Raw genomic sequence first — 72089 nt, 5'->3', positions numbered from 1 at the left:
CCAAGCTTAATGTGTGGACTTGAGAAAGTAATTATTGGGCCTGAGAAAGTAATTTAAGGCATATGAAAGGTTGTTTAAGATTTCTTCTCATCATTCTATGTTATTGTTTGGGTTCCCAAACTTTTACACTTATTTAAAAACATAAACCTACTAACTTTTCTACAATGTAAATCACAGTACAGATAAAAAATATGGTGATGCTAGTATTTAAATTTTTTGCCTCTTTTTATAAACTTAAAATTTTTTATAAGCTTCAGAAAATTAACTTAAATATGACTCCAGATAAGTACTCTCACTCACCAACAGCCTTATTTTCTCCACCTGTCTATTTGTGAGATTGAAATATTTTCCCCTTCCCTGGTTTTGGGGTTCCCCCAACTACCAAGACCACAGCCTTAAAAGTTTCAAAAGTATATCCAAGATAATTTTCCCCTATACTTCTTAAGTGTAACATAGTCTCTAATCTATCTTTTCCCACAGATTTCAAATCAATGCAGACTGCTCCAACAACTCCATTCCCAGTTCTGGCCCCAGCTGTTTCCTCTGTTCCTACATTTGGGTCCAGCTTCACAAATTTATCTTCCCTAACCTCAGATGTTCCAACAGAACCTGACCATCAAGTGATATAACCTGCCCCTTCCCAAATTTATAAACATGCCTGTTTCCTCAGGTCCTCAACAAGGATGCCTCCATGTCAGTAGGAAGTAACCCGAATGGTTGGCACTTGCCTATCACCCATCAACCCAATAGTGAAACAAAATATGGGAATGAAGGGGCTCTAGCAAGCCCAAACTTTGTACACAGGTTAACACAGGGTAGAGTACAGCAACTGTTGTACACAGGTTTTTCACTTTTAACCTTTCTCTTCACCCTTGCTAAAAAGTGTTATATTCCTAAAGCTAACCTGCATTCCCTTATTTTCCACTAACTCATTCCTGAAGAAAACACCAAGATCTAATAATCAAAATTAATCATTTTACTAATATGTCCAGTCAGGACTTACCAACTCACTCTGTCACAGATTTCTCCCTTTTCTCCCTAAAATCCCACTCGTGCAAAAACACCCTCATTTGCCCTCTTGCTTTTCTCACAGCTCCTGCTGCATTTAATGCCTCTCTCCCCCTGCCCCAGGATAAAAAAGCTCCCTTGTGCTAAGAATTTGGTGTCTGTGTGTATCGTGTACTGATACCAGAGGACAAACTCCCTTTCAAAGATTTTGTTCTTTGGTTATGAGAATCATTCTTTTGTTTAAGTTTTAATAAATATATTAAGATATATTATCTAGATTTATAAAAGGATTAGCAACTACGCTTTTCCCACATATAGGGTATGAATTCCATCCAAATAACTAGTTGGGTATACTCTAATGTGGGAAATCCATGCTCCCTAATAGTCGATTAAAGGACTACTTATCTCTGACAACTTTTAATTTTTATTATTATTATTAAATTTTTTTTTGAAATTTGGAAGTCTTTGATATACTTCAACACAGATTCCAGACAGACAAAAAAAATGCCTTTTGGAGAATTTTCCATCTAGATTGATTAGGAATTTTGTTTGTGATTCAACACTGCTTAATAAAACTAGCTTATCATTCTGGGAGCAGCAGTCATCAATCTTAAACAAAGGAAACAGCTTTCCTAAGGTTTAGGGTGTTGCCACTTCAATGGCTTCTCAAAACCTTTGTCTTCCTTCTGTAAACACAGATGTTATGATTTTAAGAATGCAATGGAATCCTCAGTTGGAAAATTAACTACAAAGCTGAAGTATTTGGCTCCTACTACATAGGACACTTAGAGGAAACCTGGCCTCATGGGATGTTCCCTGGGGAAGAGGCAGTGGGAATACTTTGAACAGGAAGGAGAGAATGAGCATTTAAGGGAGGTGAGAGGTAAGCTTTTCATCTGAAATGTGGGAAGAAATTATGCAAGAGGAGATTGGAAAGAAAGAGAAACATGATGTCTAAACTGTGGGTACATTTTACATTGATTTTCTAAGTGTTTTTGTTTAAAGGAAACTGAAAATGAAGTTTCTTAAAGTTATTAATGCTTGTAGCAGAAGAGGCAGAGACAGAAGTATCCTGGGTATGAAGCAGCAAAATACCCTGCCTCAATCAAATGGAAGGTGAGGACCAATACCCGATGTGGTTTTGTTCTGCACATATGTACATCTTCAAACACCCAAACACATACACAAACACGTGTGCATGCATGTCCACTCACACACACTCCCACATGCACCGAAACTCAAAGATTAAGAAAATAGATTCATATACATGTCAAATGAACATTCTAATGGAGTCACAGCCAAGTACTTGGTATTCACACAGAGTGGAACAACATGTGGCAGTTACATTTGTCCCCAGTATTTGGGGATCACATTCCTGGTGCCATGCTGCAAATATAACAGAAGAAGTAGCTTCTGGAATGGTGGCAAGGATTCATTAGACACACAGATACAATTGATGCATCTAATAATAAGTTTCATGGCCTTATATCATGATAATAAAAATTCATTATCCAGTGAAATTGTGGAGGTCCAGCAAAGAGTATTCAGCTGCCCTTATAGAACCCAAAGAAATATCATTTGTACCTCCTGTGTCTGTAAGTGTGCTCATCTTTGACATACCCCACACCCACAACTGTGATTATTCCAGAGAGATCCCAGAATTTCAATGATATTAAGGAGAATGACCTTCACGCATTCTAAACACAATGGAATTCAAATCCTCCATTCAGTAAGAGTCCTTGTTACAGAAAGTTTCCAAGATAACCATCAGGAAGAGTGTAGTTCATTCTGACTCTTAGTCATGATTGTTTTTGTTGTTGTTGTTGTTGTTGTTGTTGTTGTTGTTTTAAGCAAAGCGAGATGTGAAATTCAACCTCCAACACCAACTAGAATGAGCAATGCATCAAGCTGGAATACTGCCACCTTTAATTCTAAGCGGGATCTCACCTTCATAAACTCCATGGTCATTCCCCTTAAATGAGAATAAATATGTGCTTCTGTTTCCTGTAATGAGTGGGAGGCAATGGTGTGAGATGCTATACCCAGTGGGAGGCAGTCCCTGATCAAGGGGTGCCTAATTTTACTTCAAAGTCAATCCTGAAGTAGTGTGAAGTTTGTAAGATGTCAAAATTGAGAATCAGAAGATTCTTAACACCAAAAGGAATGAATTTTTTACAGATATCTATACAACTATAGGCAATAGAGATGGGCATTTATTAATCACCTGCTGTGTATAGGACCTTGTTATGATGCTGTGGACGACCAGGCTTACTTTGGCCATACAACTGTTCTCCTACCCCCTGTAGTGCTAAAGTTGGGATAGGTTTATACTCCCTTCATCAATTTTTCCAAAAAGGCTTGCTTGCTTGCTTGCTTGCTTGCTTGCTTTCTTTCTTTCTTTCTTTCTTTCTTTCTTTCTTTCTTTCTTTCTTTCTTTCTTTCTTTCTTTCTTTCTTTCTTTCTTTCTCCCTTTCTTTTCTTTCTCCCTTTCTCCCTTTCTCCCTCCTTCCCTCCCTCCCTCCCTCTCTCCCTCCCTCCCTCCCTCCCTCCCTCCCTCCCTCCCTCCCTCTCTCTCTCTCTCTCTCTCTCTCTCTCTCTTTCTTTCTTTCTCCTCTATTTCTCTCCATGTCTGTGAACTTGTGTGCAGGTACCCATGGAAGCCAGTAGCAGGGTTTCAGCATCCATTGCTGGAGTTCCATAAGTTTCAGGGCTACCTGATGTGAGTGGTAGAGTCCAATATGTAGTCCTCCAGCAAATCAGCAAAAACTCTTAACTAACAGATCTCTAGTTTCTCCACTATTTATAACAGGAAAAAAATATCCCCAATTATACTCACAGTAAACAGTATCTACATTACTAAAAGAGATTTAAGATAATTAAACTGTAAACTCATTCAGAAAATTCTGGCGTACCACTTACACACAGACACATGCTATTTAGATGGGCAAGATTGCTGCACTTGATAAGAATCTACAGGAGTAAATATTGACTTTGCCACTTAGGACCTATGTTACCTTAGACAGTTGTTTGACCTCTCTGTGCTTTAAATCCTCTATATTTAAAGTTGAGTGACAATACTCATGCAACAGGACTTTAGGAGAATTTAATGTACTGGTGTGGAAAAAAGTTCCCAGAATAATGCACAAAATATGTAAAGCATATGTCAGGTTGATGTTTATTATTTATTATCTATAATCTCCCATGATGTCCAAATTTATTCAAATAATGTTTTATCTAAGTGAGATCAGAGCTCCTGAAATATGCAAGGGGCTATCATCTGATCTGAGTCCGAACATCACTGAGGACTTAATCTATTAAACAGCATCACATAGCTACCATTGCTTGAATGTTGCTTGTGTACCTATTTTATAACATTTATTAGGTATATTTAATTCTTAGTGAGGATTATGGTTGTCTTCATTGATGTTCATCTGGTTTCACATCTGCAAATTAGGTTTCCAGGTTCCATGATCATCAGATTCTCTTAGGTTGTGATACTGGGAATATTTGTGTGACACTCTTTTTGTGAAAAAGAGGAGAAATATCAGGTTCTTCCTAGCTTCCAGTGGTGGTTTTATGTCCTTGAGGAATCGACTTTCTGCATCTCAGCTCTTACCCTTTCTGATACAGCCTTGAACCTGTTTGGCTTTCTAATTCTCCTTAAGACTTTGTGAGTTTTCTTCCCACATTAAATCCTTTTAGTATATGTCACAAACTCTATTTTCTTATCAGTATTTTGAGAAAGATAGAAGTTGTTTGCAGTTGTAGATAGAGAAACTGAGTGGCCCACTTAAAAAACCCCATGCAATTAGATAGCAAAGAAATCTTTACATTTGTGCTTAAAGTATGAGTGGTTAAACTATTATACTGTACCCAAATGATACTGCTAATTATGCTTATGAGAATGGTTTTCTTTTCTTTTTTCTTTGTTTAGATATTTCTTCATTTACATTTCAAATCCTGAAAGTCCCCTATACCCTTCCCCTGCCATGCTCCCCAAACCACCCACTCCCGCTTCCTGGCCCAGGCATTCCCCTGTAATGGGGCATATAAGCTGTATTTGCCTAGCTTTCTTGTTTTTCTTCTGTATTAAAACTCTGGTGTTTGCTTGGAAAAAATACATTCAGATACACACTCCCTTGTGTCTGTGTCTGTTTGTCATCCCTCCGCAGCAACTTTTTGCTCACCCGTAACCGGAACCCCGAGATTTCTTCCTCAGATTGAGGGTGGCCTACTGAGGCCAGTTCACAGCATACTAGGTCCAATTTTCTGAGGGTCCACCAGACTGATTTCCAGAGTGGGTGTACCAGCTTGCAATCCCACCAGAAATGGAAGAGTGTTCCTTTTTCACCACATCCTCACCAAGTATCTGCTTTCACCTGAAATTTTAACCTTAGCCATTCTGATTGGAGGGAGGGGGAATTCAGGGTTGCTTTGATTTGCATTACCCTGATGATTAAGGACATTGAACATTTTTTTCAGGCACTTATCAGCCAGTCAGTATTCTTCAGTTGAGAATTCTTTGTTTAGCTCTGTACCCCACTTTTAATGGTGTTATTTGATTTTCTGGAGTCCACCTTCTTGAGTCCTTTGTATATATTGAATATTAGTCCCCTAACAGATTTAGGATAGGTAAAGATCCTTTCCCAATCTGTTGGTGGCCTTTTTGCCTTATTGACAGTGTCTTTTGCCTTACAGAAGCTTTGAATTTTTATGAGGTCTCATTTGTTGTTTCTCGATCTTACAGCACAAGCCATTGCTGATCTGTTTAGGAATTTTTCCCCTGTGCCCATATCTTCAAGTCTTTTATCCACTTTCTCCTCTATAGGTTTCAGTGTCTCTGGTTTTATGTGGAGTTCTTTGATCCACTTAGACTTGAGCTTTGTACAAGGAGATAAGAATGGATCAATTCCCATTCTTCTACATGATAATTACCAGTTGAGCCAGCACCATTTGTTGAAAATGCTGTCTTTTTTCCACTGGATGGTTTTAGCTCCTTTGACAAAGATCAACTGACCATAGGTGTGTAGGTTCATTTCTGGGTCTTCAATTCTATTCTATTGATCTATTTGCCTGTCGTTGTACCAGTATAATGCAGTTTTTTTTTTTAATCACAATTGCTCTGTACTATAGCTTGGTGATTCCACTAGAAATTCTTTAATTACTGAGACTAGTTATTGCTATCTAGGTTTTTTGTTTTTCCAGATGAATTTGCAAATTTCCCTTTCTAACTCTGTGAAGAACTGAGTTAAAATTTTGATGGGGATTACATTGAATCTGTAGATTGCTTTCAGCAAGACAGCCATTTTGACTATATTAATCCTGCCAATCCATGAGCATGGGAGATCTTTCCATCTTCTGAGATCTTCTTCAATTTTTTTCTTCAGATGCTTGAAGTTCTTATCATACAGATCTTTCACTTCCTTAGTTAGAGTCACACCAAGGTATTTTATTTTATTTGTGACTATTGTGAAGGGTGTTGTTTCCATAATTTCTTTCTCAGCCTGTTTATCCTTTGTGTATAGAAAGGTCACTGATTTGCTTGAGTTAATTTTATATCCACCTACTTCACTGAAGGTGTTTATCAGGCTAGGAGTTCCCTGATGAAATTCTTAGGATTGCTTATAAATACTACCATTTCATCTGCAAATAGTGATATTTTGATTTCTTCCTTTCCAATTTGTATCCCATTGATCTCCTTTTGTTATCTAATTACTCTGGCTAGGAGCTTAATTACTATAATGAATAGGTAGGGAGAAAGTGGGCAGCCTTGTCTACTCCCTGATTTTAGTGGGATTGCTTCAAGTTTCTTTCCATTCAGTTTGATATTGGCTACTGGATTGCTGTAGATTGCTTTTATTATGTTTAGGTATGGGCCTTGAATTCCTGATCTTTCCAAGACTTTTATCATGAATGGGTGTTAGATTTTGTCAAATGCTTTCTTGGCATCTAATGAGATGATCATGTGGTTTTTGTATTTGAGTTTGTTTATATAGTGGATTACATTTATGGATTTCTGTATATTAAACCATCCCTGCATCCCTGGAATGAATCCTACTTGATCATGATGGATCATCATTTTGATGTGTTCTTGGATTCTGTTTGAAAGAATTTAATTGAGTATTTTTGCATCGATATTCATAAGGTAAATTGGTCTGAACTTCTCTTTCTTTGTTGGGTCTTTATGTGGTTTAGGAATCAGAGTAATTGTGGCTTCATAGAATGAACTGGGTAGAGTATCTTCTGCTTCTATTATGTGGAATAGTGTGAGGAGAATTGGAATTAGGTCTTCTTTGAAGGTCTGATAGAACTCTGCACTAAACCCATCTGGTCCTGGGCTTTTTTTGGTTGGGAGACTATTAATGACCGATTCTATTTCTTCAGGGGAAATTGGACTGTTTAGATTGGTATTCTGATCCTGACTTAACTTTGGTACCTGGTATCTGTTTAAGAAATTATTCATTTCATCCAGGTTTTCCAGGTTTATTGAGTATAGCCTTTTGTAGTAGAATCTGGTGATGTTTTGCATTTCCTCAGTTTCTGTTGTTATGTCTCCTTTTTCATTTCTGATTTTGTTAACTAGGATACTGTCCCTGTGTCCGCTAGTTAGTCTGGCTAAGGGTTTATCTATCTTAGTGTTTTTTTTTTCAAAGAACCAGCTCTTGGTTTGCTTGATTCTTTATATAGTGCTTTTTGTTTCCACTTGCTTGATTTTAGCCCTTAGTTTGATTATTTACTACCATCTACTCCTCTTGGATGAATTTACTTCTTTTTGCTCTAGAGATTTTAGGTGTGCTGTCAAGCTGCTAGTGTGTGCTCTCTCTAGTTTCTTTTTTGGAGGCACTCAGAGCTATGCGTTTTATCTTAGGAATGCTTTCATTGTGCCCCATAAATTTCGGTATGTTGTGGCTACATTTTCATTAAACTCTAAAAAGTCATTAATTTCTTCTTTCATTTTTTCCTTGACCAAGTTATCATTGAGTAGAGTGTTGTTCAGCTCCACATGAATGTTAGCTTTCTATTATTTATTTATGTTGTTGAAGATCAGCCTTAGTCCATGGTGATCTGATAGGATGCATGGGATAATTTCAATAATTTTGTGTCTGTTGAGGCCTGTATTGTGACCAATTATATGGTCAATTTTGGAGAAGGTACCATGAGTTCCTGAGAAGAAGGTACATCCTTTTGTTTTAGGATAAAATGTTCTGTAGATATCGGTTAAATCCATTTGTTTCATAACTTCTGTTAATTTCAATGTGTCTCTGTTCAGTTTCTGTTTTCAGGATCTGTCCATTGGTGAGAGTGGGGTGTAGAAGTCTCCCACTATTATTGTGTGAGGTGCAATGTGTGCTTTGAGCTTTACTAGAGTTTCCTTAATGAATGTGGCTGCCCTTGCATTTGGAGCATAGATATTCAGAATTGAGTGTTCATCTTGGAAGATTTTACCTTTGATGAGTATGAAGTACCTCTCCTTGTCTTTTCTTTTTTTTTTTTTCTTTTTATAAGTTTGGGTTGGAAGTCGATTTTATATTATATTATTTTATATTACAATGGCTACTCCAGCTTGTTTCTATGGACCATTAGCTTGGAAAATTGTTTTCCAGCCTTTTACTCTGAGGTAGTATCTGTCTTTCTCCCTGAGGTGATCTTCCTGTATGCAGCAAAATGTTGGGTCCTGTCTATGTAGCCAGTCTGTTAGTCTATGTCTTTTTATTTGGGGATTGAATCCATTGATATTAAGAGATATTAAGGAAAAGTAATTGTTGCTTCCTTTCATTTTTGTTGTTAGAGTTGGGATTCTGTTCTTGCAGCTATCTTCTTTTAGGTGTGTGGACGGATTACTTTCTTGCTTTTTCTAGGGCATAACTTCCCTCCTTGTTTTGGAGTTTTCCATTTATTATCCTTTGAAGGGCTGGATTTGTGAAAGATATTGAGTGAATTTGGTTTTGTCATGGAATAATTTGGTTTCTCTATCTATGTTAATTGAGAGTTTTGCTGGGTATAGTAGCTTGGGCTGGCATTTGTGTTCTCTTAGTGTCTGTATACCATCTGTCTAGGATCTTCTGGCTTTCATAGTCTCTGGTGAGAAGTCTGATGTAATTCTAATATGTCTGCCTTTATATGTTACTTGATCTTTTTCCCTTGCTGCATTTGATATTTTGTCTTTATTTACTGCATTTGTTGTTCTGATTATTATATGTCAGGAGGAATTTCTTTTCTGGTACAGTCTATTTGGAGTTCTGTAGGCTTTTTGTATGTTCATGGGCATCTCTTTCTTTAGGTGAGGGAAGTTTCTTTCTATAATTTTGTTGAAGATATTTACTGCCTCTTTAAGTTGAAAAAAATCTTCATTTTCATCTATACCTGTTATCCTTAGTTTTAGTCTTCTCATTGTGTCCTGGATTTCCTGGATGTTTTGTGTTAGGATCTTTTTGCATTTTGCATTTTTTGATTGTTGTTCCATGTTTTCTATGGAATCTTCTGCACCTGAGATTCTCTTTTCCATCTCTTGTATTCTGTTGCTGATGCTCACATCCATGTTTACTGATTTCTTTTCTAGGATTTCCATCTTCAGAGTTGTCTCCCTTTGGGTTTTCTTTATTGTTTCTACTTCCATTTTTAGATCATGTTCAATTCCATCACCCATTTGGTTGTGTTTTCCTGTAATTCCTTAAGGGATTTTTGTGCTTCCTCTTTAAGGGCTTCTACCTTTTTAGCAGTGTTCTCCTGTATTTCCTTAAGTGAGTTATTAATGCCCTTCTTAAAATCCTCTACCAGCATCATGAGATGTGATTTTAAATCTGAATCTTGCTTTTAGGGTATGTTGGGGTATCCAGGACTTGCTTTGGTGGGTGTACTGGGTTCTGATGATGCCAAATGGTCTTGGTTTCTTTTAGTAAGATACTTATGTTTGTCTTTCACCATCTGGTAATCTCTGGTGTTAAATGCTCTAGCTGTCTCTGACTGGGGCTTGTTCCTCCTGTGATTCTGTTAGCCTCTGTCGGTACTCCTGGGAATCTAACTCTCTCCTGAGTCCCAGTGGTCAGAACACTCTCTGTAGGCAAGCTCTCCTCTTGCAGGGAATATGCACAGCAGTCTGGAGCTCAGATCCACCTCTTGGCTAAAGATGAAGGCCTGAAGGGACCCTGTCCAAAAATGCTCAGTTGCTTCTGCGGCCCAAGGGCTCTCCTGCCTGGACTGGTCTCTGAGAGACCCGTGATACAAGATGGCGCTCTCACCTGAGTCCCTTGGTCAGAGCCCTTTTCTGGAGGCTGACTCTCCTCAGAGATTTTGGGTTTGCCAGGGTGCCTCCGGCATGGATAGTTCGCTGGGGAACTTGGGACTGTCCTCTGAGTTCACACCCAAGGTGGTGCAGGGCGGGTGACAACTGGAATTAAGAATGGTTTTCCTCAGTCCTTTTCTTCCCTCTGAAATTAAGTGCACAATGGCAAAAGCTACCCATCACTACTCAATGATTTTCTTTCCCAGTGGCTTCTGAGACCCCCTGAGAACAAGCACAAAGTATTCATCTTTGAATGCCTAACACCTGCTACTGTCTTGGAATTTAGTAAAGCCTTAATAAATATTTATAGAATGAAAGAACAATAATCGCTGGCAGATCTTAGGTAGTTCCAATACTTTTTATTTACCGCTTATGAATTTCCTTCACTACTTCACTATAAGTAGGTAGTATCTCAGCCTACATGATATCTTTCTATCCAGTAGAATTTATCTATCTATCATCTATCTATCTATCTATCTATCTATCTATCTATCTATCTATCTATCTATCTATCTATCTCCATCTATCTATCTAAAAAATTACCTTTCCTAGGAGAAATGTAGATTCCTAGGGATTTGTATTAAAGCAATTTTCTCAAGGAAACTGAGCTGTTGCAAACAACTTCACTTTTCTCTATAACATCATAGCTTGTCTTATTCTTAGTTGAACCTTGGTGCTTCATGCTGTAACTGGAACATTAGGTGTTCAGTAACTTTGTTGTAACTGCAAGGCAATAAAGAGAACTAAGGTCAGACATGATCGCTTAGTTGTGACTGGGATTGGGAAATTTCGTAATGTTTATAAACTTAGGACAATGATGGATTACGTGTTAAATGAACATTGTTCAGAGAATTTTCATAAATTACTGCTGTGGATATGCCTGGGCAACCATACTAGAAGGTTGAAGTAAATTTTCTTTTTCTTTTCTCTTCTTTTCTTTTCTTTTCTTTTCTTTTCTTTTCTTTTTTTTAAAAAATATTTTACTTAATCTTTTTTTACAATCCACATTGTATCCCCCTCCCAGTCCACTCTCTGACTGTTCCACATTCATACATCTCCCATAACACCTATCTGCACAATGCCCCCTCCCCACTATACCCTCCACTCCCTGGAGCCTCCAGTCTCTTGAGGGGTAGGTACATTTTCTCTGAGTCCAGACCCAGCACTCCTCTGCTGTATATGTGTTGGGGACCTCATTTCAGCTGCTGTGTGCTGCCTGGTTTGTGGTCCCGTGTCTGAGAGATCTCAGGGGTCTAGGTTAATTGAGACTGTTGGTCCTCAAACAGGGTTGCTCTCCTGCTCATCTTCTTCAAGCTTTTCCTTAATTCAACCACAGGGGTCAGCAGCTTCTGTCCATTGGTTGGGTGTAAATATCTGCAGCTGCTTGTTGGGTTTTTCAAAGGGCAGCCATGAAAGAACCCTTTTTGTGAGCACTCTGTATCCTCAGTGATAGTATCAGGTCTTGCCCCCCACCGCCCAGCCCCCACCCTGAGCTGGTAGATTTTTCTAAAAAAAAAAAAGAAGAAGAAGAAGTCTGGAATTAAAATACTTTGATGGTAATGAAAAATATTCTACTTTCAAAGCACAAAAGAGATAGGTTGATGAGAATGATACAATTGAATAGAGCTAAAGCCAACCTTTCTGCCTTGCATATCACTACTTATATGAATCTATCACCTATACAGAGGGGAGCATGTTTGTCCATACATAATAAGTATGTCATAAATACTATGTTTAGATCTCTGCTTACGTATCTGGTCTTTTCTCTATACCCTACGTTTTAAAAATCTAGAATTTTTGGATTTGATCCCTTATCATGGACTTGTTTGTTGTTTTTCCTTAGGTTGTTCTTGTGATTTAAATTCTGTGTCTCTCTAAGTTCTATGAATCAACATTGTCCCAGAGTTTTTCTCTTCTTGAGACTCCAGGGAAGTCTTAGAATGCAAAGAACTTATTTAAAAAAGTCTGGTCAAATAGACTTTGTTGGCTCAGTGAGGTGGAAGTTCAGTACAAACACAATGATTATCTTCATGTCTTATTACTTATTTATTCATTTACTCATTTATTTACTTTTTCATATTTATGTATTTATTTGTTTATTTATTTATTATATGCATTAGATCCTATCTACAATTTCCCCTGCCTCCATTACTCCCAATCCTTTTCACTTCTCTTTTCAAGATCTACTCCTCCTCTAATTCCCTTAAAAAAAACCAAACAAACAAAAACAAAACAAGCAAAAAACAAAACAAAAAAGCCCTGTAGGCATAAGTTTTTTTGAAAATAACATTTAATAAGAGTTCAAACTCTTCTCTAGTCCACCACCCAACAGAAGTGGTAAAAGAGAAAAGTTATTAGGATGGGGGAAAGTAGAACAGTTCAGCAATAGTTCTTTAGAGGCAAGCTTGATCTTCTTGGGCAACAGTTCATTCTGAAGCAAACACTAAATACAACTTAGCAGCTGGAGAAAAGTCCTCTAGGCAAATAGATACCAGGGATGACCCAGCAGCTACAGTGTAGTCTTTCAGCAAGCAGATACCAGGCATCTGTTGTTCAATCCTGAGGAAACTGCCAGGTACTCCAACCAGACTGAGGTGAGGCCGCTGAAGTGGCAAACTGTCACACGAACCTCACGAGCAGTTCTTGTTCAAGTTTCTCTCAATGGCTGAGTTATTACAAGTTGAGCTCAACAACACTATATAAGGTGAACCAATACATGTATATCTTTAGTGGAGAATAGCAAGGGAGAGCAAATCAAACCAATGCTCAGTGCTCCTCTCCCACATGTCCCATTGTCTGTGGGATCATATTTATACTCCTTTATCAAGAGTCCTTTCATGTGATTGTTATATCCAAACATCCATTAACCTGTGTCTGATTCAGGAAAACAGTCTTCCACTTGTTTGCTTTAGCAAGACATCCTTTCACCTGTCTGCCCCACCAAAACATCATCTGATACATCTACCTTTCCAAAGAACTAGAAGTTTCTACTTCACAGGCCTTCCAGGGATAGCAACGGAACATAGAATTACAAATAACAATAAGGCTAGGTAGAAATCCTCATAACAAGGCTGGAACCAATCATTTGAAAAGTGTCTCAAGTTTAGGCAGAGTCAAAGACACCTCCAGCTCCTGCTCTTGGGGGTCCCACAAGAATACAAAGCTATACAGATATAATGCATATAAAGAAGTTCTAGCTGAGACCCACACAAGCTCCATGATTATTGTTCCACTCTCTAGATGCTGCTGTGGACCCTGTATGATCAGTTCTGAGGGCTTTGTTCTCCTGGTGTCCTCCATTCCTCTGGCTCCTAGAATCCTTCCTCTTTCTCTTCTGAGTTTCCCTGGCTTTGCCTACCATTTGGCTATGGGGCTCTGTATCTGCTCCATTCAGTTGATGGCTGATGGCTCTTTGATAACACTTAGGCTAGGCACCAATCTCATTTACCCCCCCCCCCTTTTTTTATAGCAGTAGTATTTGGTTCTATCCTGGGTCTTTGGGATGACTGCCTCTGGATTCTGTCCATATATATACACATAGTGTCAGGCATGGACTCCTCATGGAGTGGGCCTCAAGTTGAACCAGTAATGTGTTGGCCACTCCCACAAGTTATGTGCCACCATTTCCCAAGCACATATTACAGGAAGGACATATTGTAGGTAGAAGGTTTTGTAATAGGTGATGTCCTAGGCCCACTATTGGAAGTTCTACCTAATTATAGAAGATGGGCAGTTCATGTTCCATACTCCCTATTACTTTGGAGACTTCATTAGGGTCTCTCTCTTAGATTCCCATGAACTTTCCACTGCACTAGCTTTCTACCTCACTGCCTGCCATGACCAATTTTCCAATCATCTTTTCCACTACTCTCTCCTGTTGTGGATGGCTCTGTGCTGCTTGGTCTCTCGGGAGAGGCTGTCTGGAGTGAGGAATGAATCATGTACTCAGGTGGCTTCTTGTGAACCAATCCCCTAATAAATAAAGTAGCCAATCACTAGGTGAGTAGGCGTGACTTCGGGTTTGAACGGAGGAAGAGAGGAAGCAGGGGAGAGTTAGGTCCCTTTTGGAACATGACAGCAGAGGGCTAAGTTGTAGTTGCTAGAGTTTCCTAGTATCATGGCAGATTTGCAAGGTTTTGCTACCAGAGTAATCAGATTTAAATAAGGCTTACAAGATTAGGGGGTTTGTTTGTTTGTTTTTTGTTGGTTTTTTATTAGATATTTTCTTTATTTACATTTCAAATGCTATCCTGAAAGCTCCCTATACCCTCCCCCCGCCTTGCTCCCCTACACACCCACTCCCACTTCTTGGCCCTGGCATTCCCCTGTAATGGGGCATAAAAAGTTTGCAAGACCAAGGGGCCTCTCTTCCCAATGATGGCCGAATAGGCCATCTTCTGCTACTTATGCAGCTAGAGACATGAGCTCTGGGAGTACTGGTTAGTTCATATTGTTGTTCCACCTATAGGGTTACAGACCCCTTTAGCTCATTGGGTACTTTCTCTAGCTCCTCCATTGGGGGCCCTGTGTTCCATACTATAAATGACTGTGAGCATCCACTTCTGTATTTGCTAGGCATTGGCATAGCTTCAGTTGAGACAGCTCTATCAGGGTCCTTTCAGCAAAATCTTGCTGGCATAAGCAATAGTGTCTGGGTTTGATGGCTGATTATGGGATGGATCCCCGGTTGGGGTAGTCTCTGGATGGTCCATCCTTTTGTCTTAGCTCCAAACTTTGTCTCTGTAACTTCTTCCATGGGTATTTTGTACTACAGAGCAATTGTGATAAAAACTGCATGGTACTGGTACAACGACAGACAGGTAGACCAATGGAATAGAATTGAAGCCCCAGAAATGAATCCACATACCTATGGTCACTTGATCCTTGCAAGGGAGCTAAAACCATCCAGTGGAAAAAAGACAGCATTTTCAACAAATGGTGCTGGCACAACTGGCAGTTATCATGTAGAAGAATGGGAATTGATCCATTCTTATCTCCTTGTACAAAGCTCAAGTTTAAGTGGATCAAAGAACTCCACATAAAAGCAGAGACACTGACATTTATAGAGGAGAAAGTGGGGAAAAGCCTTGAAGCTATGGACACTGGGGAAAAATTCCTAAACAGAACAGCAATGGCTTGTGCTGGAAGATCAAGAATTGACAAATGGGACCTCATGAAATTGCAAAGCTTCTGTAAGGCAAAAGAAACTGTCAATAAGACAAAAAGGCCACCAACAGATTGGAAAACGATTTTTACCAATCCTAAATCTGATAGGGGACTAATAGCCAATATATACAAAGCACAAGATTAGGTTTTAATTGTTGCACCCAGAGATTGAATTAACAATGTTTCTGAACTAAGTTTGTGTTGTGTTTTCCTTCATGCACTGGATCATCTGCAAAGAAGAAAGAAAAAAAGCATGGGGCTGGTATGGAAATGACATATCAGTGCGAACCTAGGGAGCTAGGTGGAGAGATTGGGGAGTTCTGCATCAGAGACTCTGTGAGATAAAAACAGGTCAGCCATTGCCCACCAGTGCATGGCAGGCCAGGCTGACAGGGCAGAGGTACAAGTGTGGGGGTGTGCCAGTTCATTTTATAATATTTCCCGCAACACTATCTCTTTTCACCCCTGCCTGAATCCTCTTGTTCCTATCTCCACCTGCCCTCAGTCTATCTGCAAAATATATTCTATTTCTCTTTTCCAGGGAGATCCATGAGTCCTCCATTGAGACCTCTTTGTTACTTAAATTCTCTGGTCCATGGATTGCAGCATGGATATCCTTCACTTGACTGCTAATGTCTACTTATAAGTGACTACATACCATGGTTATCTTTCCAGATCTGGGTTACCTCATTCACGATGATTTTCTTCAAGTACTATCCATTTTCCTGCAAATTATATATATATATATATATGTATATGTATATGTATATATATATATATATATATACATAAAGACAGGGTTTCTCTGTATATCCCTGGCTGTCCTGGAACTCACTCTGTAGACCAGGCTGGCCTCAAACTCAGAAATCTGCCTGCCTCTGCCTCCTGAGTGCTGGGATCAAAGGTGTGCGCCACCATGCCCCCATTTTGTAAATGTGTCACATTTTCTTCATGCATTTTTTTTTTTTTGGTTGAAGGACATCTAGGGTTTTTCCCACTTTCTGGCTATTATGAATAAAGCAAATATGAACATAGTTGAGCAAGTGTTTTGTGGTAGGATGGAATATCTTTTGAATATATACTCAGGAGTGGTACAGCTGTATCTTGATGTAGATCAATTCCCAATTTTCTGAGGAACCTCCATATTGATTTCCATAATGGCTACACAAGTTTATACTTCTACCATCAAGGGAGGAGTATTATCCAAATCATTGCCAACATGAGCTGTTACTGTGTCATTGATCTTAGCCAGTATGACAGGTGTAGATAGAATCTGAAAATGCATTTCCCTAATGACTAAGGATGCTCAACATTTAAGTGTTTCTTGACTGTCTGAGATTCCTGTTGGGAATTCTTTGTTTAGATCTATACCCTGTTTTTGAATTGGATTATTTGGTTTGTTGATGTATAGTTTCTTTTGTTCATTATATATTTTGGATACTAGCACTCTGTCAGATATGAAGTTCATGAAAGTTTTCCCCCTTCTGCAGGCTGCCATTTTGTCCTATTACAGTGTTCTGTGCCTTATGGAAGCTTTTCAGTTTTCAGTCTTATTTATTGACTGTTGTTCTTAGTGTCTTAACTATCACTGTTCTGTTCAGGAAGTCTTCTCCCGTGCCAATACATTTAGGGATATTCCCTACTTTCATTTTTTTAGGTACAGTGTGTCCAGTTTTTATGTTGAGGTCTTTGATACACATGGACTTGAGTTTTGTGCAGGGTATTGGATATGGATCTATTTGCATTCTTCTACACACTGATTTCCAAGCGGGTCTTTTTGTTCTTGGAGGTAGCATCCTCCAAGTGAGTTCAAAGGGCATTGCCTGGGTCTTATTTGCTTTGGCTAAAGAATTGAAAAGCTTTATTTTAACCACATCATCTTTAGCTTTACGGTCAGAGTCTAACAAGCTTCAAGGCTATATTTAATACAACTAAAGAATAAACATAGTTATTTGCATTGGATTTTTCAGTAGAAATTAAACACAATCTTCTCTGAAGTGGAAACTTCTCGTTTCCTTGGAAAGTCAGTTATGTCAAATGAGGTTTTTCTGTGGTACATAAGTGGAAGGATTTTTTGCCAAAGCAGACAGACACAGGTGAAAGGACAATATGCTATAGCAAACACATGAAATGGCACATAATGTTCAGAAGGAATATAAATGTGACCCCACAGACAGTTGGAACTAGAGCATTGCTTTGATTTGTTCCACCTTGCTATTCTTTGCTGACAACATGTATGTATTGGTTCACCTTACATCATGCTGCACATCACTTGTGGTGATGTCATAGAGCAAAGCTCACCAAAGAACATCATATGAGGTTCCTACAGCTTCTCGCTGCTTCTGTGGCATGTTGTTAAGCCTTGCAGTTTCTTCTAGATTGAACTGCTTTTGCTGGTTCATGTGTGGTGTCTGCAGAGAGAACGATGGCAGATGCTGATTCATATTTGGTGTTCGCTACTGGACTGAGCTGCTGATATCCTGACAACAAAGATTGGACTTGCCCCTAAAAAATTATTTCTAAACAGATCTAATTCCCTGTGTTCTAATAACCTTTCTTTTCCACTACCTCTAGTGGGTGAGCTACAGGAGAGGTTGAACCCTTATTAAAGTAGATTGAGAAAAAATTATGCCTACAATTCTCCTATGCAGTTATTTACAAGGTCAGTCAGAGTAAAAAGAAAACCTTTCTCTCTTTTTAATTAGATATTTTCTTTATTTACATTCCAAGTGTTATCCCTTTTCCTGGTTTCCCATCTGAAAAGCCCCTATCCAATCTTCCCTCACCCTGCTCACCAACCCACCCACTCCAGCTTTCCCGCCCTGGCATTCACCTACACTGGGACATTGAGCCTTCACAGGTCCAAAGACCTCTCTTTCCATTGATGTCCAACAAGGCTATCCTCTGTTACATATGGACCTGGAGCCAAGGGTCCCTCCATGTGTACTCTTTGGTTGGTGGTTTAGTCCGTGGGAGCTCTGGGGAGGTCTGGTTTGTTGATATTGTTGTTCCTCCTATGGGGCTACAAACCCCTTCAACTCCTTGGGTCCTTTCTGTAGCTTCTCCATTGGGGATTTTGTGCTCAGTCCAATGGTTGGCTCAGAGCATGCACCTCTGTATTTATCAAGCACTGGTAGAGCCTCTCAGGAGACAGCTATATCAGGCTCCTGCCAGCAAGCACTTGTGAGCATCCACAATAATGTTTGGGTTTGGTAATTGTATATGGGATGGATCCTCAGGTGGGGCAGTCTCTGGATGGTCTTTCCTTTAGTCTCTTGTCCACACTTAGACAAAAACTTTCTATTAAAATATATTCTATTTCCCCTTCCTAGGGAGATTTGTGTCATCCCCCATTGAGACCTCTTTGTTACTTAGCTTTTCTGGTCTATGGATTGCAGCATGGATATCCTTCACTTAACTGCTAATGTCTACTTATAAGTGACTACATACCATGGTTTTCTTTCCAGATCTGGGTTACCTCACTCACCATTTTTTTTCTAGTACCATCCATTTGCCTGCAAATTTTATGATGTCATTGTTTGTAATAGCTGAGTAATATTCCATTTTTTAAACATTCAAGGTACTATAAAATTGTTCTTATTCAAGTGATCATGTGTTTATGTGTGTGTGTATGTACATGTACAATGTAAATTTATTTATGGTTTTGTGTATATGCATAAATTTGCAAGCCTGTGCAGGTGCACATATATAAGTATGCATATTACAGAGGCCAGGAGTCAATGTTGAATGTCTTTCTCTACAATGCTCAATTTTAGGCTTTTTGATTGGCTCTCTTCACTGAAACTTTGATTGTTCACTCGGTCAAAGTGCCAGGTTGACACACTGCGATAATACTGCTGTCTGGAAGCTTGTGGAACTGTAATGGCCCAAGATTCCTGAGAAAAGTTCAAGGGAGCTCCAACCCCGGGAGCTTCAATCCTTCAATCATGAGCATGGCTGGAGTTGGCTACCTCTCTGCCTCCCAACCTGGCACCCTAAAATCAGTTCCCACTACCATCAACCCCTTGTAAGAGTTTACTGCCCTGACAGTTTTGAGGCTTTAATCTTTATTTAACAAGGTTTTCCCCCTAAACCCTATAGACCTTGAATATACAGATGAAACATCTTCCAACCCTCTGCCCTGGCCAACGGTACATGACCATACAAGTCTTGCACAAGAGATACTGGCTACCTCCCTAGGGAAATTAATACCCCACTACCCCAATAAATCTGTTTACCAAAACTGTTTCTGGGTTTTACCTTGGTGCTCATTGCCACCCAAGATCCTGTAATACCTTCACGTATGACCAGCTAAATATTCCTCCCTTTAGTTCATCCCAGTGCACAACAGGGCTGCCTAACTCAAGGGAGAAAGTAGAAACGGGGTGGCACATCCTTCTAGTGTTGTTACAGGCATGCTCAGAGAAGCCCAGATTTTCACTTGGATGCTAAAAGTTTGAGCTCAGCTCTTCAAGAGCAGGAATCAAACATGCCCATTGAACCACCTTCCCAGTTGTGCTAAACAGTTTTATAACAACTTGTCCCAGGCTAGATTTATTTGCAGACCAATAGTTTAATCTATGCAGCATTTTCTTGATTGATGATTGATATGAGGGCCCAGCTCACTGTGGAGGGGCCACCCCTAGGCAGGAAGTCCTGGAATCTATAAGAAAGCAGGGTCAACAGTCATTAGGAACAAAGCAATATGCAGCATTCTTTCATGATCTTGTAAGACTCTGATGAGCCTCAGCTACTGGGGACCCTCCCCCCCCCGAAGTGAGCCACACAAAGCAAGAGGAATTTATTGTTCCAGTGCACTGGTGTTGTCCTGCACCTGAAGGAGAAGCAGTGACCCCAGGCGGCCTGTTCAGCCAAGTTTTATACAGTTTCCAGGGGTGGAATAGAGCATCAGAAACTAGGCACAACGTGATTGACAGAACAGTGTGACTTTTAAACTGATTGGTCCTTAGGGAATGAGGTAGAAGGGCTTCTCTTATCTGTGGGTGGCCAATGGTCGGTCCCCACTGTGGTCTTGCGGAGGAATATAATCAGCTTCTTGCTTCAGGAAGGGAGGGGTGCCTATGTGCTCTATGACCCCTCTCCTCTAGGAGGGGAGGAGTGTCTTGTGCAATTTCCCAAAGTTTCTGAGCTGACCTCTTCAGTCTCTGCATAGTCTCCTGTATCCAGCTTCCTGCTTTGAATTCCTGACCAAGACTTCCCTCAGTGATGAACTATGCTATAGAACTGTAAGTAAAACAAACCCTTTCCCCTCTAAGTTGATTTCAGTCCTTGTTTGTTGTTGTTGTTTTCTTTTCTTTTCTTTTCTTTTCTTTTCTTTTCTTTTCTTTTCTTTTCTTTTCTTTTCTTTTCTTTTCTTTTCTTTTTTTAATTAAGTTTTTCGAGACAGGGTTTCTCTGTGTAGCCCTGGCTGTCCTGGAACCCACTTTGTAGACCAGGCTGGCCTCGAACTCAGAAATCCACCTGCCTCTGCCTCCCAACTGCTGGGATTAAAGGCGTGAGCCACCATCGACTGGCTCAGTCCTTGTGTTTTATCACAGCAATAGAAATCATGACTTAAACTTTAGCCTTAAGAGAGTTTTGTTTTTGTAACGAATTAGTAGTTACAGTTCTGTAAATGATTTAACAACTGTCCCCATACTGAGTTGCCTTCTTTAGCCTTGATATGAGGCTCCGTTTCTAGTTTCATTGTAACTTGTTACATCATGTTATGTTGATATCCCTGGGAGGCTAGCACTTCTCTTTTGAAGGAAAATTAAGAGGAGTTGATTTATCAGAGAAGGGAGGCTGAGTAAAGGGACTGTGACAAGTGGATAGAGTGAACACTGTTTTTGGGATGTAATACATGAGAAAAAAATAAGAAAAACAATTCAATGTCAGAAATGAAAAATAATTTACATTCCAGTAAATAATTTAGCCACTTTGTATTTTCTTGAAAAGTTAGCAGTAGGATTTTTGAAGTATAGATATCCTTAAGCAGGCAGAAGAATAACATGGAAGAACCTGAGAAAAAGATTGCAACCCATGGGGTCAGATGCTTTGCCAAGATTAAGGTATGGATTGTTTCTATGTATGCATGCATATACTCATGGAAGCCTTTTAAAGCAAGCACTGAAAGTGATTATATTACATATAATATTATATATTAAACAGTTCCCTGCAGAGGAACTCTGTTTATTAATATACAAAGACATTATGATCGGGTGAGAAAAATATTTTCTTCAAGTTTTGGCAATATAACAATCATTCTTTTTAAGAAAATTGCTTGTTCTTTTAGCTGTGCTGTTGGTTTTCAGTAATTCAGATGCAATTATTATTCTTATTGCTCCAAAGTCATTTTTACATCACAAAATGTGAACTTATAGTAATCTAGGAAATTTGAGTACTGGCCTAGTTTCTACAGAGTCCAGCAAACATTTCTTTCTAAGATGCTGGCTCGTAAGTTATCCTATCAAAAGTTCATTTTACTCAATTACACATTTTACCTATTTAAAGCTCATTTTATATTATTATATTGCTGTTATGAAAAATGCTAAAACAATTATTTTAAAAGACCAAAGTTAGAAGTAACTACTTAAAAGTAATCAGATTGCTCTCCTTCCCTGAATTTAGAACTATCTAGAATGTTAGGGTGGTCAAAAGATATACAGTACCATACTGAAACTCCTGCTTCCTACATTTAGAAATATAGTAGCTAAGAAAAGTCTCCCAGGACAGGAAGTATCATGCCTTCAGTCATACATATACTGGTGACCACACAAGATACAAATGTTTAGTTATAACTCAATGTATTCAGAGAAGGCTCTGGTTAAACTACATGGGTTTAAAAAAATGTAAACCAGAATTCATGAACCTTGGAAAAACACATCTAGGAATAAGTGTGTTGATAGGAAAGAAAGGAGGAGAAGAGAGGAGGCAATGGATAAACATCATGTCATCTATGTATGAAATTAGAAAGCAGAAAACAGCAAATTTAACTAGTAAAACTTACTAAAGAAATTGAAGGGAAATTTCTGAAGGAGTTGGAGAGATACCTCGATCAGTAACATCCTTGAAATTGAGGTTGAAGGGCCTGAGTTCATTCCCTAAAACTTACATACAAACTATGCCCATGTGTTAAGTCACATAACTTTGATCCCAGCAGGAGGATATGGGAGTCAGGCTGATAGATATTGGAGATTCACTGAAGAGTCAGCCTTGCCTCTTCCGTGAATTCCAGGCTGGTGAGAGGCCCTGTTTATAAAAATTAAAAGGTACACACAAAGATTGGGGGGTGAAGGAAATTAAGAGAGAAAAGAAAAGTTATCTAGTAAGCCTAAAAAGTTTGCTGTGAGGTGGTTTGCTGCAGGCTCTAGAGTGCGGAGGTAAAAAGCCAGTAGGATTAGCCTTATAACTACTGATGTTATTTATGTTGGACTAGATCTAAATGAGCATGGCCACTGTCTTTTACTTCCTTAGGCATAACGGGATCCCTTTCTTCTGCAAAATGTTAGTGAAACACATGATCTCTCAAGTATGATTGGTTTTTTTTCTTTGTTTAATTTTGGTAGATTTTGCTTTAAATATAGGACCTGAATTATAAAGCTCAGATGGAAATTGTTGTGTCAATCATGTCCTCTTAAAGATTTACAGTGAGAGGTAAGAACATCACTGCAAATGGAATTTGGAATTAGAAGTCAAAAGTGTATACTTTGAACTATAGTGAACTTGGTATTCACTTTTCCCAATTTTTTTGCATGTTTCTACTCAAATTTATCCAAATTACTTGGTCCTCGTGACAATAAGTTTACAAGTAAGAAATGGTAACCTAGTACAGTATTATATGGTTATTATTTTGGATGAGATAGTACAGAAATTCCAGTAGCTGGTTGATAACAAATGGATGATAAGTTGAGAAAACCAGTAAACTAATTCACTACATCACTCAAGGTCAGCTATAGGTGAATTTTTAGTTACTAGTTTCATCACTCAGTGTGAATTATCAGTCATAGACAGGTAGTGAGGAGTCTTAACTGTACACACCCATGCTTTAACACCCTAGGGACACCAAAAAGTTTCTGCCCTGGATTTCTATGCCATGAGCATCACTTGGACAGATAGTATTCAACCAGAAAGAAAAAAGTGGGTAACTTCCCTCTGACCTTTGTCCACAATAGAGAGAATGTGGCTTGTGCACAAGAATGCAGAAAAAGAAGACAAAGTGTTGAACAGGCCCAGGACATCCAGAAACATGTTATTTGTTCATAGAGAGCATAGCAGGCCTATTGCAGACACATTGCTTTGGTGTAATTTTGTGTTCTCTTCCTACCCTTCCTTAATGGGATAGCACTTATCCTGCAGGGTAACAGTGTAGTGCTGAAGTCCCATCAATAGCTGTGTCTTACATAGAACAACTCCACGTCTTTCTGTATCCATGAGGTACACTGATAAAAGAGCAAAGCCATACCTATCAACAACACAACTGCTACCCAGCTATTCCACCTGCATGTGCAGAGCAAGGACAGCATAGCAGAACTTTAAAGTTTCTTGGATGTTCAAGGGCTATTTATGTTGGATACAGTCATTCATCACATGGAGAAGGCTGTTTTGCCAGTAGATGACATATACATAATCAGAAATCAAAGTTTTCTCTTTTTTTCCCCTAAACATATTTTCTTTCTAGATGTTTCTGATGGCATTAACATGGGCATATGTATCCAAATCACTATCAGGAACTTACATGGTTTCCATGCTCACACAAATAGAGAGACAATTTGATATCCCTGCATCTATAGCTGGACTCATCAGTGGGAGCTTTGGGATAGGTGAGTTAAATTTATATTTATTTACATATATATGTGGTTTGGTTGTGAAATAGCCACTTTTGTAAATATTCTCATGATGACACCTAATTTGTAGCACATACTCTTGACATTGCCCCTTTTTATGATGAGTGGAAGATAGAGTGTTAATATTTACTTCTGTCATGTGATAAGCTAAAGGGACGGTAAAGGCTTCCTTGGTATTTTAAATGGTTGGTATAGGAGTCTTGAGTAACTTGTGATCCAAAGGAGAGAGCACATTTTTCTCTTCCCCTCCTGTACCTGTGAGGTTAATGGCTGTCATCTCCTACTCACTAGAGAAGATGAGGAAGTGTCCCTGTGTTTACGTTCTGTCACACACGGTTCCTAAAGTGGGTGGATGAACTTCATCTCTGGACTTTTGGTGATGAAGTGGGAGATGAGAGTAACAAGGCTGAAGAACAAAAAAGATTCCATCTATAAATAAAGTGAGCTTTGTTTAATCATAGTGTTTATTTCCTTTGCCTGGAGCCTGCCTGGCCTGGAATGGGCTGAAGAAAAAAAACAGAGTTGGACTTAGAGGTAGATTTAAAGATTGATGGTCTCTGACCTTTAAATTCTCTAACTATGATGAATGCTGGAGATGCTGGCTTTTAAAAAGTCCTAATATCTATCTTGCTTATTTGGAGGTTAAAAACCTCCTGGCTTGGGCATTTAACACCTGTAGCCTAACAGTGGGGAATTAAGTAAAGAACTAATTACTAGGGCTTTTTTCTCTCTTGCCCAGAAGCCTCACCTCTGCTTGTCAGACAAGAGGGATATTATGCAGGGAAAGAAATGAACAGAGACTGTGGCTTGTTGTGGAGTATGTCTTTTATAACTCAGGTTGCAGAGCACCAGTATAGGGTTGGAAGTAGCTATTGATCTTCCTATGCTGAGGACTCATCATGAAAGCTTACTGACATATCAGGATAATATTTAGTTGCACAGAATTAGACTATGTAGGTAAAGAGGAAGCCAGTTACATTAAGTAAAATTGTCAGAACATTTAAACAGCCTGTCAGAAAGGAAGATTTGTGCTTTTAAACAAGATGAATTATTATCTAGATCTGATTTTTAAGTAGTTATTATCTCCATGACATTTTGCAATATTTACAGCAACCACAGTGTCATATACCACTATTTATACTTTTAGTGGTGAAAGAATTGTGGCTGCTAATGTGACTGTTGCTCTGTACTTTACTATGAATGGAAATGCTAACACAAATTTAATGGTTATTGAAAATCTCACTCAATTTTATGGAAAAACTTTAATTTCTTGGAAAGCACTAAATTCTGTGAACTCAATAGATTATAGACTAAAGAAGGGTTAATCTCATTTAAAGAAAAACATTAACTATTTGCGTCACCAGTCACTATGACAGGTGATTTTAGGGGAAGTCTTTCATAGAAGCAATTATGAAAGTAATTCATACTGGCTAGTGAACGTAGCATTTGGTGGGCATTCATCACTCAGTTTTGCAAGCAACTTGACCCTAGCTTGGTCAATAACTTACCTCTGTCCACACCTTCATACCATTACTTGATGACATAGCAAGGCAATGTAAAATGTAAACTCAGACAAATGTGAAGAGGGAATATTTTTCCTTTCAATCAATAGATATTTCAGACAAGATTCTGTACATTCTGAGGTGCGTAGCCATAGACTAGAAGGATAGATAGAGAGTTCAAACAGTGAGTATCATGGGACATTACCTTCTGAATGATAACTATTGACAGGATACTTTAGAAACAGAGACAGACTGTAATAAAAATAATAATAGTATGGAGTTGGGGCAAATGCCATTCCAAAGCACACTACATTCTACAGAGCACACTAGAGAGAAATAGAATAGGAAGAGAAACAAAGTCTTCAAATATCTTTCAAATATGTAAGACCAATTAGAGATTTGCCAACTCATCAAAGAAGAGTGCTTAAATTTTCTGATCTTTCCTGTAGGTGTTATATGAACAGGGTAAACATTCTCATCAATGAAAAATATGCACTTTGTAGAGAACTTACTTGTGTATTGAGTTCTCATCAACCTCTTTTCTGTGTGAATAATACTAGTGATTGAACCTGGGTCCTCACACACATAAGACATGCATTCTCCCACTCTGTCCTCAGCCTCTTTCTTTACTTTTTAAAAAAACTCTCAATAAGTTGCCCATGCTGTTGTGTTTTGTAAAAAAGAAAGAAAGTCAAAGATATGTTTGGTAGAGGCACAGTATGGTGAAGTGGAAGGGTGGGGGCTCCGTGGGCCCATTCTGAGGCATTCCCTCTCCCTGAGGTACAAGCCATAAAATGAATATAGTATGGAACAGAGTTTCTTTAGGGCATGGGAAGGGGAGTTTAGACATAGAAAGGTAGAGAGAAGAGTAAAGAGGATGAGAGGCCAGCTAGGAACACATGGAGGGGGTGTAGGGTGGGTGAAAATGAATAGAGGGAGAAGGGGCAGGGAGAGAAGGGGCAGAGAGTAAGAGAATAAGAGGATAAGAAGAGGGGGCAAACAACCTCTTTTATAGTGAGTCAGGCATACCTGGCTGTTGCTAGGTAACTGTGGAGTGGAGCCTAGAAGGAATGCTAACATTTCTCCCTTTTGATTTAATTTAAAAAAGGGAAAACTAGACAGGTGATGGTGAAGCAGGAATAGGCTCATCTTGATCTTCGCTATGTCCTGCTGACTTTTGGGGCTACAGGTCTTCGAGAAACCTAAGAGAATGGGTATAGAGTTGTTGGTCTTAGGAGAGTTGGCTATTTCCTTGCTGACCACGGTCTGTGGAGCCATCTACAGACAGAAGGAGCGGATCCAGTAGAAGCATCTGTGTCTGTGAGAACTGGAACATCATCTGTGGGTTGTTTCTCTGGACCTGTCCTTGATAGAGATTTCGAGTAAATGCCTGGACTTGACAAGATACTGAAACACATACACACACACACACACACACACACACACACACACACACACACACACACACACGCAAGGGGTAAGGAATAAAGTTAAGTATGTTTGGGAGAAAAAATTATTTCTTAGGTGTACATTCAAAACCCTTAGGTCTCGGTGGTTGGGATGAGGGAAATCCCAGTAACAGGAGAGGAATCTCACCCTCTGGAATAGGCCGCAGATAGAACTTAGGCTATTGACTGGCAGGTGTACTTATCTAGAGAGAGTCTATTTGGCCCATGAGAGGGAGATCTAAGTGGTTTCTTATTGCTTATAAGTTTACAAAAGAGATAAATTTGTTAACAACATGAACATTTTTTAAGGTGAGTTTAGGAAGAAACAAACAAACAAAAAGAAAAAACCAAACCAAACAAAACAAAAACCAGACAAACCAAAAAATCCCACAGAATAAGAAACAAACCCAAATCCTTTCTTAGAGCAGAAGAAGTAAGGAGGGCTTTTGTCTTCTGTCTAGGAGACTGAATAGTGTAATGAGAAACACCTTTAAAAGGTGTTTATATTTAAAAGGCAAAGGAAACTCAAAATCCTGACTTTGTGAATATGACAGTTGATCATATAGATTTTGCACGAGAAACACTTTAAGTCTATAGTTAAAAGACAGTCAAAGGAAACTTATCTTTGTAGCTATGATAGCTGTAGTATAGATTTATCATGAGAAACACTTTAAGTTTACAGTGGAAAGACAACCAAAGGAAACTGAACTTGTGACTATGAAAGCGGATTGTATAGTGGGATGCTTTGTTAGGATGAGGCTAATTTGTATGAATTCTTCTTGGTGAATAATAGGATGGCGGCATAGCAAGGAGAGGAAATATGACCCATTTAGTCACTGGAAACTGAGTTTAGATCAGGAAGTAACAGAAGGTTCCCTCTGTAAAAGCTTACATGTGAACTTGTGTATCCTTTGTTGTGAAGCCCATGAGCAAGGGAAAAGTGTCATCTGGATAAGAGATCTGGTAGTCTTAAATAGTTAACAAATTGACTAATGAGCTAATATAGTGATAACTTACCTTCGCGTAAGGAACTAGGTCTGTTTTCTAGCTGTCAAGATACAGTTAGCTTAGCTGTTAATGTAGTCAGTAATCTGGGAAGAGTACATTATAATCTAGGCCTAATGTATTAAATAAAATTACAGAGGTCCACTACTTAAACTGTTCCCAGGTCCCTGTGGTCTTCATTGTAACTTGGGCAGAGTCAGTCTTGCTGTCAGGCCCAGAAGGAAAAAAAAATTCTTTTTCCTGAGGAGTTGTTACATGAGAAAAATGACCCACCTTGACGTAGCCAATATGAGACATTTAACCCTCTTGGTATCCTCTGTTTGTCCTCAGTGTAGACCAAGTCCTGGCAGCAGGCTTGAACTCACTCTGTAGCCCAGGCTGACTTTGATCTTGCAGTCTTCCTCTCCTGGCCTTCCAGTAGCTGGAGATGGCAGGTGTGTGCTACCAGGTCCCACTTATTCTTTCAACTCTCAAAAGATACTTATCAAAGACATCTCTGTCAGCACAGGGCTTCCAAACAAGTTGGTTTTTTTTTTTTGTTTTGTTTTGTTTTGTTTTTTTTTTTTAAACCAAGCTTTCTCCTAAACCACAAAAATGAAGTTTTGCTTTGACCCTTTGACTACTGCAGTGTAGACTTAAGGCCTAGGTGGAGCATTAGGACTCAGAATAGTATTATCTGGTCTAAAGGAAGAAGTGACAATATAAGCAGGCATCCAGCTTGGCCATGTTGAACAACGAAGGTGGCTTTTAAATAGCAAGCTAAAAAACATGAACCCTTTTGAATTTGCATAGAGCAGGTATGAGAGGAGAGGTCAGAGGTGACACGCAGGCCTATACTAGCTTTTCTATACAATCCCAAGGGATGGATGTTCATGAATAGAGCTTTAGTATTCTCCAGAGAGGAAAAGATCCTTCCCTCAGAATCACAATTGCTTTACATATTAAAACAATGCACACAATATCCTACTCCCCACTGAATCCCCACCACCACCCAAGTCCCTGTGTTCTTAAGGTGGTTGTTAAACAATGGGCTCTAGAGTCTAAATGCTGGAAAGGCTGTTGACTAAGAGTTGCTGATACTTTACTGCAACAAGCATTCTCATTCTCCTTTTTTTCAGGAAACCTTTTGTTGATTGTATTCGTGAATTATTTCGGAATGCAACTGCACAGACCTATCATCATTGGTGTTGGATGTGCAACTATGGGCCTGGGGTGTTTCTTAATTTCACTGCCTCATTTCCTCATGGGCATGTGAGTATTTGAGACTCAGAATTTCCTTTCTGGGAGGAGGAAAGCTCTCCTAGCTTCATAGCTTATGACTGTTTGAGTAAGTCCTTTGCCACCACAATCAGTGGCCTTTGATCAGGATATTTTGCAAAGTTCCTGGTACTCTCTTCTTGATATCTTTCTCTTGCCCCTCCCCTTTCTGCTGTGGCTCTTTGAGCACTGGCATCTTAGATTTTATTCATATCTTGTCATTTTCTATTTCTAACTTCATGCCTTCTCACCTCCTTGGTATTCCTGGGGAATTTAAATTTTTCGTCCAGTCTCTTGAATGGGATTGTAATTCATATCATCACATTTTAAAAGTTTTACTGTCAAGATTGAGTAGGGACTAGCTAATGACTGAGAAGGACTGCTTGATTTGGGGCTATTTTGAAAATGTGTATAACTAACTTTTTATCCTAGGCTGGAATTCTCTGATCTTGTTAAAGAGGTAGAGATTTGACTAAGCCAGAAAAAAAATGGGAATATAACCTTCTAGTATTCATAGTTTTAAAAGCACAATGACTTTTCTTTTCAGCCTCTGTGTCCTCAGTTTATCTGTTTGGATCCTTCTGTGCCTCTGAGCATTTCCACTTGGAGAGATGAATGGCAAGCTATTACTTATGTGCACTTTAACCCTCACTTTAGAGTTTGCTGTGCACTCAACTGAGCTGTGCATTGGGAGTCTCTTCGTGCTGTATTCCAAGGAGGCTTGGAAGACACCTTGTTGTTCCCTGCAGTAAGATTGCTATGTTTCCCTTTTCCCTTCTGACTCAGTGGCCATTCACATATCCAAAACCCAATCACAAAGTTTCATGGACCTTAAGTTGACCATACATTCAATCTCTCACTCACAGTTTTGTTTTGTTTTTCACAGTTTTGTTTTTTTTTAATTTTTAGCTATTTTTTTGTATATATTCTGTTGGTCAAGCTGGTGTGTTTGTTTTCACGTTAGGTCAGGCAACACTTTCAGGAGTCAGTTCTCTCTGACTGCCCGGTGGGACCTGGGATAGAAGCTTTCACACAAGCATCTTGACACATAAATTACCAGGGATGCAAGAGCTGATTCATTCCTTCCTTCTCTCCCTCCCTCCTTCCTTCTCTCCCTCCCTCCCTCCCTCCCTCCCTCCCTCCCTCCCTCCCTCCCTCCCTCCCTCCCTCCCTCCCTCCCTCCCTCTCTCTCTCTCTCTCTCTCTCTCTCTTTCTTTCTTTCTTTCTTTCTTTCTTTCTTTCTTTCTTTCTTTCTTTCTTTCTTTCTAGAAAGAGCCTCCTGTAGCTCATAGCGCTGTCAGTCTCTCTCTGGAGTTAAGAATAATCATGAACTTCTGATCCTCTTGTTTACACCACCTGACTGATGGGATTATAGGCCTTTTCCACTATGTCTGGTTTTATTGAGTGCTCAGGATCAAACCTAGGATTAGTGATTACTAGACACTGAACTCCATCTCCATATCTAGATCTCTCTTTCTTTGTGGAAATGGGCCTTCAATTTTTTTTTCATTTTTAAACCAACCTTTCACCCACTTTTTAATTTATTTTTCTCTCAGATATTACACCCCATCCGCAGTTTTAGTTCCCTCCCCCTCTCCTCTGCCCCTCTTCTCCACCTCCACTTTTCCCCCAGATCAACTCCCCCAACTTCTCTTCAGAAAAGGACCAGTCTTGCAGAGACATTAGCCAAATACAGCATAACAAGCTACAATAAGAACAGGTTCATATTCTCACATCATGGCTGAAAAAGGCAACTCAGGAGGAGGAAAGCAGTCCCAAAGGCAAGCATAAGAGTGAGAGACAGCCTCTGTTCCTACTGTTAGGAACCCCACAAGGACAGCGACCTATGCAACCTTAACATATATGCAGAAGTTCTAGGTTAAACACATTGAGGCTTTCTAATTTCTATGTGTCCACTTGAGTCCCAATCAGCTGATTCTGTGGGTGTTGTTTTTGTCCTTTCCTTGACCTCGTCTGGCTCACCCAATCCCCCAAAGGACTCCCTGAGCTCTTATTAGTTGGCTGTAGGACTCTCATCTGCTCCCATCAGTTGCTGGATGAAGTTGCTTTGGACTCTCTGATGATGATTATGTTAGATTCCAATCCCTGTATATCCTATGGGCATGGCGAATTGTAGGTTGGAGGATGTGTGGCTAGGTTGGTGTTCCTATTCCTCCACTTGAGACCTTGTCTGATTGATACCTACTTTATACTGCTTTATTGTCAATTGGGAAAATGAATGGACTTTGGATGGATAACTGAGTTTTAAGTGGATATTGAACCAAATGAAGGCTATTTTATCTTCTCAAGTGTTTATCTTCTCAAGTGTGAAGGAAGCAGAAAATCCGTGAATGAAATCTATCATCTACCTCTCTCTCTCTCTCTCTCTCTCTCTCTCTCTCTCTCTCTCTCTCTCTCTCTCTCTCTCTCTCTCTTACATCTATCAATTATCTATCTATCATCTCTCATCTCTTTATTTTTCTTTATATTCTGTTCAAATCAATGTCAAGAAATATTTGGCAATTAGTGTCAAAAGTGGTAATTATTGTCAAAAGAGGTAAGGTAAAAATTATTGTCCCTTCTGCCAAAAGAGGTAATTATTTGAAGCTGACTTGTCCTCCCAACATCATGAGTAGAGAGAAAAGAGATACAGGCTCTTGTCCACACTTCACTGACCACCATTTTGGGGGACATCCAGAGAGGTTTTATAAGGAAGAGTTATTTTGAGTTCTTTGCTATACCATGCAGAATAGAAATTAGAATGCTGGCAAGTACAGCTCTCTACTATTGACTAATTCAGCTGCCCAGGCTTATGCTTTCCTCTGGTGGTCTCTCATCTAACAAAGGTGAGAAATATATTCAGCATATTCTCTAATGCAGAGACTTTAATGGATACATTTTCTACTTCTCTTGCATTTGGTCATTTTCTTTCTTGGAAATCTGCTCCTTGGTGATGTGCTCAAGTGAAATTAATACTGTTTGTTAGTACTTTTAGTTCCATGACTCTGTGTAGTCAGGTGATGTTTTCTGTCACTTCTTGTCATGGTGTGTAGAGTTTTTCTTCTGTTTAAGTTATTGAACATATTGAGTTTTTCTTCCTGTTTTGCCTTTGTTCTTTATGTCACAACAATTGTTTTCTAGGAAATGGTCATTTAGAAATCACAGTGAGTTGGCAATAGAGAATCTGAAAGTTGTGTCCCCCATGTGTAAGTACTTCAGAGATAACTGTAAAGAAGTGACAATTTTTTGGTAATTATCAAGTTTTTATTTTTGTTTTGATAATATTGCTTACTTTCACTTATTGGCACCTGAATTGCAGAGTTAATGGTGACCTCTAATATGCTAGGGCAACTGGCTTGAGACACCACCCCCATTTCATGCAGTTCTAGAGTCTAAAACTAGAGCTACATGTCCAGCCTATTGACACAGATTTGGCTTGCAGGTTTGTTTATTTGTTTATTTATTTAGGCTTTTAATTTAAGAGAGATGTGGGTTTTTTATTTTTTAAAAATTGGCTATTTTATTTATTTACATTTTAAATGTTACCTCCTTGCCAGTTTCCCCTCCAAAACTGCCTATCCTACTGCCCTTCCCCTACTTATATGAGGGTGCTCTCCTCCCACCCACCCACTCCTGCCTCACTTCTCTAGCATTCCTCCATACTGGGGCATCAAGCCTTCACAGGACCTAGAGCCTCCCCTCTTACTGATGCCAGATAAGGCCACCCTTTGCTACATATATAGCCGGAGCCTTGGGTCCCTCTATATGTATTTATTGGTTGGTGGTTTAGTACCTGGGAGCTCTGAGGGGTATGGTTGGTTGATATTGTTCTTCCTATGGGGTTGCAAACTCCTTCAGTTCCTTCAATCCTTCTAACTCCTCCACTGGGGTTCCTGAACTCAGTCTTATGGTTAGCTTCAAGCATCCACATATGTAACAATAAGGCTCTGGCAGAGCCTGTAATGAGATATCCACATCAGGCTCCTGTCAGCAAGCACTTCTTCGCATCAGTGATAGTGACTGGGTTTGGTGGCTGCATATGGGATGGATCCCCAGGTGGAGTAGTCTTTGGATGGATTTTCCTTTAGTTTCTACTCTACTCTTCGTCCCTATAGTTCGTTTAGATAGGAGAAATTTTGGATTAAAATTTTGGAAAGGGTGGGTGGCCCCATTCCTCAACCAGGGATTGAGCCTAACCTCTGGATATGATCTCCACAGGTTCCCTCTCCCCATTGGTTGGGTATTTCATCTAATGTCATTCCCTCTGGGTCCTGGGAGCATCTTGCTTTCCTGGATTCTGGAACTTTTTGTTGCTACCTCTCAGTTCCCACTCCCACCCCCCGTTGCTACACACCTCTGTTCAATTTTCTGACCCTTTGCAATCTCCCCCCATCTCCTCCCACACCTGATCCTGTTAGTCCTTTTTCTTCTCCCCCTCCTCTCTTCCTCTTAAGACCCTCCCTCCCTCTATCTCCCATAATTATTTTGTTCACCCTTCTAAGTAGGACTGAATCATCCACATTTTGATCTTCCTTCTTCTTGAGCTTCATATGACCTGTAAGTTGTATCATGTGAATTCTGAGTTTTTTTCCCTAATATCCACTTATCAGAGAGTACATACAATGTGTGTAATTTTGTGACTGTCTTACTTCACTCAGGATGATATTTTCTATTTCTGTACATTTGCTTGTGAATTTCATGAAGGCATTGTTTTTAATGGCTGAGTAGTACTCCATTGTGTAAATGTACTACATTTTCTGTATCCATTCTTCTGTTGAGAGACATCTGGGTTGTTTCTAGCTTCTGGCTATTGTAAATAAGACTGCTAGAAATAAAGTGAAGCATGTGTCCTTATTACATGTTGGAGCATCTTCTGGGTATATGCCCAGGAGTAATATTGCTGGGTCCTCAGGTAATACCATTTCCAATTTTCTGAGGAACCACCAAACTCATTTCCAGAGTAGTTGTACCAGCTTGCAATCCCAACAGCAATGGAGGAGTGTTCCTTTTTCTCCACATCCTTGCCAGCATCTGATGTCAGCTGAGTTTTTTATCTTAGCCATTCTGACTGGTGTGAGGTTGAATTGCAAGGTCGTTTTGATTTGCATTTCCCTGATGACTAAGGATGTTGAACTTTTCTTTAAGTGCTTCTCAGCCATTTGAGATTCCTCAGTTGAGAATTTTTCCTTTAGCTCTGTATTCATTTTTAATAGGGTTATTTGGTTCTCTGGAGTCTACCTTCTTGAGTTCTTTGTATATATTGGATATTAGTCTTCTATTGGATGTATGATTCGTAAAACTCTTTTCCTAATCTGTAGGTTGCCATTTTGTCCTGATGACAGTGTCCTTTCCCTTACAGAAATTGCTTTTCAATTTTATATGATCCTATATGTCAGTGGATCTTAGAGCCTGGGCCATTGGTTTTCTGTTCAGAAAACTTTCCCCTGTGGCAATGTATTGCAGGTTCTTTTGCAATTTCTCTTCTAATAGATTCAGTAAATCTGATTTTATGTGAAGGTCTTTGATCTACTTCGAACTGAACTTTGTACAAGGAGATAGAAATGGATCAATTTGCACTTTTCTACATGGAAATCCCAACTTAAGTCAACACCATTTGTTGAATAGGCTTTCATTTTCCCACTGGGTTATTTTAGTTCCTTTGTCAAAGATCAAGTGACCATAGGTGTGTGGGTTCATTTCTGGGTCTTCAATTCTATTCCATTCATCTACTTGCCTGTCTCTGTACCAGTACCATATAGTTTTTTAAAAATCACCATTTCTCTAAAATACAGCTTGATTTCAGGGATGTTGATTCCCCAGAAGTTCTTTTATTGTTGAAACTAGTTTTTGCTATCCTGGGTTTTTTGTTGTTCCAAGTGAATTTGTAAATTGCTTTCTAGCTCTATGAAGAACTGAGCTGGAATTTTAATGGGGATTGCATTGAATCTGTAGATTCCTTTTGGCAAGATGGCCATTTTTACTCTTTTAACCCTGCCAATCCATGAGCATGGGAGATCTTTCCATCTTCTGAGATGTTCTTCACTTTCTTTCTTCAGAGACTTGAAGTTCTTGTCATACAGATCTTTCATGTGCTTGGTTAGAATCACACCAAGATATTTCATATTATTTGTGACTATTGTGAAGGGTGTTATTTCCCTAATTTATTTCTCATCACATTTATCCTTTATGTAGAGGAAGGCTACTAATTTGTTTGAGTTAATTTTATATCTAGTCACTTTGCTGAAGTTGTTTAGGAGGTTTAGAAGTTCTCTGGTAGAATTTTTGAGGTCACATAAAGTATACTATCATATTATCTGCAAATAGTGATAGTTTGACTTCTTCCTTTCCAATTTGTATCCCTTTAACCTGTTATTGTCTAATTTCTCTGGCTAGGACTTCGAATACTATATTGAATAGATAGGAAGAGAGTGGCAGCATTGTCTAGTCCCTGATTTTCGTGAGATTGCTTCAAGTTTCTCTCCATTTAGTTTGATGATGGCTACTAGTTTGCTGTATATTGCTTTTTACTATGTTTAGGTATGGGCTTTGAATTCTTATTATTTCCAAGACTTTTAACATGAATGGGTGTTGGATTTTGTCAAATGCTTTTTCAGCATATAATGAGATGATCATGTGGATTTTTTTCTTTGAGTTTGTTTATTTAGTGGATTAAATTGATGGATTTCTGTATATTCAACCATCCCTGTATCCCTGGGATGAAGTCTACTTGATCATGGTAAGACTGTTTTGATGTATTCTTGGATTTGGTTTGTGAGAATTTTATTGAGTATTTTTGCATTAATATTCATAAAGGAAATTGGTCTGAAGTTCTCTTTCTTTGTTGGGTCTTTGTGGGGTTTGGTATCAGCATAACTGTGGCTTAATAGAATGAATTATGTAGTGCTTCTTCTGTTTCTATTTTGTGGAATAGTTTGAGCAGTATTGGTATTAGGTCTTCTTTGAAGGTCTGATAGAATTTTACACTATACCCATCTGGTTCTGGGCTTTTTTTTTTGGTTGGGAGATTTAATGACTGCTTTTATTTCTTTAGGGGCTACGGGACTGTTTAGATATTTTATTTTATCCTGATTTTACTTTGGTACCTGTTCTGTCTAGAAAATTTTCCATTTCATATAGATTTTCCAGTTTTGTTGAGTATAGCCTTTTGTAGTAGGATATGATTTTTTTTTAATTCCCTCAGTTTCTCTTGCTATGTCTCCCTTTTTGTTTCTGATTTTGTTCATTTGGATAATTTCTCTGTGCCCTCTGGTTAGTCTGGCTACTGGTTTATTTATCTCGTTGATTTTCTTAAAGAACCTGCTCCTGGTTTTGTTGATTCTTTGTATAGTTCTTTTTGTTTCTACTTGGTTGATTACAACCCTGAGTTTGATTATTTCCTGTCATTTACTCCTCTTGGGTGTATTTGTTTCTTTTTGTTCTAGAGCTTTCAGATGTGCTGTTAAGCTGCTGGGGTATGGTCTCTCCAGTTTCTTTCTGGAGGCACTGCTTTTCCTCATAGCACTGCTTTCATTGTGTTCCATAAATTTGGGTATGTTTTAATCTTAATTTTCATTAAATCTTTTTTATTAGATATTTTCTTCATTTATATTTCAAGTGCTACCCAGAAAGTTGCCTATACCTTCTCCCAGCCCTGCTCCCCAACTGACCCACTCCTACTTCCTAGCCCTGACATTCCCCTGTACTGGGGCATATAATATTCGCAAGACCAATGGCCTCTCCTCCCAATGATGGCCAACTAGGCCATCTTCTGCTACATATGCAGCTAGAGAAATGAACTCTTGGAGTACTGGTTAGTTCATATTTTTGTTCCTCCTATAAGGTTGCAGACCCTTTCAGTTCGTTGGGTACTTTCTCTAGCTCCTCCATTGAAAGCCTTGTGTCCCATCCAATAGATGACTGTGAGCATTCACTTCTGTATTTGCCAGGCACTGACATAGCCTCACACAAGAGACAGCTATATCAGGGTCCTGGCAGCAAAATCTTGCTGGCATAAGCAATAGACTCTGGGTTTGGTGGCTGTTTATGGGATGGATCCATGGGTGGGGCAGTCTCTGGATGAACCTTCCTTCTGTCTCAGCTCCAAACTTTTTCTGTAAATACCTCTATGGGTATTTTTCCCCCATTCTAAGAAGGAACAAACTATCCACACTTCGGTCTTCATTCTTCTTGAGTTTCGTGGCAAAGGAGCATCTCCCTTTCTCTCTCTCTCTCTCTCTCTCTCTCTCTCTCTCTCTCTCTCTCTCGTGTGTGTGTGTGTGTACATGGATATATCAGAGTACAACTTTATGCAGCCATTCATCTCCTTTTACTTTCATGGGAATTGAAATAAGAACATCAGGATTGTGCAGCAAGTATTTAACCTGTGCATCATCTCACTGGCCCTGTCATAGGATTCATGATGATTAGACTGACTGCTGTAGAAATTTCTTTACTAGTTCTTCCCAGAAAACTCCTGTTCACAAAAAAAATGTGTCCTGTGTTCACACAGATATGAATATGAAACAATGATTTCACCTGCAAGCAACTTACCATCAAACAGCTTTTTGTGTGTGGAAAACAGATCCCAGACCTTAAAGCCAACGCAAGACCCAGCAGGTTGACTCATGCTTCTCATTGCCTTCTGCTCAGAGACTTAACCACAGAATGCTCTTTTACAAAGGACTTTCATATGGCACTGTGTTTATTAGACATGTAAGACAAATGAACACAATTTATTTCCCTTATTAGGGAACTGAGATATCTAATAAACTAAAATACTTTTCCTCCTGAGTCTAAATATACCTATTAGAGTCCTTTGTTTCTTAACCAACATGTAGAGTTAGTCCCACATAGGAAAAAGACTTAAAAGGATGAATTTAGATCCAGGCTGTGATCTATGTGGTTGGTCTTAGGTGGTTTTCTGTTGCTGTAATGAAACAGTAACCTAAAAAGTTATCTACAGATAAACTTGAACTAAATGTCAATAACATTTGGTTGTCAAATACTCATGAACCTTTCTGCTGTTTTAATGCAGAGTGTGTGAAAGAAATAAAATCATCAATGTGGATATATGTACTGGTAGGAAATATTATACGTGGAATTGGTGAAACTCCCCTTTTGCCCTTGGGTGTTTCCTACATAGAAGACTTTGCCAAATCTGAAAACTCTCCTTTATACATTGGTAAGTTTCAAAATCAGGGTAGAAATCAATTATTGATTTGAATGCCTTATGGTTTCCAGAACAGTGAGCAGAGTGCTATGGCACAGTTGGTTATAAAATTGTTCAAACAATGGAAGCTTCATTTTCAATGTTTAAAGAAACCAATGTATGTTTGTATAACATACATAAGTATATGTATATCTACATGCTTCATAGATACCAAGGTTCATTTTTACATGTCGAATATATAAAAATATTTGAGGTAGGAGGGTATGTAGCTAAATGGTAGAGTACTGTCCTAGCCTCTTGGATTTGATACACAGCTCTGCAAGTGAAGGAAAAGTCATCTAAGACTTAAAACAGTTCAATGTCAAGGCCTGTGTGTGTGTGTGTGTGTGTGTGTGTGTGTGTGTGTGTGCAAACAACATTCTTTGTGTGATTATGTAATGTCCTGTCTTTGTTCACTTTCAGGGATTTTAGAAACAGGAAAGATGTTTGGCCCAGTAATTGGACTTTTGTTGGGATCCTTCTGTGCAAGCATTTATGTAGACACAGGGTCTGTGAATACAGGTAACACAGTGTGTTTTATTTATACAACCAGTCCTGGATATGGGAGAATGCTCAGGAATGTTTTAGCACTGCCTCCTTTGATCCTCAGTTAGGTAAATTATCACCACTTACAGATGGCAGACATAAGAGGAGGAGAGATAAGGGTGAATTGCCTCCTTCTGATTAGAGAGTTTCCATTATTTCATTATATTTCAGCCACATCTTTCATTTCAAAAGATTTACTCACATAAGTTTTACTCAATGAGGACTCACTGCTCATAACATAAGAGTCCTTTTAGCTATATGATGAACACCCAACTATAAAGGTTGCACATGACAGGCAGAAATAGAGATGTAGTGCTTTCAAATATGTCATCACACAGCATTATATAAAATTAGTATCTTCAAAAATAAATACACAAAATATATTTAAAAAGTGGATACCATGTATTTCATTTCATTATCTTTATTTATGTATATGTGTATGTGCGGATGTGACTGGGTGGTTCACTGTATGAGGGGGTGTTTGCTGAGGTCAGAAGAGGATCTCAGACCTACTAACATCAGAGTAATAGGCAGTGGTGAGTTTCCATGTGGGTTCTGAGAATAAAACTCATAATTTCTGCAAGAGCAACAATAACATTTAGCCACTGAACTGTCTCTGCAGTCCTTTCCTCACCTGCTCTGATGTTTTGAGACATGACTACATCAGAGTAAAGCTATTCCTTAAATAGGTCTCAAATAAATACTGTTTCTTTCTTTTGGAAATGTATGTTTCAATAATAGCCAATGTAGCACTTTCTTATTTAATTTTAACTTTACCCTATTGATCAACCTCAGACACTTTTTCTAAATGTCTGAATTAGCCAAGCAGGGTGGTTTCAAAATCAGGGTAGAAATCAATTATTGATTTGAATGCTTTATGGTTTCCAGAACAGTGAGCAGAGTGCACAAGTCCAAAAAAACAAATAAACAAAAAAAGGAACAAGAACAAATTGTGAATAGTTTATGAATGATTATGAATATCAATAATTTTCTACAGTTCACACAGGAAAGAATGATGTAAGCTAATGCGATATCTGTATTTCTTTACAGATGACCTGACCATAACTCCCACTGATACACGCTGGGTCGGTGCTTGGTGGATTGGCTTTTTGGTCTGTGCAGGAGTGAATGTCCTGACCAGCATCCCCTTTTTCTTCTTTCCAAAAACACTCCCAGAGGAAGGATTACAGGATAATGGGGATGGAACTGAAAATGACAAAGAGGAGAAGCACAGAGAAAAGGCCAAGGAGGAAAACCGAGGAATCACTAAAGGCAAACGTGGAAACTTTAAACTCTGCTTGGTTTAGATGGGTCTGTGGTCAGTGGGCACTTGACGCTTGTGCTGAAATAAGACAGCTTGTCAGTAATCATCAGTATTTAATTGTGTTAAATGTCTTCCACAGTCACCACTTGGAAATAACTGTCATATTAGGGAACCTGACTTGCCCTGGATTATTCTTTATGAAAATTTCAAGTCAGTCTGAACACCCACTAATCAAATATTTTTTCTTATCTGTTTTGACAATCCTATTTTACAGAAATTATTAGTCCATGTTAAGGAAAAAACATGAATAACCAGATATCTAAGCTATAGACAGTGGTAGAGGAGAATCTGTTTGATAAGGAAAATGTTAGTGTAGTTGTGAGCCTTGAAGTCAAGGCTTAAAGAGAAAACATGACCAGTGATGTAATCCTCTATATTTGAAGGTTTGTGATAGGTTACAGGAGAATTATTCCCTTAGAACAGACTGTTTTACATCAAGCAGGCATGTTATGGAATAATGATGTCGAGTAGAGATGCTTCTGTGAGAAACTAAGTTCGGACAGTGGAATGTTCAGCACTGCACATTCTTAAAACTTGACACTGCTTTCACATTTGTATGTGTTGAGAACTGTGTAGTGTTCTCAAAAGATCAGAGACAGAGAGACCGTAGGGTGTGTGGCTTGGGTTTTGGAACTCTGAAAGTATATATTAGGAAGATGTGAGGGTCCCATGCTTTACCTATCAAATGAGGGTAAGAACGTGCTATAATATTGGGTGCCTGTGATGTTCTGTTACAGAATATTGTGAGAGCATGTTACTGATACTGCTGTTTCCTCCATCACTCATATCCTCTAACACTAATGCACACTGAATAGTCACATATCTGCATTAAACAATAGAGACCATGACTGAGCAGCCAAGCCACACTGGAAGACAGTGCAGAGGCTTCTTAGAATTATGATCATGTGAACAATTCTCCTGAAAGGGGAAATACTGACTCTATTACGTGACCTTAATCTATCAGATCAACCTAAACTTCAAAACTAGGAAAGAACTTATCAGAGAATAAGACATGTAGAAAATAACTGTGAACCATGGAGACTCGTTTAAGAGGACAGGGATGTCAACAAACATGGGTGAGTTCTAAAGCTCCCGGGAATACTGTCTGCAACCATCTCACTCATAAAGATTAATTTTGCCATTAGAGTCCATTTCTTCTCATTAAACTTCTCTGCCTCTGCTTGATAGTTTTCTCCCAATGAAATTCTAGGCAATTTATGAAGGATAGTGTAAAATGAGAAAATCAAGACAGAGACATGAAGACATCAAAAGGGAAGAGACTGATAAGAGTGAATTTCAGCCAAATTATCTTGAGTAACATCCAATTCATTTAGCAGAAACAGGCTACAAACTGGACTCGGCTTTTTAAACACGGAAAAGCTTTGGTTAAGTTGCTTAGAAGGTTTTTGGTCTTCACCAACTGAGTCAGTAACATTCCTTCCAGTGAGACCTTCAGGTTGAGATGTTTATGGTTATCACTAGGTGCTTCTAATGCATGGCCTGCTGCTGAGATGCTGAGGTCATCTGGGCTACAGCATCATTCCTGGAGCATTCCTAAACTTTAGCTTATCCATTTTTGCCTAAAAGAGTGATAATAGCATCAGTTTCCGAAATCAAACTTCATCAAACCGACTCCTTTGTAATTATCAAAGAACAAACTAGACACTCTCTAGCAGATGCTGGATATTAGTAAAAGGAAAGGAGAGAAAAGGAAATTTTTAGGAGAATACTGGACACAAATTGCCAAGTTAGCTCGATGATTTCTAAACTCTCTTGTTTCAGATTTCTTTCCATTTATGAAGAGTCTCTCCTGCGACCCAATTTACGTGCTATTCATCCTTATAAGTGTGCTCCAGATCAGTACCTTTACCAGTACTTTTAACTTCCTGTCTAAGTACCTGGAACAGCAATTTGGAAAATCCACTGCAGAGGTAGTCTTTTTCATAGGTATGTACTTCCATTATTTCCTTCATAGCACTTCCTCGTTCCATGATAGCATGGTAAACACTATACCGAAGGGCATGATAAACAGTAAAATAATGTGACTGTGAGATTACAATGAAATGCAATCTCTTAGGATACTCTTATAAATTTCTTCTTTCCAGACTCCAGGGAAATCAAGAAAGAATAGGGGAAGGAAGTGGCCAAAAAGCCCTTTCTGATCTCTCTTCAATCAAAATGGGAAATCATTATAGTTATTGTAATTTTGGAGGAATCACCGAGAGTCTGAATTTTACTTCTACATTTTACATCTGGGCTTCAATTCTTGCTCTCCACACTCCTCCTCATTCAGTCCTTTGGTCCCCTCGTGGTCTGAGAAGTGTGTGGAGACATAGTCTGCCTTTCTTGTTAGTACACTGAAGCCAAGGATCCTTCTTTACTCTTGAAAACTGAAGATCACAGGCTGCCTGTATCCATGTTGTCTAGAGTTTCTGAAAATCCAAACCCATCCCTCACCCTCAGATATATAACATTAAATTGTAGGGAGCTGAAAAGGATGGTTCATTCTTCTAAGCCTTGTGCTGGTTGTTGTGTGAATGCAACCTAGGTGGAATTTTCTCTCCCCCCCCCCACTTTTTTCCCCTTAAATTTTGGCTGTTCAAGGAGAGTTGGGGAGAAGAGTGCTGGGCAGTATCAACTGTGCACAAAATAGTCTACACTTGAAAAGCACAGACTCAGTTACAACTTTCAAAGCCACCCAAAACTAAATCAAATTCCTAAAAAAACAGTGGAAAGAAATAGGTGAAATATTTAATATCATATGTGAGGCTCATAAGATGTTTATAATCTGCTGCAAATGATTAAATAAATGCCAACTATCTTTAAAAATTGATGTTATGGGGTATTTGAGAACACCTTTGTATGTGACATTTGAGTGAGTGGGAATTAGAATTGCTGTATACTAAAATAGAACTAAATAGTTTCTTAAGTGAGATGTATTAGAAAAATTTATAACATCCATTTTTCTGCTGTCCTTATGAATACCATTTTACTTGCATTTATAGGTCTTTATACCTTACCTACAATATGCATTGGATATTTAATTGCTGGCTTTATTATGAAGAAATTCAAGATCACTGTCAAGAAAGCTGCATACCTAGCATTCTGCCTGTCCTTGTGTGAATATCTTTTTGGTTTCTGTAACTTTCTGATTGCCTGTGATAATGTCCCAGTTTCTGGCTTAACTATCTCTTATGAAGGGTATGCTTTTTTTTTTTAAATGAAGATCATAAGCTTTTCACAATTTCTAGTTAATTTTCTTCAAGGATTACTTACTTATGTGTAAGCTTATTAAAAGAGGACTGGGGGAATGAGCCAGTTTTTGATTCCACATACTGTAATGGTAGTCATGGTGATATCTTAGTCAGCTTTAAATTGTAAGAAAGGAAATTAACCTGGAGCTTTTAGCTTAAATATCCAGGTGTTTTAGACTCGCAAGGTGAGATAGCTTTAAAAGTTAACTATACAGGTCAACAAGCCTTCACAGGGTTTTACAGTAGGCTCAAATTTAGCATAATTGAATTTAATACATGGTAAGTCAAATAATGTATATATTTTATATGTCACTGGTATAGTCATATCTCATATATTCTGTGGTCTTATATTTTGTATTTTAAGGGGTTTCTGGTCATACTCTGATTCAGCATAGGGAATTTAAAACTTTGTTTAAGGCCTAGTTATTTAGACAATGAATCAGTTAAAATTAAGTAAAGCATTTACTTGAAGGCTTTTTTCAAAGGTCTAAGGAAACGATTCAGTAAGAAAGTGCTTGCTGAGCAGGCAGGGAGTTCCGAGTTCAGATGCCCATAACCCATGGAGAGCTTGGCATTGTTGTGTATCTGTAACTACATTCTTAATACTTTGAGTTGACCAGCATAGTCAGGAAACCCTGAAAGTTAATGGGCCTGCTACGCAGGCTTTGCAGCAGTAAAAAACAGGACTCTGTCTCAAACAAGGTAGAAAATTAATACTAGTGTCTACATGCATGCTGTTGTATACATGTGCACACAGACACACACACACCACACACACACGAGAGGCAGAGACAGAGATGGAGTCAGAGACAGAGAGACATAAAGAGGCAGAGACAGACACAGAGAGATATTAAAAGTAGTATTTATTTCAAAACCCTTAAGAATTATAAGACTTAAATAATTTCAAACATAAAATTCTAAGAAATTATATATGTCATCTGATTTGGATCATGTGACCACTGGAACAGATAATTATTTGTGAAGAATATAGTATAGTATAGAGATGGCATGTCGATATTTGTATAATTTCTTTTTTCTGTTCTGAGAGAGGAGATCAAATGTTTCTCTCTCTCTCTCTCTCTCTCTCTCTCTCTCTCTCTCTGAGTGTGTGCACATGCTGAGATGAAGAGGAAAATAAAATTCTTGTGTGGGCTTTCAGTATTTATAACATTATTTCAAATTATTTCAGAGTCCAGCACCCTCTATATGTGGAGAATAATGTCCTTGCTGACTGCAACACAAGGTGTAGCTGCTTAACAAAAACATGGGACCCAGTGTGCGGAGACAATGGTCTATCATTCATGTCAGCCTGCCACACAGGCTGTGAGAAGTCTGTAGGAACTGGAATTAACATGGTAAGAATATTTTCAGTGTTTGGGCTGATATTAATATGTGCTATGACCTAAGCCTACATCTGCTAAAAACAACAAAAAAATAATCCTTGCTTAAAATAGATTAATATATTTAATAAATTAATATTTTAAAGACAATTAAATTTACTCAGTATATACATACTTGACTTTACAACTCCTAGATATTACGTAAAATCTTGACAGAGTCTGAGCATTATTTTGCAATTGCAGGATAGTAGAGATTATTAGTCAAATGACTTGAGTTACAATGCTCAGGCTGGGTTGGAGAGCTAGCTCAGCTGTTAGGAGCTCTTGCTGTTCTCTCAGAAGGCATGCTTAGTTCCCAGCACCTACATAAGGCAGGTCTAGACCTTCGGACACTCTCTCCTACCTGCCCCAGGCACCCATGTGCACCTGTTTGTATACACATAAATACAGAAGCATATACATAAATCAACACTAAAATTAAAACTTCAAATTACTCTGGATAGAATGGGCTCTTTGTTGTGATAGGGTGTCATGTAGTTGAGATGGACAGAAACTTAGCTTTTCATATCATAAACTTCTTTCAATTATTTATCTGTTTGCTTATTTATTTAGTTATTGTTTGTGTAAGTATGTATGTGTGTATGTATGTATGCATGTATGTATGTATATATGGTGTGTGTGTGTGTGTGTGTATGGGTGTGTGTATGTGTGTGCGCGCGCGCACAGGCGCAGATACCTGTGCATATGGAGACCGAGAGGCAACCTCAGCTGTTGACTCTCAGGACCATGCACTTTGTGCTTCTGATACAGGATCTCACTGGTCTGGAATTTTCTGGTTCTGTTAGGCTGCCTAGCAAATAAAGCCCAGGGAATCACCTGTACCCACCTTCAGATCCAGTGTTGCAAACACATCCTCTTGCATGCATTGTTCCCGTGTGTGCTGGGATGAGAACTCAGGGCCTCATGCTTGTGCAGGACGTGACTGACTGTTCCACCTTCCCAGACCCTCATCATGACAGTTTAGCATCTTAAATTGTCACACATTTTCCTTGCCTCAAACATATTATAATGCAGAGAGTTGATTGGTAATCAAAATGAAATAATCAATATAAATCTTGATTCTTAATCAGACCTGAAAACAATAACTATTCAGAATATATGTAAATTTTCATTCTTAATCAGAGCTGGGAGCATAATTTATTCATTTAAAATTTTATATATTTATAAAATTATAAAATATATATTTAAGTAAACTCTTTTCTTGGGGACATGACTTTATTAGTAAGCACCTAACTTTTCCACTAACATTCTGAAATACATTTTGTTTTAGCACTTAGTACTAACATCAAAACAAAAAAAAGCCATATTTATTTATTTATTTTTGTATAATGTTTATTATGTATATACTATAAAGTTGGCTGAGTAGGGAAAGATATTTTTCACCAGTCCTTTACACCAGAATTATATCCTGGGACCCACATGGTACAAAGAGAAAACTAACTTTTATAACCTATTTCCTGAGTTCTACATGGAATCCATGGCACATTCCTCTTCCTGTTTAGACACACGAATGAGCTCACATGCACAAGCATACACATACGTATACAAGAAATGCCAAACAAATAAGCAAATAGACCTCAAAAGTAAAATAAAGGGTATATTTAGAATAATTTAAATCTTACAAATTTATTTGATGAATTTGGAAAAAAATGGTAGCATTAAAATATATCTCTTTATGTTTTATGGTAGAATTCTGAGATACCAAAGAAAAAGGAGAGATGTAAATAAAGAGGGCAAGTAGCATGTATTTTATTTATTCGGTGATTTTTTTTTTAATTCAATGGTGTTTGTGCCCAAACTCAGGTCCTCATTTAACCTAGGTGAGTGCTCCTCCTCTGTGTTGGAGAGTTGACCCAATGCTTCCCATGTGGATCCAACCTTCTGTGCAGAAGATACTGAAGGTTTAAGCCCAATAGTTTTCTCTTTTAACTAGGACACTGGTTTCTTGTTTTTGTTTGTTTGTTTGTTTTGACAGGTGTTTCAGAATTGCAGCTGCATTGGGTCATCAGGAAAACCATCTGCAGTCCTTGGACTGCGTGAAAAAGGTCCTGAGTGTGCTAACAAGCTGCAGCACCTTTTAATCCTGTCAGTATTTCTCAGTGTCATCTACTCACTCTCAGCCACACCTGGCTACACGGTTCTTCTGAGGTAATAAGAAACTCCTTCATTTAGTTTTCCCTCTTTGTTTCTTGATAGTGTGAGTGAGTGTGTGTGTGTTTTCTGTTTTCACCTCAGATTTCTCTGCAGGAATGCATGGCACTGATTTGTTCATCTTTATTTTAATATCCTATGTTTGTTCCTGGGTTCTGGGGACTGAAACTGGGTCATGCATTTTTACGCATTGAGCCACCTCACTGATGTTATTTAGTTTTTAGGTTTTTTTTTTGTCATTTATAAAAAATTCTTTTCTCAGGTAAGGAAGGCCCTTGGAGACATGGTTCCTACAATCTCAGTGCTCTAAGATACTTCTATTAAGACATTTGTACTAAGCCCTTCTAAGTTTAATAGTAACTTAAAGTTTGAGGGAATGTTTCCTCCTGTCTTCTCCTATTTTCTCCCCTAATTAAGGATAAATGAATGGATATCGTGTTTGGAATGTGAGAGTAGTTGCCTAGCGCTTACTTCCCATGTCTCAGCTAACTGACTGACAGAGAGTGAAACTCTGTAAACTGGACTAGGCTTCCTTGGCATGCTGAGTCCAATCTGCCATTAACAAAAACTGAATGCACTACTAGATACTATCTAACCAGGAGGTACGTGAGTGCAATGATAAACTCTCACACAGACTGAGGTAGCTGCAGAGTCAAGTTCCAAAGTTTATTTTCTTAGCAAGTGTTCTTTCCAGTTTAGTACACTTCAGACTCATTAACAGTAGGAAACAGTTCGAACCCTTTTCCTTGTATCATTGGAATTCAGAGGCAGTATTGACCTAACCATGATGTATAATTCATACCACAGAGGCAGAAGCCCTTCATGTGTCTCTGCCTGCAGTTCACAGACCCCATTCAAATGTGTGGTGTCCAGCTTTGCTACATAGCTGGGGCTCTTTTTTCCCCCATTAATTAATTTATTTACTTTAAATCACCACAGAATAGGCACAACCTTTCCCACTGAGGCCACTCAAGATAGTCCAGTTAGGGTACCAGGATTCACAGGCTGGCAACAGAGTTAGGGTAAGCCGCTGCTCCAGTTGTTGGGGTACCTGCATGAAGACCAAGCTGCACATCTGCTACATATGTAGTGGTGCCTAAGTCTAGTCCTTGTATGCCCTTTGGTTGGTGGTTCAGTCAATGGGAGCTCCCAAGGGTGCAGGTTAATTGATTCTGTTGGTCTTCTTGTTGAGTTCCTATCCCCTCTAGATGCCTCAACTCTTCCCTCAACTCACAGCCCTGCCTTTGCATGGGTGAGCTCCAGGTGTAGGAAACTGCAGCAGCCATGCTATGAGTCTCTGGAGCTCTACTCACAGTTAAGAGGCTGTGCCTCCTGTCTGAGTGAGGTGTCACTACCACAGAGCAGCTTGTGACTAATAGGAAAACTTTTCCCCTCTGCCTATCACCTGGGACTTTTTTTTTTTTTTTTTGCCTAATACCTGAATCTAGTGTCATAGGCTTGGATTTCTTGCTACCAGATTGGATACCAAATATTGCTGGACCTTTTGGACCTGCCAGCAGTTAAATAATGACACCACGACTTATTAATTATTTTATTATAGCTTAGGCCTTTAGCTAGGGATACTACCCAGTTTGTTCATTTAACGGAATCTTATTATTCTAGCTCATGGCCCTGCACATGGTTAGTTCTTTAAATCATTCTTAGTCCCAGTACTTTGCACCATCTCCGGATCCTGCCAACAAATTGTCACTTCTCTCGTTCTTCTCCCAGAGACCGAATCTCGGCCCAGAGGTCTCACCTCCCCTTTCCTGCTTAGCTATTGGCAGTTAGCTCTTTGTTAAAGCCAATCAGAGAATGCCTTATGGAGGTAAGGAAGGACAGAGATACACCTTCATCCTGTGTACCCTTTTATATTCACATTTAATTGCATGATGTTGTATGGAAGATGTGGTGTGTGCCTTGTTTCAGTTCATACATTCACAGAACTATAAAGGTACCAGGTACTGCTAGTTCTTCAGACTTATTCTTGCAAGTGAGAGACATTTGGCTGTCACATCTGTCACCCATCACTTGCCAGGCAGATTCAGCTGATGTGATTAAGTGGTGTCTCCTTTTTTTTTCCCCTCACCACTCCAGGTGCCTCAGTTCCCAAGCTGAGCGATCAGTTGATAAGGACTTTTCCTCTTGGAGGAGAATGGTCACAGATGAGGGCAAATGGCCAGCTGAACTCTCCTGTTACAATCCCCTCGCCTCCCAGCATGCTCTTCTGAGATGCTCTCATGTTTACTGTACACCCATTCCCATTTCCATCCTTTATTAACGTTCTTAATTGTCTTAGTTTCTGAAAGTTGAATGTTCTACTAGGTGTAAAAAAAAAAACATGGTTCATTGATGTTTTTAAGTATTATTATTTGAAACATTTGTGTGTACGTGAGTTTGTGTGTGTGCATGCTATGGCATGCAGGTGAAATGAGAGGACAGCTCACGGGAGCTGGTTCTGTTTACACCATGTGGGCTTCAGGTATTGACAGAAGTTTGACAAGCAGTTGGCTAGCAACTTTACCAACTGAGCCATCGTGTAGGCCTTAACGTGTGACTTCTTGATGTCATGGAAGGTCTGCTTAAGATATTTTTCTTGTATGTCTTTTCTCTTTCCTGCTGCATTTGAAGACTGCAATGTAATGATGGATAATTCAGTGCTCCTGTTGGCAGACTATCATTACTGTTCTAGTCTGCTGTGTTTTTCTTTAACTCTTTATGGAATCACTTCCAGAGTGAAGCCCCAACAGTTGGTTATATTATACTTTTCTTACACAGTTGAGTATTTGGTGGGAATATATCACATTTTGAAAAGATTTCTGTATTTCTAAAAGTATTTTTTAGTTACTGTCCTGAATTGTTTGTAGAAATTTTGCATGTGATTATCAAAAGAAGAGACAAGTGTCCCCAGTTGCTAATCCCATCTATCACAGTAATTTTCTTAATGTCATAGCTTACATGACATGTACTAGCTTTTTAAAAATTAGCATGACAAAATGCTTGCAAACAACTTAAGGGAAGAATAATTTAATTGGTTAGTGGTTTCAAAGGTTTGGGTCCTTGATGGTGAGCATGGAATGGTGGTTACCAAGGAAACCAGAAAACTAGTCATCTAGATTAGCAGACAGTCTCTAACTGTTAAAGAGCTCAGCCGTGCTTTAGATGTGTGGAGGTCAGAGGACAGCTTTCAGAAGTCCTTACGCTCCTCTTCTGTATGGACTTGAGAGAGGTAAGTATGTCACATTCTTACACTTTTCAGGATGAAAAGTTTAACCATTAGAATCATGAATTACCTCTGTCATTGGAAGGACACTAGGGCAGATATGGATTGGCACGATGAACATTTGTATGTATGTATTTATTTTTCAGGTGATGAAGTCTGAAGAGAAGTCACCTGGGGTTGGAATACATACATTTTGTACAAGAGTATTTGGTATGAAGACTTTCCCAACATATCAGATACATATTAAGTGCTTAGTAGACAAATTACTTTACTCTGAATGAGATAGTAAATATTTTGTCAATCCAAAACAGAACTCTCACCACTAATGGAATATAAGGGTTTATTCTAGAAGTGAACGCAAATTCACCTCTTTCAAACACTATGTTACAATATGAGGACAATTTCATGATGTTTATACTTAGAGAACAAAAGAATCCACAAACAAGGATCTTCTCAAATATATCTGTGGGAATGTCAGGTAGAATGGTTACAGCAAAGCAAAGAGTTCTGTGCTCTAGGCTCAGATGCTCTCTGATGGCATTCTTAGTGTTTGAGTATGTCAAAGTCGAAGCGAGAGACCTCTTAAGTCAAGATATCACTAAAGGCTTCATCTGATAGTCATATGGATATGAGGTCAGACACAGGGATGGGACAATGAATAATCAGTAAAAAGGTAAAGATAACTTGTCTCTGGATCAGCAAAATCCCAAATGTCCACATTCATAAAGTGTCATGACCTTGTAGCATCATTAACACTATTCACATAGGTGTGTGCTGCCCACTTCACCCAAACTTCAGTTACAAGCGGTTGGAACGGGCTACTTATAATTAGTCTGAGAATGAAGTAACTGTAGAGATGAAAAGTGTTTCTCCTTATCTTTAAAGATCTTACCTAAACATAATTATACCTTTCATATTTTGGTAGATTTAAGAACAAATGAGAAGGAAAAGGTTTTGCTAGTTGGGTGCACAGAAAACCAATACATTTTTTTAAAAAATATATGAGATTCAAGATTATGAAGTCAAGCAATGCTGTTTGTAGGATCTTACGCACAGCTTTCATTTGTTGTGATTTAGAATCATCTTTATATTAACTGATATTTCCTAAAAGTAAGCTGTGAGCATTTGATTCATAATTTTATATTGATTTTAAAAATAGTGGAATTGAAGTACTTCCAAATACAATTACACATCTCTCTCTTTGCTTTTGCCCTATTGGTGGGCTGGGGTTTTGGTTGTTGTTGATTTGTTTTTGTTTTTCCTTTCTCTCCATTGCAGGTGGCATTCCTGCACCTGTTTACATTGGAGCTTTGCTAGACAGAACCTGTTTACACTGGGGAACTCAGAAATGTGGTGAGCCAGGGGCATGCAGAATGTATGATATTAATAGTTTCAGGTAAAATTAACTTTGAGACTTGCTTTTGTAGCATAAAATTCTTTTTTTTAATTTTTTAAAATTTATTAGGCATTTTCTTCATTTACATTTCAAATGCTATCCCAAAAGCCCCCCATACCCCCCCCACTCCCCTACCCACCCACTCCCGCTTTTTGGCCCTGGCGTTCCCCTGTACTGAGGCATCCCCTTTCATATAAAGCCTTGTCTTGAGTGATAAGATTACATATGACTTCATTTTCAGAATGCTATATGGTATAACTTCCTTATTTATATATTTTAATACTTCTTCATTATTTCTAATGTGCTTGATACATATACACCTGAGTAATTGTCCTTAAAAAACCTTCAAAATATTTTAGAAAGTGAGCAGGTATCTGCACAGAGGTTGGGGAGTAGCGGAGGAGAGCTGTATCTTGAGTGGAACTAGCATGGCTGAAGACTAAAGATAAACAAGACAACAAGGTTCAGAGACCTAGCACAAGGGTGCTTGGGGGGGTGGGGACCACAAAAATCTCTCATTTCTTACCACCCTTCTGCAAAAGGTCTCCCTTCTGCAGAGGTGGGGATGACAGAGTCCTAGAATATCCAGTCAGCATGGAGTCTGGCAATGTAGCTCCAGAAAAGTTCACAGACCTCTCATGCTTGCAACCTGACTCAATGAAAACAAATCTATGTAGTACCATGCAGTTTAACAAAATGTGCCAGATGCTGTAGTCTAAGACTATCTTGAAACAGGTCCTGTTATCTACATTTCACTGTTGGCCACATCTCTGGGAAACCGCTAGATTTATTGGTTAGTAGCCTCATTAACACAATTTGGCTCAGTAAGGTGATTATGCTACAAGCCTGTTGAGAGTGTCACAAGAGGGATGCTGTAATAACCAGAGCCATTTACCCTCGAGACCCAGGAAGCTCACCCTTTGAGATCAGGGTGCATCTAGTTAGTTGTGTGTAGGTTCATGCTGCTGCTTGGACAAAAAGCAGTTACTTACATGGATTCCACCACTCTCAGTTTTATGCAGGCACTTGTCACTAACACTCCAGTGAAAGAACTATAGGTTCTTTCACCACCCACCACCAGGAGTCATGCCAGGTTAATCTTAAACTCTGGCTCCCTTGCTTGCCCTGTAACCTAGGGAGAAATCTTATTTGCTACAGCAAAAACTCCTCCTTGTTCCTTAAACTTTTTCAGCCAAAAGTAATTTTGCCTGTCTCTAGGTGAGAACTAATCCTTCTCCTCTGTTTCTGGGTGGGCATTGTACTGGAAAATTCTGGGAAGGAAAAGTACTAGCTATTGCCCTGTCTTAAGTGTTTATGGCTAGGGGTGGCTGAGATCCCATCCCTGCCTGCTATACTCACTAACAGTGTGAAAGGACAGGACTAGTTTTGTCTACATATCTACTATGTGCATCAAATTTCTAGTGGCCTTGATATCCACAGGATGGTGGACTGTGTCCCGGAATTGTGAGCAGAGTAACTCTTCTTCCTTACCTTGATTTGTCAAGGTCTTTTATAACAGTGGCAGAAAGATATTTTTAAATCTATTATCCACTTAGAACAAAAGCTTCAATCATATGTCTACACTGTTATATCTGACGTTTTAAGCATCTATAGTAGCTGTGATCATTTTCTCTATTCCTTTTGTTTGTTTTTCATTTTGCTTTTCAAAACAGGGCTTCTCTTTGTACAGCCCCTGCTGTCCTGGAATTCATTTTATAGACCAGGCTGGCCTTGCACTAGAAGAGATATGTCTGCCTCTGCCTCACAAGTGTTGGGATTAAGAGTGTGGACCATAAACTCCTGGCTTCATTTTCTCTATTTTTATGTGCTGAGGACAAGCCCCAGTGGCTCTTCTTTCTTCTTGGTTCCTTTTGAGGCAGCATAGGGGATAGAGAGATGGCAGGGGTAAGACTCGGTCTTATGAGATATTTAGGGTTGCTGTATAATAAATAATAAAGTGTTTACCTATCTTAAGTCTAAGTTACTTTGCTGCAGTAGCTGACCTGCCTGTTTGAGTTCCTCTGAGACCTAAAGCTATAGTCTCTGGCATTAGCACCTCAGCAGGAAATTAAGTAATGGATTAATTGCTAGAGCCTTTTCTCTTTTCCAGATGTCAGGCTAGGGGAATGTTTGGAGCAATAAACTTCTGTTAATAAACCAGGAGAAGAGAGTCACACTCACAGAAGGAAAAACTTTTACACAAGCAAATATGGATTAAACTCACATAAATTCACATACAGATTCATGCATACACATTTTTAAATCTCCATTCAAACCAGTTGGGTTCAGATTTTATACTATCTCATAATTATATACTTACATACACATCCATATTTACATATGTATATGGAGCAGAAGATCAAGCACCCGTGTAGAAAGAACTCACTCATTATGGAGGAAAAATGAGCTCCAAATTTTATTGCATAGTGAAAGAAGAAACTTTTACCATTTTATTGCTAAATGAATTAAAACAGTCTACTGTAAGAAGAAAGCTTTGTTCTCTTTAGTAAAACTAAGCCTGTCTTGCTATTAAGAAAAGACCTGTTCTGTCCCATGGTAAGGAGAAGCCTGCTTCCTCCTACTCTCTCTGCAACTTCCTTTTCCCTTTTCTTTCTTTATTCTGCATAGTGCTCTCTTAATTTTTTAAGTTGCTGTCTTAGTCAGGGTTTCTATTCCTGCACAAACATCATGAACAAGAAGCAAGTTGGGGAGGAAAGGATTTATTCAGCTTCCACTTCCATACTGCTGTTCATCACCAAAGGAAGTCAGGACTGGAACTCAAGCAGGTCAAACAGCAGGAGCTGATGCAGAGACCATCCATGGAAGGATGTTCTTTACTGGCTTGCTTCCCCTGGCTTGCTCAGCCTGCTCTTATAGAACACAAGACTACCAGCCCAGAGATGGTCCCACCCAAAAGGGGTCTTTCCCCCTTGATCACTAATTGAGAAAATGCCTTACAGTTGGATCTCATGGAGGCATTTCCTCAACTGATAACTCCAGCTGTGTCAAGTTGACACAAAACTAGCCAGTACAGTTGCCTTATAGTTTCTAAGTTATTCTACTCTGTATTTTCCTTTAATCTTGCTCTTTCCTCCTGCTCTGATGTAATTGTCTTAGTTCGGGTTTGACTGCTATGAACAGATACCATGGCCAAGACAACTCTTATAAGGACAATATTTAATTTGGGCTGGCTTAGAGGTTCAGAGGTTCAGTCCATTATCACCAAGGTGGGAACATGGCAGCATCCAGAAAGTCATGGTGCAGGAGGAGATGAGAGTTCTACATCTTCATCTGGAGACTGCTAGCAGAATACTGACTTCCAGACAGCTAGGATGACAGTCTTAAAGCCCACACCCACAGTGATGCACCTACTCCAACAAGTCTACACCTACTCTAAAAGTGCCACTCCCTAGAAAGAACATATACAAACTATCATATTCCACTCCCTGGCTACCATAAGCTTGTTCAAACATACGAATCTGTAGAGGCCATACTTAAACCTATAATAAACACATTTTGTCCAACTTTAAAAGTCCCCATAGTCTATAGCACTCTCAACGATGTTAAAAGTCCAAAGTTCAAAGACTCTTCTGACATTCATCCAATCACTTAACTGTAATTCCCAAAGCAAGACAGGAAACCAGCTGGGCAAACTCCAAACTCTGCATTTCCATGTTTGCTGTCAAAGTTGTCTTCAGATCTCCAACTCCATTTTCATTCTGTTGGCTACCATAAAGTTCTGGCATCTCCAATGCACTGGACTGGTGTCTTCTACTCAACTAGGCTTTACAAATAGCCTAACCTAGACTCTCTTCATGGTGCCAAGCCTCAGATCCTTTACATGACCCCTTCAGTCCTTGGTCATCAACTCTAACTGAAGCTGCATCTTCACCAATGGCCTTCCATGGCCTCTCACAGTACCAAGCATCAGCTGCTCTTAATGACCCCTTCATGCCTTCAAAACCAGTACGACCTGGGTGACTCTTACACATTAACAAGTTGAGCTGAAGCATGAGGTACAACCTTGGCCATCTCTGGAACACAGCTTCCTTTGTACTCTCAGAAAAACACTTCCTAGGGATTTCACCTCAATGTTGCTGGTCTCTTCTTAATCACCACTAATTTTTTTTAGCTCCAGCTAACCAGCAGCAATTATCCCAGTAGTCCCTTTTATTCTGGACTCTAAAGCCAGAGACACGTGGCCAAAGCTGTGGAGATCTGCTGTTTGCTGGGGCTGGAACATTGCTCTATTACATTATCACCAGCTTTCTGTTTTCCAAATCCTTCATTGCCTAAGTGTGGCTGCCCTGGAACTTGCTCTGTAGACTGACTTTGAACTCAGAGATCTGCATACCTTTCTCCTGAGCAATGGGATTAAAGGTGTGGTCCACCAAACCTGGATTTTAAGGTTCTTTTCACCTAGAACTTGCTCTTTTCTAGGTTGGCCTTGAACTCAGGGATCTGCTAGTCTTTGACTTCTGGAATTAAAGGCTTGTACTACCATGCTTGGACCTAATTTTGGCTGGGTGGGATCTTACCCCAAAGTTACTACTCCCTTAATTCAATTTAATATCCTCAAACAAGGATTCAGCTCCATTTCACTCCCTGGTGCTCCATTAAAAAATCAAACCATATATTTTATATTTTTCCTTTCTCAGCTTGCTATGCTTGTTTAAAATGTTCTTCATGAGACTAGACCAGAGAACAAAGTTTATGATGGGTGTTTCTGAGACTTCCCTTGTCAATGCAATTAATCTGAATCTCTTTACTTTAGCCTCAGGTAGACTCTTCAAACAATGGCAAAAAGTAGCCAAATTCATCACCAAAAATACCACAAAACAGTCTCTAGGCCCCATATTAAAATTCTTCACTGAACCTTCTTGGGCCAAGTCCACACAATTTAAATTACTCTCAGCAACAAAGTCTTCTGTATTCCTACTAGTATAGCCCATTAAGCCCCATTTAAAGCATTCCACTGCTTTCCAAATACAAAGTTCCAAAATCCTCATTCTTCCAAACAAAAGCTTGGTCAGGCCTATTACAGCAATAACCTAATCCTTGGTGCCAACTTCTGTTGGCTTTACTGCTGTGAACAGACACTATGACCAAGGCAACTCTTCTAACGACGTCATTTATTTGGGACTGGCTTATGGGTTCAAAAGTTCAGTCCATTATCATCAAGGTGGGAACATGGCAACATCCAGGCCGGTGGGGGGGAGGTGTATAGGAGGAACTTAAAGTTCTTCATCTTCCTCTGAAGGCTGCTTGCAGAATATTGGCTTCCAGACAGCCAGGATGAGAAACTTAAAGCCTAAACCCACAGTGACACGCCTACTCCAGTAGTGCCACTTCCTGGGCTGAGCATATACAAACCATCATAGTAATTTACTTACTCTTACTCGCAATGCCTTCTTTTCTAAGTTCTTCTTGAGTTCAGTTCTATCTAAAAATTTATCTCCATTTCTGTCTCCTCTTTTTGTCTTTAGCACTTATACATCTTGCAGAAGACATGGTCATATGGTAAAAAGTTCACCACAAGCTTACACATAAATTCAAATCAAAAAGTGAACAAGGGGTTTACAACAGAGAATGTTTACATGCATACTTATGAGGAGTAATTATCTGGCTAAACATTCAGCATTTGTCACCAGCTCTGCACATTCATGACTTAGCTATTAATGATGTTTTGTTTAGATAAACCCAGTCAATATTTTAATCTTCTGTGTACTTATAGTAAATTCTTAGTTCCCTTTTTATGGCCTTTGATAGTTTTATAACCTCTTGGAATATGCTCTCTAAGGTGCAGATGCCTTCTTTGTGACTCGGAAGTAATTAACTCCTGACACTTAAAAACTGGAAGAGTTAATGCAGTTTTGACATCAGAAATAACATTAACAACATCCTATTATAAAAGAACTTAATAATTACTAGTATAATTCTAGAAATTCTTATAGGATTAAGAAATCATCCATTTGTCTGTATAGCATCACTACAAGACAGTACATCTTTATAGTTCTGCAGAGATCTGCTCAAAAGGGTAGACTAATACCTAGTGTGTGTATGTGTATGTGTGTGTGTGTGTGTGTATGTGTGTGTGTGTGTGTGTGTGTGTGTGTGTGTGTGTGTGTGTGTGTGTGTGTATGCTAGGAGCCTCCTGGCCCGGGGCCAGGGTAGCAGTGGAATCACAGAGTAGGACTCTGGTGATGGCTTTAAAGTCTGAGGGTCTGGGACTTTATAGTTCTCTAATTATACTGAAATGCTGATGATAACATCCAAAACGTCCTAAAAACTTTCTTGCTCTTTCTGAGGGTAAAAGATTGCTGGCTTAGGCTATTAATATCTGTAGCCTAACAGCGGAGGATTAAGCGATGCGGCCTTTGTTCTATCTCAGCAGGAACTGCTGGGCTCTAACTTTCAGTCTGCTAGTCAGAAGTCAAGTCGAAAGAAGAGAAGACACTTAGAAAAGTGATTATAGAGTTTATTACTAAGTTGTAAAAAGTTTCCTATGAAAGCTATCTAAGGGGAAAGCAGAAAGATCCTAAATGGGGAAAGGGAAAAATTCTCTAAGTGGGGAAAGGGAAAAGAATTCTAAGAATTCTAAGTAGGGAAAGGCAAAAAATATCTCCTCTATAGATCTCCTTTCATCTCTTTGTCCTCAGTACTTATACATCTTTCAGAATACATGATCACATGTTACAAAGTTCATCACAAGTTCACACACACACACAAAATCAAATTATAAATTGGAATATAAGTTTACAACAGCAAATATTTACATGTGTATCCATTAGGAGTAATTATCTAGCTAACCATCCATCACCTGTCTCAGCTCCACAGGTTCACTGAAGGTTTAAAACATAACTAAGTTATTAGTGAAGTTTTGTATAGATGAACCCAGTTGATATTTTGTCTTCTATCCTAACACCTATAATAAATTGTTAGTTCCCTTTTAATGACCTTTGGTTAATTGTTTATGTATATACATAAATATATACAGGAAAAGCTTACTAATAGCAGGAATCTTTCCTAAAATGAAATTCTGGGCCTTGTCTACAGGAGCAAATTCAAAGTAGAATTTAACACAAGGTAAACCCATCTCAGGAAGATCACCTGCCAGTTTTTAACTTCTCCTTGATGGTTCCTGACACTTATATTGTCCAGGATTTCTTGCCAAAGTCATGGTGTCACCCATAGGAGTCTGTGTTTTCTCACTTCAATTACTTCAATCATAATAATATCCGATGAATATGTTGACAGGCCAGCATAATCCACATAGGCTTTCACTGAAATTGCTTGCTCAGGAGGTTCTAGATGGTATGTAGTTGACAAAACAATCCATCACACCAGATTTCAGTATGTTGAGAACATGAAATAGCACTTTCATAGTTATTTAGAAATGTATATATATTAAAAATATATTTCCTAAGCCTATAAAGTTCAAAAACTTTAAGGCATAGCTTATCAAATTTATAAATAATAGATGTTTACAACAGTATACAAGTTATTGTAAGAAATAGTTAAAAGGAAAATTACCTAATTCGTTTCAGGAAGCTTGTACAGTCTTCATGCTTATCTGGACAAATTCAGCAAAAGAAAAGAATCTGGGTCTAAAAAGATGACTCAAGGCTTAAGAACACATATCAACCATTGCAGTGATCATGAGTTCCATTCCCATATCTTACACTGGGCAGAACACAAAATCTTGTTACTCAAACTCACAGGTATCTAGGGCTTATGAACACATACTAACACAGAGATGCAACACATATATATATTGTTAAAAAGTGATAAAAATTTAAAATAAGTTGATCACTTTATATGTAAAATTATGCACGAAAAATGAACAAATTGAATGTTCTTATATACAAAACTGATTAATACGAATTATTTTAGACATTACAGGAGTTCCATATCTCAAAAATCTACTAGTGGTACAAAGCATACAATTGTTGAGTAGGAGAAAAACTTGAAAAGTGACCTCATGATGCTTTATACACGTGTGATCAAAAGTTAAGCAAACAGAAAAGAAAGGAGAAGTTTTCTTAACCCGGTATGAGGCTGATCCTGTTGCATGCTCTGTCACCAAGTGCTAGACATGCAGAGTATGGTGTTCCCATTCATGGTGGGAATTCATCATCAGAAACAACTTTCTGAAAACATCCTCATAGATCCACCCAGGTACATATTTCAAAAATGATCATAACTTCATTCAAGTTGACAATGGAAAACGAGCCATTAGCAACATGGAGAAAATATATTTAAATTTCTATAGTGAGAAAATTTCTACATTTTAACAAACAAAATGAATAAATTGGCAAAGTAGATTACATAAAGAACATGAGAAAATAATCACCTGACATTTTTCTTTAAAGCATAAGTGATCTTTAGTAATATACAAATTTCATCCTTCAACACATTAAGATTTAATACAAATTACTTCTTTTCAATAGGAGCATTTACCTTGGACTACCTGCAGCACTAAGAGGAATAAGCTATCTTCCTGCATTCATTATTGTAATACTTATAAGGAAGTTCTGTCTCCCTGGAGAAATCAACTCTTCAGAAATGGAAATTGCAGAGATGAAGCTCGCTGAGATGGAAAGTGAGTGCACAGATGCTCACAGAAGTCATAAGTTCAAGAGTGATGGAGAACTGAAAACTAAGTTGTAAAGAGTTTTCTACTGCCCTGTGCAAGGCCATGAACAGAATGAACAGTTGATGAGTTTTGAATCATCAGGCATACAATAGGAACCCTTATCTTTTTTTTAAATTATCAACACATATTTTATTATTTTGATCACACAAGACGTGTCCCTTAGTCAACTTGTATATGTGGACACTTACCATAAAATTGGCTGAAAGAATAAAAATGTATTTCCACTATATGGCTCAGTCTGCACAGGGCTATAAGTTGTACATATAAATGTGAACTGGGTTAATAATTAATTGCCATGCTTGGGGTTCCAAGAGTGATACACAACTATCTAAGCCTAACTTATTAGTTAAGAGCCTTGAGAATTAAAAAGCTGATTTTACAGCAAGTCCTGCCTGTATTTTATTTTATTATTTTTTTATTTTTTAATATTTTTTTATTACATATTTTCCTCAATTACATTCCCAATGCTATCCCAAAAGTCCCTCATACCCTCCCCCCCACTTCCCTACCCACCCATTCCCATTTTTTTTTGGCCCTGGCGTTCCCCTGTACTGGGGCATATACAGTTTGCGTGTCCAATGGGCCTCTCTTTCCAGTGATGACTGACTAGGCCATCTTTTGATACATATGCAGCTAGAGTCAAGATGAAACTCAAGAAGAATGAAGACTGAAGTGTGGACACTATGCCCCTCCTTAGAATTGGGAACAAAACACCCATGGAAGGAGTTACAGAGACAAAGTTTGGAGCTGAGACGAAAGGATGGACCATCTAGAGACTGCCATATCCAGGGATCCACCCCATAATCAGCTTCCAAACGCTGACACCATTGCATACACTAGCAAGATTTTATCGAAAGGACCCAGGTGTAGCTGTCTCTTGTGAGACTATGCCGGGGCCTAGCAAACACAGAAGTGGATGCTCACAGTCAGCTAATGGATGGATCACAGGGCTCCCAATGGAGGAGCTAGAGAAAGTACCCACAGAGCTAAAGGGATCTGCAACCCTATAGGTGGAACAACATTATGAACTAACCAGGAACCCTTATCTTTAAGAACCTCAACAATTGCTTTTACTCATAATAAAAATAATTATTGATAGAATTTTCAGGAGGTTAGAGTAGGACTTAAGTTTTTCCCAGGATAAATTTCTATAGAGACCCCTGCACTGAACATTAAAGCTTTCTTCATTTGCAAACAGCATTTTTCTTTTATATCAAGGGAAGTATGTGTTTCCTGTATATCTTCAAATAACTTTAAAACCTATTCATACACTTGATCTTAGCCAAAAGGCTGAGAAGCAATTTAAACCTATTTCTTAAACACTATTTAATTCTGTTGAATTTCTGTTTTGATGTTGGGGGTATTTAGAGATGAAAATATGCATTGTGATTGTGCCACATTGAAATAATTATTCTATCTATGCACAAGATATGTGCATATGTCTATATCTAGGAGTTATTAACTTTTTATTTCAGTTATGATGCTTATGAGATTAGACTTCTCCCTCATCTATCATCTCCTGATTTTAGTGCCTTCTTTCTTTATTCCTGTCACACATTTGATCATTTAGTTTACATTACTGGCAAACTTAATCTGATTATTAAAAATCACATTGCAATGATTGGTGGACCTATTTTTTTTTTAGAAATTCAAATCTGGTCATGAAACTATTTCTTAAAAGAATGTATCTGAGAAAGCTATTCCTTTCAAAGGCCCTTTGTGGAAATTAGATTGTACTCAGGGTTACAATGTTTGCCTAATACATGTGAGACCTTGGGTTAAGATCCAAAGTACAGTAAAATACAGATAAAATAAAATAAAGTAAAGTAAAAATAAATCATGGGTAGATGAAATATAATATGTTATTTAAAGGCTACCATCTTATATTTTGGGGGAATTTTTGGACCAGAGTTTACTTTATTCATGTGTCCCCAGAGCACACTGGGGAAGAAGCCCACAGGAAGTAATCTGCTAACGTCATGCTGGCTAGGAAGTAGGAAGAGAGAGATAGAAGGGGCCAAGGACCTAGTATCTCTTCCAAGGGCTTATTATTTGGGCCCAAATTCCCCCCCCCCACAGGCCCCATCTCTTAATGTTTCCACCAGTGTTCAGTAGCACCTTGCTGAAGACTGAGATTTTAACATATGGGCCAATGCAGGTGGTCCAAACCCAAAACCACAGCAAAGAGAAAGTAGACAGCCTAACAGCAGAGCATTCTAGAGTTATCTTCCAATTTTTATTCCTGAATTCGTTAGTGTGTATAGCAAAAGAAAAGTTTCATGGTGAAGGAGAGATAGATCAAGAGTTATGAGTATGCTCTGGCCTTGCTCAGAATCTGAGTTTGGTTTCCATCACCCACATCAAGTTTCATAACTACTTGTGACACTAGTGTTGGGTGAACTTCTCTTGCTTCTCTACATGCACTCTAACACCAACAACATCAAAATATCAGGAATTAATAACCACTGGTCATAAATATTTCTTGACATCCATGGACTCAATTCCCCAATAGAAGACACAGGCTAACAAAATGGATGCAAAAAGAGGACCTATCATTCTGATGCATATAAAAAACATACCTTAGCAATAAAGATAGACATTACCTCAGAGTAAAGGGCTAGAAAAAGGTTTTCCAAGCATATGGACACAAGAAGAAAACTGGAGTAGCCATCTTAAGATCTAATAAAATGGTCTTACAACCAAAATTAATCAAAAGAGACAGGATAGGTCACTTCTTACTCATCAAAGGAAAAATGTACCAAGATGATATCTCTATTCTGAACATCTATGCCATAAACACGAGGGTAGTCACATTCATACAAGAAACACTGCTAAAGCTTAAATGACACATTAAACCCCACACATTTATAATGGGACAGTTTAACACCCCATTCTCACTAATTGACAAGTCACCCAAACAAAAAAATAAACATAGAAATAATGAAAATAACTGTTGTTATGAATCATACAGACTTAACAAATATCTTCAGAACATTTTACCCAAACAGAAAAGAATATACCTTCTCAGTACCTCATAATACATTCATTCCCATGAAATTTGACCATATAGTCAGTCTCAAAGCAAGCCTCCAAAGATACAAGAAAGTGAAATAATGCCTTGTATCTTATCAGACCACCATAGATTAAAGCTGGACTCCAACAATAGGAACACCAGAAAGTCTACACACTCATGAAAACTGAATAACTCTCTACTCAATGATCTCTGGGTTAGGGATGAAATAAAGAAATTAAAGACTTTCTAGAATTTAATGAGAAAAAAGTCATAACATACTCAAATTTATGGGATACAATAAAAACTTTGCTAAGAGGAAAGGTCATTGCACTAAATGCCTATATAAAGAAATTAGAAAGTTCTCATACCAGCAATTTAAAAGAACACCTGAAAAAAAAGCAGCAAACACAATGAAGAGAAGTAGAAGGCAGGGAAAAATCAAAATCAAGACTGAAATCAATCAATTAAAAACAGAGAAAACAAGAGCTAATACCAATACTCCTCAAACTATTTCACAAAATAGAAACATAAAGAGTACTACCTACTTCATTCTATGAAGCCACAGTTAATTTGATACCTAAACAACACAAAGACCCAACAAAGAAATAGAATTTCACTTATGAATAGTGACATAAAAATACTCAATAAAATTCTTAAAAATTCAATCCAAGAGCACAACAACAGCATCATTCACCACAATCAAGTAGGCTTTATCCCAGAGGTATAGGAATGGTTCACATATACAAAAATTCATCAATGTAATCCATTATATAAACAAACTCAAAGGAAAAAGTCACATGAACATTTCATTAGATGCAGAAAAAGGCTTTGACAAAAATCTAACACTATTTCATGGTAAATGTCTTGGTGAGATAAGGAGTTCATGGCACATACATAAACATAATAATGGCAATATTCAGCAAGACAACAGCCAGCATCAAATTAAATGGTGAGAAACTTGATGCAATCCCACTAAAATCACACACAATACAAGGCTGTTCATGTTCTCCATATCTATTCAACACAGTATTCACATACCTGGTTAAAGCAATAAGACAGTAAAAGGAGATCAAGGGCATAAAACTTGGAAAGGAAAAAGTCAAAGAGTTGATTATTTGCAGATGATATGACAGTATACATAAATGACCCCCCAAAATTCTACCAGAGAATTTCTATGGCTGATAAACAACCTCAGCCAAGTGAATGGATATAAATTTCACTCAAAGAAATCAGTAGCCCTCCTTTATACAAATGATAAATGGCCTGAGAATACAATTAGGAAACAACACTCTTCACAATAGCCACAAAAATTATAAATGATCTCATTGTAACTCAAACCAGGCAAGTGAATGATTTGTATGACAAGAAGTTGTAGTCCCCGAAGAAAGAAATCCAAGAAAACCTCAGAAGATGGCAAGATCTTCCATGCTCATGGATCAGTAGGATTGCCATACTGAAAATGGCCATCTTACCAAAACCAAGCTACACATTCAATGTAAATCCCATCAAAATTCTATCACAATAATTTACAAACACTGAGAGAACAATTCTCAACTTTATATGGAAAAACAAAAATCTCAGGATAGCCCAAAGAATTCTTTTTTTTTTTCAATTTTTATTAGATATTTTCTTCATTTACATTTCAAATGCTATCCTGAAAGTCCACTATACCCTCCCCCTGCCCTGCTCCCCTACTCACTCACTCCCACTTATTGGCCCTGACATTCCCCTGTACTGGGGTATATAAAGTTTGCAAGACCAAGGGGCCTCTCTTCCCAGTGATGGCTGACTAGGCCATCTTCTGCTACATATGCCACTAGAGACAGGAGCTCTGAGGGTACTGGTTAGTTCATATTGTTGTTCTACCTATAGCGTTGCAGATCCTTGGGTACTTTCTCTAGCTCCTCCACTGGGGGCCCTGTGTTCCATCAAAGAATTTCTGGGGCAATCGCCATTCCTGATAGCAAACTGTACTACAGAGCAATAGTGATAAAAACTACATGGTATTGGTACAGAAACTGACTGGTTGATCAGTGGAATAGAATCAAAGATGCAGAAATAAACTTGCACACCCACAGACACTTGATTTTTGACAAAGAAGCAAAAACCATGCAGGGGGGGGGGAGCATCTTTAAGAAATGGTGTTGGTCTAACTGATGATCTGCATACAGAAGAATGTAAATTGATTCTTATTTATCACTGTGCACAAAGATCAAGTACAAGTGGATCAAGGACCTGAACATAAAACGAGATATACTAAACTTAAAGGAAGAAAAGTGAGAAATAGACTCAAATGCATTGGCACAGGGGAAAATTTCCTTAACAGAACACCAGTGACTCAAGCTCTAAGATCACCAGTTGAATAGGACCTCTTGAAACTGAAAAACTTGTGTAAGGCAAAGGACATAGTCAATAGGACAAAACAGCAGCCTAGAGGTTGAGAAAGGATCTTCACCAACCCCACATCTGACAGATGGTTAATATCCAAAATTTATAAAGGACTCAAGAAGTTGAGACTCCAAAGAAAAAATACCAAAAACAAAACAAAAAAACAAAAGAGCAAAAAACCAAAACCAAAACCAAAACAATACAAAATACCCTAAATAACCCATTAAAAATGGGGTACAGACCTAAATAGAATTCTCAAAGGAGGACTTTCAAATGGCGCAAAAGCACCTAAAAAAGAGTTCAAAGTCCTTAGTCATTACAGAAAAACAAAGCAAAACAACCCTGAGATTCCATCTTATACCAAGATCAAAAACTCAAGTGAAAGCACACGCTGGTGAGGATGTGGAGAAAAGGAACACTTCTTCACTGCAGGTATGATTGCAAACTTGTACAACCAGTCTGAAAATCAATCTGGAGGTTTCTCAGAAAATTAGAAGTACTTGGACCTGAAGACTCAGCTGTAACCACTCTTGGGCATATACCCAAAAATGGTCTACCATATCACAAAGAAACATACTCTACCATGTTCATAGTGACCTTCTTCATAATAGCCAGAAACTGGAAGCAACCCATGTGTCCCTCACCTGAAGAATGGTTACAGAAAATGTGATTAATTTACACAATGGAATACTATTCAGCTATTAAAACTAGGACATCATGAATGTTGTTGGTAAATGGATCTAACTAGAAAATATCTTCCTGGGTGAGGTAACCTAGACCCAAAAGGACATATATGTTATGTACTCATTGATAAGTAAATATTAGCCAAAAAGTTCAGAATACCCATGATAGTCCAAAGACCCAACAAAGTTAATCAAGAAGGAAAGTAAGTGAGGATGATCAAATTCCACTCAGAAGGGCGAACAAATTAGTCATGGGACACAGTGGGAGAGAGATACTTTGGTGGGAAGGGGAGAAGAAGGGGAAGAAGAGGGCAAGATCTGATATTCAGTGAGATAGGAGAAAGGCCCAGAAGATCAGGAGTTTGGATGGAAATATGCAGCTGCAGGGCATAGAGGGAATACCTAGAAAGTCTCAGAGACCTGGGAGTCTCCCAGGACTCAATGTAGGTGACCTTAACCGAAATGCCCAATAGTGGGGATATGGAACCTGAAGAGACCATTTCTAGTAGTCCGACAGAACCCACAGTGGAGGGACATCAACTCAACTATAAAAGTTTTCACTCAGAATTGTTCCTGTCTGAAAGAAATTCAAGGAAAAAAAATGGAGCAGAGATTGAAGGAATGCTGACTAGTCACAGATCCAACTTGGGATCTCTCCCAGGGGCAGGCACCAGTCCCTGAGACTATGCTGGGTTGTGCTTGCAGACAGGAGCCTCGTATGGTCATCCTCTGAGAAGCTCTATCGTCAGCTGACTGAGACAGAGACAGATACTCATAGCTAAGCATTGGACAGAGGTTGGGGACCCCTAGGGGAGAGTTAGAGGAAGGATTGAAGAAACTGAAGGGGATGGCAACCCTACAGGAAGACAACAGTGTCAACTAACCTGGATCCCTGGGAGCTCCCTGAGGCTGAGTGGCCCTGCACATATGGAGCAGAGGGCTGCCTTGTCTGACCTCAATGAGAGATGATGTGCCTAATCCTGTAGAAGCATAATGCCCAGGGTGGGGAAATACTCAGGGAGGGAGCACCCTCTCAGAGGCAGAGAGGAGAGAAGAACAGTAGGGGAAGAACTCGGTGAGGGGGACTAGGAAGGGGGGCAATATTTTTGACGGAAGTAAATATAATAAATAAATAAATAAATACCTAAGAAATATTTTTTAAAAAAGAAAAACTTAAAAAAGTTATGAGGGTTTGGGGTCAGAGAAAGTAATTCAAGATGTATAAAACTTGTTTCAGATTTCTTCCCTTCTCTCCATGCTATTGTTTGGGAGGGCAAACTTTTACTGACTCAAAAACATAAACCTTCCGCTCGTTCCACAATGTGAATTTTATTACAGATAACGAACAAGTATAATGCTAACTTTTTCACACTTTTAACTCCTTTCAAAAACCTATAATTTTTTATAATTTTTTCAGGAAATCAACTTAAATCTGACTCCAGATAAGTACTTCTATCTACCAACAACCTTAGTTTCCCCACCTGAGTATCCCCATGGTGGGATTTTCACCCCCTGCCCTGGTCTTGAGACTTCTGTCTGCCCACTACTGGTACCGAGAGAATAAAAGTTCAAATGTGCAATGTAAGATAATTTTTCCCTAAACTCCTTAAGACTATCTTTGTCTCTAGTCCTTCTTTAACAGATTATAAATTAGTTACAGACTGCTCCAGAAACTTCAACCCCAGTTGCAACTGTTTCCTCTGAATTTACGTCCTGGTCCAGCTTCACAAACTACACTTCCCTAGTCTCAGGCAGTTCCACAGAACCTGGACATTGAATGTCCCAGTCTGCCCTTCCAAAATTGACCAATATTCCAGTTTTTTGGGGTTCCCTAACAATGATGTCCCCAGCATCAGCAGGAATCACACAGGGAAAAGGATGCCCACTTGCCTAACACACAACAACCCAATAATAAAACAAAAAGATGGGAATGAAGGGGCTCTAGCGTGCCCAAGCATGGCAAACCCAAGCCTGAACATGGTAAATATTACAGACTGATTTTGTCCTTTTACCACTTTTGATCTCCCTTGGTAAAAATGTTGCATTTTGAAAGCTAGCTCACAAGGTCTATTCCCTTATTTGGCCACTGTCTCATTCCTGAAGAAAACACCAATCACAATTATTTGCCCAATACGTCCAATCAGGATTTGCCAACTCATCCTAGCACACACTCCTCTCCCCCTAGGCTTCTCTTTAAAAACCCAATCCTGCAGAAATACCTTCTCTTGCTCTCTTGCTTTTCTTGTTTGCTGCTGCTGCCATTGAAGGCCCCATTCCTCCTTTTCTAGAGGTAGAAAGAAAGCATACATTAAGGATGCTCAGCACATTGTGTTTCAAAACAGTCATCGGGAACAGCAACAGCGAACATTTGTTGGATTGCAGTGTGTGCTCACAGTGGTGAGGTACAGCAGGGCTGTCTCTGCACCCAGATATAGTCCAGGACCTAAGGCTTGCAGCATTTTATTTATTTTCTTGGTTAATTTCTTTGCAAAGCATCTCCCATTCATATTCTCAGACTCAAGGGTCAACTGGATTCACCAATTTCTCACTCACTTTTTCTGTTTTTAATCTTCATGGTGACTATAGTTGATTTTTTCTTCTTCTTGGGAAGTCTGTGGTGCTTTGGTTGTCTTGAGTTCTGCAGGTTACTTGTTCTCTTCAGCCGTGAGAATGATGTGCATACACAGTTGTTCTCCTACATCTCTTTACTCAAAGTTTCTTCTGTTCCCCCTTATTGTTATTTTTAAATTATTACTTACTTTATATGTATAAGTATTTTGTCTGCATTTATATCTGTGTGTCATGTCCGAGGTCAGAAGAGGGTGTGGGGTCCCCTGGAACAAGAGTTATAGGTGGTTATGAGAGGGTGTGTTGGGAATTGAACAGGTGTCCTTTGCAAGCACTGCTATGTTTTTACTAACTGAGACAGCTATCTGACATTAGTTATCCTTTCTCTGACAGAGCCCAGTACCCCTTCTTATACAAGAACTACACATGGGAACATATACATAGCTGTAAGTATAGTTTATCTTACTAAGATGTGAAAGAATTAAACAGAAAACTATCCATGTGTGTTCCCAGAGATAGTTTTTTTTTAAAGATTTATTTATTCATTATATGTAAGTACACTGTAGCTGTCTTCAGACACTCCAGAAGAGGGAGTCAGATCTCCTTACAGATGGTTGTGAGCCACCATGTGGTTGCTGGGATTTGAACTCCTGACCTTTGGAAGAGCAGTCGGGTGCTCCTACCCACTGAGCCATCTCACCAGCCCCAGAGATAGTTTAAATAGCTGGGGAAGAATATAAGGATCTTTATGTTTCCAGTTTCCAGTAAATGGAAGGACAGTGTTTCATTGAAACCAATATAGCTAATGTTCTGGCCAAAAGAAAGAGGAAAGCAGGAGAAAAAAAAACAAACTAAAAGCATCAATCAATAAGTTAAAAGGATATTTTTTCTTTGCTATAGACTAGTGGACACAGAAACAAGTAGCCAGAGGACAAAGTGCACGCACAGAGGAGATAAGCAGGATGAAATGGGTTCAAGAGAACTGTGTGTTACAGAGCTTAAATCTTCTGGGTAAGCCTTAGGTCAAAGCAAATGTCTCAGTTGTGGAAAACTAGCTTTTCCTACAACCATCTCCTCATTCTCTACATATGATTGGTACAGAAAGTGACACTAGTGCCACTCACAGCTGCCTCTGTTAAAGAGAGAACTCATGTTTTGAATTTCCTGTTCTTCTGAGTCTAGGCTTTTACAATACATTTAAACTCACAAGCTGGCTATATTGCTGGTGAAGGGTTTTCCCATGTTCCAAACTTGTTTTGCATGGTACAACCACATGAATGAGTAATGTAGATGGCCAGATAAATTTTCCCAGAGGGGCACATTCCATGTACCTTCAAGGTAGGAAATAAAAGTGTATCTGTAAATGTCAGACATAACGGGTGGAGTTTAGAACGGTCTCCTATGATTTCTGATTGAAAGAAGCAAACCAAAGTAAATGATTTGCTAGAAATCAAGCAAGCCATTGTAGATTCTCCACCTTCTTTCTTGGATTGCTATTGGCTGAAATTATTCCAGCTCGAAGTCATCCAATAGGTTGTCTCTCATAGCTAGTGGTGATTTGAGGATTCTGGAAGTAGGTGCTTTACATAAGACTTGCTGCTGTGGTTTCATTTACCTGCACCTGTAAGAGGACCACTTCCTAAGGCTTCTTCATATATATACTGCTCAACTGGCCATAGTAAAGCAAAGCTTTTGTTTCCTTAATCCAGTAGAACAGAGTAGATGGAATGAACAACATGCATATTCCTTTTTAAAATATCTTTTTAAAAATTAGATATTTTCTTTATTTATATTTCAAATGTTATCCCCTTTCCTGGTTTCCCCTCCAAAAACCCCTTATCCCATCCCCCCTCCCCTGTTCACCAACCCAACCACTCCCATTGTTGGCCCTGGCATTCCTATACACTGGGGAATAAAACCTTCACAGGACCAAGGGCCTCTCCTCCCATTGATGACCAACTAGGCCACCCTCTGCTACATATGGAGTTGGAGCCATGAATCCCACCATGTGTATGCTTTGGTTGGTGGTTTAGTCCCAAGGAGCTCCGGGGGTACTGGTTAGTTCATATTGATGTTCTTCCTAGGGGGCTGCAAACCTCTTCAGCTCCTTGGGTTCTTCATTGGGGATCCTGTGTTCAGTTCAATGGTAGGCTGTGAACATCTACCTCTGTATTTGTCAGGCACTAGTGGAGTCTCTCAGAAAACAGTTATAGTAGGCTTCTGTCAGTAAGCACTTGTTGGCATCCACAAAATTGTCTGGGTTTGATGACTGTATATGGGATGGATCCCCAAGTGGGGCAGTCTCTGGATGGTAATTCCTTCAGTCTCTGCTCCAAACTTTGTCTCTGTAACTCCTTCCATGGGCATTTTGCTACCCCTTCTAAGGACAAACTATGTGGATATTGAGTGTGTGTGAGTGTCTTTATTCACTTTGTATAGAGCTATATCCTCCCATGTTTGAGATGTTATTAAGGACTACCAACTGAAGGGTGGCCCCTACTTAACATTTCTGCTTAATGTGATAAGGTAGTTATGATTCCAGAGATCTGCTTTGTAGTTTGCTTACCCACCTACTTAGCAATTCTGTGCTGTATTCTTAAAAAGTTTGAGAGCAGACTTTCCATCATATGTCTTTAAAATAAAACAAACAATGAAATGGTTCACAGTTGTGGCCAAGTTTGCCTAAGAATGAGTGTGGTATGCTCCCATTCATCATGTGGATGCTAAAGAGGGGCAGATATCACATTTTTTTCTCTGCTTAATT

General features: G+C 38.9%; 1 protein-coding gene across 2 annotated transcripts; it reads left to right on the top strand.

The window, feature by feature from the left end:
- Positions 1-20619: 20619 nt before the first annotated feature.
- Gm6614 (predicted gene 6614) lies at positions 20620-61050 on the top strand. Of its 2 annotated transcripts, XM_017321696.1 has the most exons (15): positions 20620-20703; positions 24138-24279; positions 29377-29509; positions 38025-38131; positions 38550-38696; positions 39147-39245; positions 40320-40541; positions 42376-42540; positions 43599-43794; positions 45037-45202; positions 47223-47395; positions 50561-50570; positions 50777-50831; positions 51900-52017; positions 60468-61050. In XM_017321696.1, the coding sequence occupies exons 2-15, from the start codon at positions 24138-24140 to the stop codon at positions 60685-60687; spliced, it is 1953 nt and encodes a 650-aa protein (XP_017177185.1). In that variant the 5' UTR covers positions 20620-20703; the 3' UTR covers positions 60688-61050. The 2 variants fall into 2 exon arrangements, with proteins under 2 accessions (XP_017177185.1, NP_001074787.1); NM_001081318.1 differs by lacking the exon at positions 20620-20703 and having other exon boundaries at positions 60468-60687.
- The last annotated feature ends 11039 nt before the right edge of the window (positions 61051-72089 follow it).

This window comes from Mus musculus, chromosome 6 (genome assembly GCF_000001635.26).
Source record: "Mus musculus strain C57BL/6J chromosome 6, GRCm38.p6 C57BL/6J".
NCBI lineage: Eukaryota > Metazoa > Chordata > Mammalia > Rodentia > Muridae > Mus > Mus musculus.
Note: the sequence above shows the minus strand (reverse complement) of the source record. Positions and strands in the feature narration are given on the sequence as shown.

Bases quoted from the DNA above. Each gene is read 5' to 3' on its own strand.
- Gm6614 (XM_017321696.1), top strand. From the start codon at position 24,138: ATGTTTCTGATGGCATTAACATGGGCATATGTATCCAAATCACTATCA. The intron at 24,280-29,376 runs GTGAGTTAAATT...CCTTTTTTTCAG, and splicing joins CAGTGGGAGCTTTGGGATAG to GAAACCTTTTGTTGATTGTA. The intron at 42,541-43,598 runs GTATGTACTTCC...TTGCATTTATAG, and splicing joins AGAGGTAGTCTTTTTCATAG to GTCTTTATACCTTACCTACA.